Here is a 72089-nt window from a genome sequence, read left to right on the forward strand (position 1 = left end):
AGGGGCAAAGAGTGGAGCAGAGACTGAAGGAAAGGCCATACAGAGTCTGCCCCACCTGGGGACCATCCCACATGCAGACACCAAACCCAGGCATTATTGCTGATGCCAAGAAGTGCTTGCTGTTAAGAGCCTGATACAACTGTCTCCTGAGAGGCTTTGCCAAATCCTGGCCAATGCAGATTCATATGCTCAAAGACAAACACCAGTCTGTTCACAGGAACCCCAAAGAGGAGTTATGGGAAGGACCGAAAAAGCTGAAGGGGCTTATCTGGTGTCAATGGGAGGGAAAGCCCCTGGTCCTGTGAAAGCTTGATGCCTGAGTGCACTGGAAAAGAAACTCATTTTAAGATTTCCAAAGAACCCAGCACTTAGAGGTAGACAGGAGCTTTACTGAGAGCCCAAGAGTAGCAAGGACTACAGAATCAGACCCTATAAATAAAACCCAAAGTCTACCAAAACATCTTTGCTAGTGACCTTTGAGCTGTTGATGTTTCTGAGGTGCCTTAAAGTGAATTAGATGGCAGTCAGTTCTGCTACTGAAACAGACAGGTGAGGTAACCAGGATACCAAAAGGAATAGCTTATGTTGGGGTACAGTGTTGGAGGCTCCAGTCTGTAGCTGTATAGCCTGTTATCTTGCCCTGAGATGAGGCAGGAAATCCTGTTCAAGGGGAGGTGGTAGAGAAGGTTGAACATTAAATGGACACTGGGTGCAGACAAAGAGAAAGCAAGAGACACCACCATCCCACTATTCCTTTTAAGGAAGATCCTAAATTCTGCTACTAAGTCCACCTTGAAAACTTCTGTCTTTCTCTAATGTGCCAACTAATATCATGTCTTTAAAATACTGACCTTTGGTGGGATGATTCAGTGGTTAGGATCTCTGTAAGTTCTAGCAAAAGACCTGGGTTCTGTTCACAGCACTCACATGTAGATCACCAACTTTTTGTAATTCCAGTTCCATGGGCTTTTGTGCTCCTTCTGACTCTAAGGGCAGTTAATGCATGTGACACACAGACATACATATAGAAAACACCCAAACACATACAATAATCACAAAAACAATCTAAAAGTTAACTCAATGGTTTTACATTGTTATTAAAGTTTCATTAGTGGCAAAGACATTCCATTCAATTATTCATAACCCCCATGTTTTGCTTAGCATGAAGTGTCAGCATTTTATGGTTAATAACTTCAAATTGTTTACATAATGTTCACTTCTCGGCCTTTTGGCTAAGATCAAGTATAATATTCTGTGTTTAGATCATGTTTTTGTAATGTCAGCTGTAGTTGAACTGGGCTTCAATCTTAGTCTTTGAAGACATCAAATTAAAAGTCACAAAAAGTTACAAACTCTGGCCTATCATTTATGTAGAATATCTGCATGTTAAGATCACTGATTTCTTCTCCCACTTTTGTTGATGGTAAACCACATCAACAGCAGTTGACTATTTCCGACTCTAGGTATATTCAGATAGCTTTCTAGCCTTTATGTTGAGACCAAGTTTGACTGTATTTAGAGTAATGAATGAACCGGGCACAATTCCAGGACTGTGTTATACAATGGTAGTTAAAAGAGCTAATCTGATTGTTCTTGTGGAATGCACATTTCAATAGAAACATATAAAATAAGAAACACATATCTTACTCAATAATTAGAAAATATTAAATCAGAAAACTCTGTGGTTCATATTGTAATAGAGAGGTCAGCCCAAAGTGAGAGCAAATGAGTTGTGTCTTCAAAACATGAGTATCAAAGCTGACATAAAAAAAAAAAAGAAGAAGAAAACAGACAAAGTAAACTCACAAGACTGTTAGTGTCAAAAATTAAATTATCATGGAAGGTATTTATTGCTGTGACAACATTTTAGATTGTGGCAGGGGTTTTTTTGTAAACTTTCTCTCATCTCTCCCATCCTTGCTAACTCTGAATGTCTGAATGTTCCCTTCCCAGTTTCTTTTCTTTTCTTTTTCATGTTTTAAATTGGATATTGTATTTATTTAAATTTCTTTTTTTGATGTTAACTATTTCCCCCATCTTTATTAAATTGGGTATTTCTTATTTACATTTCAAATGGTATTCCCTTTCCGGTTTCCAGGCAAACATCCCTCTAACCCCCCCATCCCCTTCTATATGGGTGTTCCCCTCTCCATCCTCCCCGAATTACCGCCCTCTCCCCAATAATCCCATTCACTGGGGGTCCAGCCTTGGCAGGACCAAGGGCTTCCCTTCCACTGGTGCCCTTACTACGATATTCATTGCTAACTATGCAGTTGGGGCCCAGGGTCAGTCCATGTATAGTCTTTGGGTAGTGGCTTAGTCCCTGGAGTTCTGGTTGCTTGGCATTGTTGTACGTATGGGGTCTCAAGCCCCTTCAAGCTCTTTCAGTCCTTTCTCTGATTCCTTCAATGGGGGTCCCGTTCTCAGTTCAGTGGTTTGCTGCTGGCATTTGCCTATGTATTTGCCATATTCTGGCTGTGTCTCTCAGGAGAAATTTACATCCGGTTCCTTTGCTTCATCCATCTTATCTACTTTGGTGTCTATATATGTATGGGCCAAATGTGGGCCAGGCTGTAAATTGGAGTTCCTTCAGTCTCTGTTCTAAACTTTGCCTCCCTATTCCCTCCTAAGGGTATTCCTATTCCCCTTTTAAAGAAGGAATGAAGCATCCTCATTTTGGTCACCCTTCTTGAGTTTCATGTGTTCTGTGCATCTTGGGTAATTTGAGCATTTGGGCTAGTATCCACTTATCCATGAGTGCATATCATGTGTGTTTTTCTGTGATTGAGTTACCTCACTCAGGATGATATTTTCCAGTTCCATCCATTTGCCTATGAGTTTCATAAGGTCATTGTTTTTGATAGCTGATTTGCCTTACCCAGTTTCAGCTGTGCACACCCCTATCCTTACCCTGCTTCTTTGAGGCTACTCCCTCACCCACCCACCCACCCACTCTAGCCTTACTGCCCAAGCATTCCTCTACACTGGGTCTTCAAACCTTCGCAGGACCAAGGGCTTCCCTGCCCAGTGAAGGTTTAATGGACTTCTGTTGTTGTGAGCAGTATGGTGAGGGATCAGTGAGTAAACATCACTTAGGTAATGGGAAAGCATCACTGGCATAACTAACTGCAATGCTTTTGAACTGTGTACTATTTATTTGGAGGGCACAGAATTCCCAGTACATTTAACATTTACTTCTGTGCCTGCCTGGACCCATTATCACACATGAGTGGATGAAAATCCCTAATTATTTCACCTGTGTTGGATACAGGATCCATCTAACAGGATACACACTCTCCCTGCTTCCACAGTATAGACACAGTAGAGGGATACTTAAAAATGATCATTGCATTTATCTAGTAAGTATGAACACTCCAAGATTACAAGCTTCTCAGCACATTCCTCTTGTATAGACACTTGAACAGAACTTTTCCTTTTGAGGAATGAATAAGGTAGATCAGTTTCAAAGACAATAACTGTTCAAACTTAAAGCTAGAAAGAGAATAAAAGAAGGTTTGTAGGAGTCATTTACTTGACTGTACACAACATAAGTAGCTGAAGACAATTCAGATGAGAGGCCTCTTCCTGTCAGTTTCTCCATAATGGAAGGATCCCAGTACTGGACATGCTCTTTCATAGGATGTCGTCATCGTTGATGTTGAGTGATTACCTAAATGGATTCTAAAAGCTTCACTTAGGGTTCTCTTCTTGGCAAATGAGAGTCAATGAACCAGTTAGAGTTGTTGAACAAGCATTCAGAACTCTGTGGGCTAAACTCTCTCTTGAGAGCAAACTGGTTCAGACATCAGTGAACAATCTTTGTAGTCTATGTCTTTACAGCCTCAGATATTCATAGACGCTATAGACCCTGAGGTCCTAATGTCTGCCATTGCAGAGTCCAGTGAGCAGAAAGAGGAATTTAATCTCTAAATCCATTTCATTCCTAGTCAGTGACCTGAGATGGCAGTGGTAGTTTAACACCCTGAATACTGCCTTCTCTTTCATCCCTAGCTATCAGAGCTCATGGGGATGACGCAATCATTCCAAAGCTTATACTTCCCCTTTGTTAATTGTCAGACTATTTTTCTCTTTCTCATTATTATCCTTTATTCCCCTTTCCCATTCTATAATGTTTGGTGTCAGTGTCACTTCAACTGCTCAGTCTTATTAGTGATTCTATTACCAACCTCTTACCCCTCTGGGGCATTTGGCTTGAGAGGAAATTTGAATAGAACAAACAGACCATTTAAGGTGTGTATGTGCTAAAGTGATACTGTGCCACAGAGTCCTTTTCACAATTAGTGATAGATCTTTATCAAAGACTATGAAAGTACTCTCTTCCATCCTTCACTCCTTCTGTCCCTTTTCAGTTCCACAAAAAAGGTACAGATTTTTATACTGCAATATAAAAAGTTATTTTCACACAAAAGATTTTCAATGATGTAAACTCATTTAATGGATTAATGAGTGCTTTCTCTAAGCTATAACAGTAAGTGGGTGTTTTAATTATATAACTATTTTTGTCTATATGTTTTGTAAATTAATCTATGTTTGCAGTGACTCCATTACTCATCTTTTTAAAAAAGTTGAAAACAACTATGAGTAATAATGACACTGTATACAGTAACTGGACGAGCACACCAGGGACACAAACTACACTTGTTTCATTCATATGTCCAGTAAGTGCAGCAACTAATTAGAGTTTAAAATATGTAGACACTGAACTGAGTAAAAAGAGAATTGAATTACATAAAGATACAAGGACAGTTCTTGACAAGCAGTGGCCAAATTTGTGTGACAATCTCTATGCTATCTTTTTCATTATTACTGGCAATCTGTTGCACTCATATAACCTCACTCATCAGGTATCTGTGTGAGGTAAGCACAGAGAGAGCAAGAGGAATAACTCATGTACAGGTAAAGCCTGACCCTGGACAACTGACTTCCTGAAGCAAGCTAAGAGTGCAGTACCAGTAAAAGTAAAACTCAAGGAAATCATTTCTTATCCAAATATGGTGCCTTTCCTTAGACAAAGTTTTTGGAATAATAATTCATTAGTAATACTTCTCCTTCTCTCTTGTCCATGTATGTGCCTCATGAAAGTTTTAACACTTTTGATTAGATGAATGTAGCATTTTCTTTTAGAAGATAATCTGCAAGATTTTAAGACTGAAAGGAGAGATCTTTCCCACTTCAAAGGGAAGTTGAATGATTTACAGAAAATTCAGTGAGGATGGAAATCAAAAGGTTTAAGGTGATAGTCAGTAGGAAGCATGGATGGAAGTAGTTACCAAGCTTTTCAAGAAAAAGAAAACACAATCCTTTAATGTTGGATGCTCACAGAAATAAAAAACCCATCATTCATTGTACTACTCTTAAACATAAAGTAGAAGTGGAAGTCAGTGGGACTGGACAGAATGCACAGGATCCACTCCCTCCCTGAGAGGGCATGATAAACTGTAGTTCACATGACGATGTTGATGAGAGGCAGTTACAAGATCAGTCTTCATGGACCTCAGCTTCAGTAATTTGTACATGGTCTGCCGAACATCTGCAATAGGACTGCGTTCAGAGAAGAGATCTCCAGATCTGTCATTATGTATTCAAGGATTCTGCTGAAATTCCCAGAGTCTCTTGGATCCTGTTTTTTCTCCTTTCACTCCGAACTTTCTGTATACAAATTCAGCTTGAATTTTTCAGAAACAAAAACAACAGTAAGTATGAAACTGTTATTTGAACAGACATTTTGGTAGAAAATTGGCTTTACATTTTATCTTAAATACTAATTATGACTCTGTGAACAAAAGTAGACAAACAGGGGATCTGTGTTACACATAAAACACAATTCTTCTTTCTTTCCTCCAAGATAGGCAACTTGGAAAATGAGCTTGGAAAGCATCGGGCTGAGGAATTCTCAGGGCTTCCATTGGTTTTACTCCATCCAGTGAATAATGTATAGGAGAAATCTAATGCATAATGTCTTGAAAGTCAGCCCTATGTTTCTGTTTTGATAACCTTGCTTATCTATATTTTACGGTATATTATTATAAATGCTTTCAGGATGTAAGTGGTATATAAATTATAAATTAGGGCAGTGGCCCTGCTGGGCACGAACCTCTTTACACATTCCAGTTTTGCTGTGAGTCATTAAGCTATATGCTGTATCTCTGAGCCAACCTGTTAAACTGCAAGCTCGAGGATTAAACTTAGTAAGCTCTATTGTTCAGGTCACTAATATGCACCTACTAGTTCCCAAAACCTGGGATGTCTCAAATTAGATATACACATTTTTCTTCTGATGGATGAAAGGCAGTTATTAAAGCAAAACCAAAATGACTTAAAATGCAGTGTTAGCATCTCTCCCATCTCTCAGCAAACAAGATGAATGTCAATGGTTATTTTAAAAAAGGATTGGAAACCATGTCATACAACTGTGTATAGAGCAATAATACCCTGCAGTGATTAACAAAGCAATTCAGAACATCATCCTATTGAAATTTATGTCTGGATAGATTTAATCCTTGTTTCTTTCTGACATCGGCAACTCACCCCTCCATGATGGTGTTGAACTGACCTCTTTTTCAGACATATTGCCTCAAACACAAAATTAACAAGTTTATATTGCCAACACTATAAGAATAGATGCAAATTAATCTGAAAATGCAGATTGGATGAAATGACTCAACTGACATTAGAATGTATCATTTTAACATAGTGTGTGTGTGTGTGTGTGTGTGTGTGTGTGTGTGTGTGCGCGCGCGCGCGCATGTGTGTTTGAGGTGGAAATCAAGTGTACTTCCTGTGACTTTATACCTTGTGAGCATCCTTGATTTGTAATCAACTGTTTAACAACTCCAAGTGTTAGTTCAGAATCATTGATGTGGCCAATGCAGATCCATTGGGGAAATTCTATTTTATTCTTTTAATCTCAGATCTGTTTGTTTATAATTTGGATTCTACATTGAATATACGATTATACACACATATACATATGCAAGTATATAAATGTAGCAATAATGAAGAAACCATGTGTTTAGTAGAAGGACATATGAGAAATTTAAGAATAAAGGGATTAGTGCCACTGATATAGACACAGTGCTCAGTTTTCAAAAATAAAATTAAAACAAAATATAATATATTCTGGGTAATGTCAAAAAATTCCATTATCCATGACAAACTCATGCTTAATTTACACTTTGTTCCTTGTGCTCACCTGGCTAAGCATTGCCAGGTGATGGATGGGGCTGCCCTGCTGATGACTTAACAGGTATAACAGTTGCATGGAATTCAAAATAAGCTTAAAATGTGTTTCAAATGGGCATAACAATTGTCTCCCTTCGTTGGGAAATGTTCACTTGATGATTTTCTTGCATCTTACTGTAAAATGCAGAATTCTTCTGTATGAGTCTGGTGATTTTGATTTCAGGAAATTCTTTCTGATGTGAGAATAAGAATTGTTTTAAATGCTTAAAACAACACGTGGTGTGCTGAACAATGCTGATGTATGCTGGAGCCAAAATCATCTTCTTCACCCATAACAGAAGGCGTAGCTATACTACTAAGACATGTTGCCTCTGCAAAAAGGCCAAAATCTCTGATTTCTCACTCCAAGAAAACCTCTAGCTCCTGCCACATACAAGCAGCACTTCTCATGATGGCCTCACAGGTGTCCTTATCATTATTAGAAGATATAGGAGGAAAAGCAGCTGTTCCCCATCAATCTTTGTCAGGACACCCAAAGAAATTGGAGATATAACAGGAACCAGTCAGGATTCCCTTAGAAGCTGAAGATATGACTGCTCTGTCAGGATTCCATCAGAAGCCATAGCAATGGCTGGTCTGTAGGGACTCGCTCAGAAGCCAGAGGAATGAAGGTTATGTTATAAATTCTTCAGAATTTGGAAGTGTGACTAGTGTGCTATGACTTCCCCAGACACCGAAAACTGGAGGTATGACATGATCTGTCATGGCTCAAAAGATGAACTGTGATTAGTCCAACATTTCTCCTAAAGATCCTTATCTAACACAGAGATATGGAGACAGGAGTGCTGGACCACAAAGGCTCAAGTCATTTCTCCTCTTGAGAGAAGATTAGGTTTCTTTCATATTGAGATGAGAACACTGGTGACCTACAGAAGGCAGCTCAGCTATTTTTTTTGACATTTATAGTATGACTTTCAAAACCAAAACTAAGCCAGGTTGTCCCCAGCTAACTTTCTCATTTGTTAAAAACTGCATCTTGACATTCCAGCTGAGGCAGATGTTGATTTACTGGTTTTGAGTGGCCTCTACCCACTTATGAAATATACTCACATTTTCTGCATTGGTAGGAAGGTCATGACTCAATTACCCTCAATTCAAAGAAATCATTTTTTTCCTTTCCCAGTCTTTATTATATTTTGCCAATAGGTTTGTCTCACTCTGGTGCAAATTGCACCATTATGTAGCAAGGACTTCCTTTGAGTCTGCTTTGAATCATCCTTAGATTTTATTACAAGCCAAACCCTCAAAGTAAATAATAGGTTCAGTGATGTGTCAAGGTTTTAACTTAGAGACATATACTCTGCCCTGATTGACTTTAGCAAAAGAACTTGCCCTGCCATTACGTATTCAGTAGACTGATGGGAATGGCTAACAACTATAGAACCTTAGAAGAACAAAGCCACTTAGAGTCATCTAATCTTAGAATTTCAAATATAATTGAGAATAAATATTTTGTGGTAGATACTGTGAAAATTACTATAGTTAGAATGCCCTCTGAACTTCAATTAGTCAGTCATATAATACTTTAATTTTGAACGATTTTTTATGTGTGCATGCATGTGAGTGTGTAAATGTGTGTGTACATTCATGCACATCTGTGTTTTAATAATACTTCTCTTTCTACCCTTTTATATGTTATTCTTCTGAGACGGACCTAAGGTGTTTTGTTATTAGAAAGAAACTGATTTGTCAGTCTGATGATCTTCTTTCTTTCTAGTTATAGAAATGAAGTTTAAAAACCACTTTCTCATACACTTCAATTTTGTGACCTTGCTCTATATTACCATATACAGAATGGCCTCCATTAACAGCTGATGAAAGACTCTGGTTTCAAACAGTGTTTGATATCAGGTAAACAGGAAGCAACATTGCACTTTAAATGTAAAATTGTTAAGAAAATACAAAATACACATATTTGTCAAATATTTTGTACAAGTAATTAAGTAAACTGCATTTTTAGTTTGTTATTACAGCAAGAGAAATGTGGTTATTAATGGTGTTTGTTCATTTGATTGTTTGATTGACTAATGAAATGATTGAGCTTTAAATTTCCTATAGAATAACAATTTTCAGTCATATCTTTGATAATTATTGGGTCACATTATAGTATTGAGCTATTTTAAGTTATAATTTAAACAGAATTATTTAAATTAAAAGTTATTTGTTTTCAGTTATAAAAGCTACATTTTAAGGTTTATTTTAATTTTAATTATGTGTATAGTTCTGTGTCTGCATGTGAGTTTGTGCATGAGTACAGTGCCTTCCGAGTCCACAAGAGAGTGCTGCAACTCTAGGAGCTGGAGATACAGACAGATGTACGTTCTAGATGAGGTTACTAGGGACAAAATGTAGTCCTCTTTTAGAGCAGTATGTGTTACACTATAAGTGAATATGTTCATATCCTTTTCATTTTTGAGTGCTTAGTTGATAGAGGAATTCTATACAGAATTCAATAAACTTTTATGGATGTATAAATAAGTATATTAGGAATCAGGATGGCAGTCCCCTCAGGGGCCTAGGACCTAGTCTCTTCTGACATGGGAATAAAAAAGAGGAAGTGAAAATGGCCTGAGTATAACAGCCAATGTCTTAATCAGAGCAGCTGTGACTACTTGACAGAAACTTCCAAGAGATGGGTCCTGTTGAAACTTGGTTGATGTTTCCTTACCAACAATGGTTCTCAACCTTCCTAATGCTACAACTTTTTAATATAGTTATTCATGTTGTGGTGACCACCAACATGCAATTATTTTGGTCGGTACTTTATAACTGAAATGTTGTCACTATTATGAACCATAATGTAAGTATCTGTGTTTTCAGATAGTCTTAGATAAACTCTATGTAAATGGCATTCAACCCCCAAATGTATTGTGTGCCATAGATTGAGAATCACTGCTCTAGAAAGAATAAAGAGGGATCACATACAAACTATCTCTTGTACCTCATGGCTCTTTTAACATAATTGTTTTCTGGTTTCACTTGGCCTTATGGTCTTACAACATCCTATAGCATAAATTTCAGACTTTTATTTTATTTTATATTCATGTGTATGTGTATACATGTGAAGGTCAGTGGACAAACTAAGAGAATTCATTCTTTTCTTCTACTACTTGGGTTTATAGATTCATAGGGCCATCAAACTGGGATCACCATGCTTGGGGGTAAGTATATTTACTTCTTAAGGTATGTCTCTTGACCTGGTAGTATATAAAAAAAATGGAGGTTAAGTGATGGTAAGACTTTACTTACTTAGCTATGAGAAAGTCAACAGCCATTCAGGTAGTTCAGCATCTTTGGAAATCACCCATATTCCTGTAAGTAATTCCTCACCCGTCTACTCTGAGTAAGCTCAATAATTTCAATGTCTATCAAGGTGAATATTGGTGGAACCATACTTAGGTTTGTAAACAGTGTTGTATGGAAAAGAACTGCACATTTGCTTGCATTTCCCTTGGGGTAAAGATCCTCAGAACATATGTGCACAAGTCATAAGATTTATTAAACTAATGAGTAGTATTAAGCAAAATAATGGCACTGAATTATCATATATTATAATTACAATTACCATCTATTTATTCTCTTCCTGGACTCTACATGACACAAGGCCCACAGACATATATGATAATGAGTCAGATATCTTCTTTTCCTGGAAAGAATCCACTGACCTTTGCAGGAAGACAAATGAGTGCAGTATTAGTCACATCTCAGTCTGAGATATCTGTTGAAGAGTGCTTCAAACAGCACTAAGGTATGCTGCTGATTCTCCATGACACACTGGGTTTTAACATTACAGAGTGAATCCAAAATGGACCATGTGTGGGATACTCAAGTTTACCAGGATGTTAACGAACAACTGCAAAAGTACAATTACTGGAATATTCTACTCTGTTTCTTTGTTTTCATTTTAGCAATTCTGGAATACAGAAAAGGTATAGGGGATAGCTAATGGCATGCAGAAATTTTAAAATGAATGTGAGACTAGGACTCACCACTCTTGCTGTGAGTTTGATTCACAGACTCAGCTGTGTGTTGTATAGTTGTACTTTGCTAAATGCTTGGTGACAATGATTAGGTTAATCAAATATGGCCACTGAATTATTCTGAGATTTCAGACAGACAGTAAGGAAGGACTTGGAAAATATTTCTTGCTAATTAAAGTGAAGCAACTGAAGATTCATTTCTTTACCTCTTAGCATTTTTCTTTCTGTTCTGTTCATCTGTGACCAAGGTAATGAAGGCAGTACTCCAAGGATAGAGAAGAGAAACGCACATTCATGGGTAATGAGTGCTGTCCAATAACTGAAGTATCCTTGGAGACAGACATTTTAGGATCTTCTCAGATGACTGATTTAACTTCTCTATGTTTTAAACCGATGAAATCATATACAGTTTTGCTTCAGATAATTCATTCTGAGATGCACAGTTCTTCAATCTATCTGTAATAGTATTGAGAAAATTTCTCATTCAAATGGAAATGGCCTTTAAGTACCTAAGGAAATACATTAGTTATTTAATTGAACAAGACAGATGCCTATTTTAATTTTTAAAATTGAGATGTAGAGTTGTAGAGTTGTGCACATTTAAGAGGTAATATCCTTGTATCCTTGTATCCTTCATTCAATAGTATCCATTTTGAAAACTCTCGTAAACCATCACAGCAGGATACCAACACAGACACAACGAAAGAATACAGAGGATTCCCATAGGTCCTTCACTGTATTCCATGGAGACAGTGTATGCTTGCATGTTTAAGCTGCTGTAGACATTCTTTCAGTCACTTTTATTTTACTTCCCTAAAAATTGTCTATGATTCACTTGCTTATAGATTTTTTGTTACATACTTACTGAAAAACTAAAAATAAAAGCACAAAACTGTTACACTACCCCTTTGCTCAAAACCTGAATATTTCCTCTTTATCAGCATGTAGTGTTTTATAACTCTTGTGCCTCTGTTGACCTGGATGCTTACACAGAGTCCAACATTGGCATTGGCTGTGTGACACTGCATCTGCCACATGCTCTATCACTCAGAAGGATTTTGTATCCAAAAGCCCCATTCTGCAACAATTTCTCTCTTTCCTATCCTTCCCCCTATTTTGTCAGTAAGTGTTATTTTCAGAGTCACTGTAGCTTTTCCATTTTAGGATGCCATATTGCTTAGTCATGTAGAGTCTTTAGATGAATTTCAACACCTGATTTTAATCATTTATTTGGTTTCTTGGCTTAGGTAAAATATTTCCAACTCTATTGGTAACTTCAATGGATGCTCTTTATTTTTTATTACTGATGCATGTTTGACTAGTGAGTTGGTTGGTTACTTGTTTGGTTTCTGGAGATAGGTAATTTTCTGTGTATCCTTGGCTGTCCTGGAACTCACTCTGTAGAACTAGATGTCTTCTAATTCTGAGATATAGCCAGAACCACTGGAATTAAAGTTGTGTGACACCACCATCTAGCTCCTTCAGTTGTTGTCTGTTTGTTTGTTGTTGATCAGTTCTGTTGATTTCAGTTTCTGGTTCAATTGATTTTTGCTCTAATTGTTTTCTCCATTGATTTGAGTTTAAGATATTGTGTTTCCCTCTAGTGGAAACACAGATGATTGATTCTTTTAAAAATATATTCATTCATTTCATCCAAAGACTTCCTATCACACCCCTCCCCCTGCTTCTATGAGGGAGTTCCCCCACCCTCCCACCCACCCTTTCCTGCCTCCCTCCCCTGACATCCCCCTACCCCTGGGCATCAAGCCTTGGCAGGACCAAAGACTTCTTCTCCCACTGATGCCCAACAAGGGAATCCTCTGCTACATATGCAACTGGAGCCATGGGTGTGTCCATGTATAGTTTTTATATGGTGGTTTAAAGTCCTCAGAGCTCTGGTTGGTTGGTATTGTTGTTCTCATGTTGTTGCAACTCCTTCAACTCCTTCAATCCTTTATCTAACTCATCCATTAAGTACTGTGTCCTCAGTTCAATGGTTGGCTGTGAGCATTCACCTCTGTATTTACCAAACTCTGGCAGAACTCAGGAGCTATATCAGGCTCCTGTCCGCTAGCAATTCGTGGCATCAGCAATATTATCTGGCTTCGGTAGCTGTATGTATATGGGCTGGATCCCCAGATGAGGCAGTCTCTAGATGGATTTTCCTTCAGTATCTGCTGCAAGCTTTACCTCCATAATTACTCCTGTGAATATTTTTGTTCACCCTTCTAAGAAGGACTAAAGCAACCACACTTTGGGCATCCTTTTTCTTGAGCTTCATGTGATCTATGGATTGTATCTTGGGTAATCTGAAGTTTTGGGCTAATATCCACTTATTAGTGAGTGCATACCATATGTGTTGTGTGTGTGTGTGTGTGTGTGTGTGTGTGTGTGTTTGTGTTTTACCTATATATTGGATATTAGTCCTCTATGAGAATTAGGATTGGTAAAGTTCCATCCATTTGCCTAAGAATTTCATGAAGGCATTTTCTAATAACCAAGTAGTACTCCATTGTGTAGATGTACCACATTTTCTGTATCCATTCCTCTGCTGAGGGGCATCTGGGTTCTTTCCAGCTTCTGGATATTGTTAAGGCTGCTATGAACATAGTGGAGGGTGTGTCCTTTTGATATGTTGGGGAATCTTTTGGGTATATGCCCAAGAGTGGTATAGCTGGGTCCTTAGGTTGTACTATGTCCAATTTTATGAGAAACCTCCAAACTTATTTCCAGAGTGGTTTTTACAACTTGCAATCCCACCAATAATGGAGAAGTGTCTCTTTCTCCACATCCTTCATCCTGACCTCAAACTGTATTATAGAGAACTAGTAATAAAAAACTTTATATATTGGTACAGAGACAGACAGGGAGATGGATGTAATAGAATTGAATACCTTTAAAGGAACCAACACACCTATGTTCACTTGATCTCTGACCAAGGAGCTAAAACTATCCAGTGAAGAAAAGAGCATTTTCAACAAATGGTGCTGGTTCAACTGGCTGTCAGCATATAGAAGAATGTAAATAAAATTATTCTTATTGCCCTGTACAAATCTCAAGTCCAAGTGGATCAAGAATCTCTGCATAAAACCAGATACACTCAAACTAATAGAAGAAAAAGTGGGGAAGACTCTTGAACATATGGGCACTGATGAAATTTTCCTGAACAGAACACCAATAGCTTATATTCTAAGATCAAGAATCAACAAATGATACCTTATAAAATTTCAAAGCTTCTGTAGGGCAAAGGGCACTCTCATTAGGACAAAATGGCAACCAACAGATTGGGAAAAAATCTTTACCAATCCTACTTCTCATAGAGGATTAATATCCAATATCTACAAAGAACTCAAGAAGTTAGACTCCTGAGAATCAAATAACCCAATTAAAAAATGTGGTACAAAGCTAAACAAAGAATTCTCAAATATCAAAAACAAGGAATATCAAATAGCTGAGAAGCACCTAAAGAAATTTTCAATATCCTTAATCATCAGGGAAATGCAAATCAAAAGAACCCTGAGATTCCACCTCACACCAATCATAATGGCTAAGATACAAAATTCAAGTGACAACAGCCTGCATTCTTAAGCATCTCCCTATTCCCTCAAAGTATTTTTTAGTGAAATTATTATAGCGTTGTTAAAGATCCACTGTTTTAGTCTAATTACATTTTGCTTAGTTCCAATTATGCATAAATATATATTTAACCTCTCAAATATTTCATAACAAATACAATAAAATATTGTACTTTTATATTTTCCTTCAGTACACATTTCTGAAGCATATATTCACTTTGGGAAGCCATATAAAAGGGAATTAGGAAATAACAAAAACATAGGTCTATATTCAGAAGTACATTTTTATTACAGACTAAGTATATAAATAATATTTTCAACATTAATCTATGATCTAAAAAATGTAGAATAGACAAATTAGAGAGTTTTAAGTAGCAAATTATGACTGTTTACACAAAATAAACAAGAACAGGCCAGATATAAGGAACATTGCTCTTAATCACAAAATTCTTGAGGTAGAAGTTGATAGGTTGCACCATCATTTAATGTTGCATGACTATTAAATATCTCAAGTAGAATCATTATCAAAGGCAGAAGATAAAGCAGAAAAGGAAGACAGTGCATTTACTCTGGAAGTAGATAATTGGAATGCCTCAACTGGAGACCTGATTCATTGTGTATGGGGAAGTTCAAATCCAACCTGGTCAACACAGGCATTCCAGGTCAGCCAGGATCTCATACTGAGTTTCTGTTTCATAAATAAAACAAAGAAAAATAAATAAATAAGCGATTTGAGGCTTTTTATAATAGAGCTGTCTAATTTCATATTCACAACTGTTTTATAAAGTATCTAATTTTACCTTTCCTTAGTAATGAAGAAACCAGGCCTGGATCTACAGAAATGGGAAAAGACAGAACTACCACTATGCACAGATGTCTTCATTCTCAAACCATCACTTTGGACACCTTCACTCTGTTGCTTCTCTTGTAAGAAGAGATGTATTGCAGGCACATTTCTCATTTGGAATAAACAGGTGGAAAATTTAGGACTTTGGAGAATTAAAATCATGCCTCAGCAAAGTTTGTGTTTGTAATAGTGACAGGATACAGGGTTCGGATACATTGATAACATCATGGAGTAAGGAATAGAGAGAAATGAATGGATTGGGTGTTATCCTCCCAAAATCGACAGGGTGAGCATAAAGTCTGCTGACAGACAATCAGGGTGTGAGGATAGAGACAAGAACCAAGTGGAAATGTGTTAAGAACGAAGTATGTATAGGATGTGAAGACATAGATGATGCTGTCCATCAGGAAGCCCAGTGTGGCTCCTAGCTATGTAATTCATGCAGATAGTGCAGAGCAAACAGAGAAAGTGGCTTTCTAGGTAGCGTGTCCTTGGTCCTGAGGATTTTAGGTCTGTGCTTCACACATGGCAAATGGATCAGACGTCTATGAGGGAAGTACAGAATTTAAAAAAAATACCATGAGCAATTCAGATACACTTTCTTTAGTGCTTTAGATCAAGTACTAAAGGACTTAATGTCAGCGTATAAAGTGACGATCACATTCGCCGATGTGTGATACAGTGGGAGGCATTCAGTACCTGGTGCTGATGACCAGTAGGCCTAAAGAAGAAAGAAGGAATTGACAGGAAAGCAATGAACAGTTTATTCTTGTAAGCCTCTCTTCTGGTTCTTGATTCTCTGTCAACATGAATCTCAGTGTTATATTCTCCACTACAGACATATCTGTAGCCAGACTGTCCGCTGTGTAAAAGTGCATTTATGATTATTTCATGCTATTCAGGACTCTGTCTAGTCACAAAAAAAAGCTGCATAATTGGAAAGCTGAGTGTCTCGCTGCTCCCTGCTGATGAGCATGTACTTTCATGCATTTCTCTTGTACCCATATATGCAACTCATGATGAAATTCTCAGACAGGTAGTAGGTTTCTCAAAATTCAATCCTCAGTGACTAATGTCACTTACATAATTTCCCTTCCATGGTTCCTCAGTAGTCAGGTGAAGCTCTGTTCCTTGTTGATCAGGTCACTCTTGGGTCTCTCTCCTACAACTCCTTAATTCAGACATAAAATACCTCTGATTGAATTCTAGCATGTCTCCTGAAAAATCTGTCTGTCTTTCAATTGGTTCTGGGCTTGATGCTTCTGAATGAAATTATAGATCTGTACCTTGCATCCTATTTGACTGTGCTTCCGTATTGTTTCTCATGTAATTGCAGAAGTCATTCTTTTCAGGTGCAACAGCACACTGCTCCTTCAGAGAAACATGCTAACACCTTGCCCTTCCTTTCCCAAAGATGGCAGTGTCTCTAGTACAATGCCCAAGTTACTGTCATTCCTACACCTACTGGGATTTTTTTTTAATGTTCCTTGATTCATTCCTGTCTGTCTATCTTGACTCCTTCAAACAGGACGGAGATTCCTGATTCAGGGCCCTTCATGAAGGGTTTAATCTGGCCAGGCTAACACTTCGTATATCCAATGACTCCACCAGGTTCCCAATTGAGGCATTAAACTATCTACTTCCAGAGTAAATACTCTGTCTTCTTTCTCTGCTTTGTCTTCTGCCTTAGCTTCTCATACTACTTTAGATATTTAATAATCAGGCAACATTAAACCATAGAGCCATTCCCACAGACCTGAATTAAAAGCAACTTCTTCTTGACAAGGACATTATAGAGTGCATGTTCTCAATCCAAATGACTTTGATGCTATTGGCTTATGTGACTTATGACACCAGCATCATAGGAGTGCTGGATCATTAAAGAGCTGTGCATTACACAGCCAATGACTATATTTTATTTGTTTTTACTTTTTAGTTTATGGCATATTAGAATTGTAAGTGTAAGTCATTTTATAGATTACAGAAGGAAAAGTCCTTGCTATCTACCAACATTTTAAGAATACTGTTTAATCTCTCACTTCACTGCCAATGGAAAATTTTCTAAAACCTTTGAACAAATATATGTTCAATATCTGTTCAAATGTTTGTTGATTTCATGACATTTTAAAAGAGAAAGAAGATGAGCAAGGTGTTGCAGTACAGCCTTTGTTCTCATATGTATTCTTTAAAAACGTTAGTTTTAATCATGTATATACATGCATTTGGTGTGTGTGGTTTTGTGTACATGGGTGTTATGTCCATGAAGGTTAAAAGGGAATATCAGGTTCTCCTGGACCCGGAATTGTCTAGATGCTGGGAGCTGAATTCAGATCCTTTGCAAGTTCTGTAGTTCACACAGTGGTTCACCCTAAAGATGCCCTGTGTATCTGATGTGTGCAATTGTATGTAAGTTTCTCTGCCAGCATTTGCAGTCCTTTTTTTGAGAACCTCATTATCTTCCTATACATGACTCCCACAGAACAGTCTGCCTACCTGACTTACAAAATACAACTACTCAGAATTAATATACTCATATCTCAAAGTCCAACAGAAACCAGCTCACAAACTCTTGAGGCCCCTCAAAATTAGTGAGGTGTGCATCACTAACTTCTCAAGTTCTCCATTGGGAATCAACCTCCTGTCACTCACAGTCATAAGTGAACTGAAAAGATAATCTTTTCTCCCAGTTGCATCCTTTCCTAAAAGAGCTGCTTGCTTTTGAATCCTTCCCTCAGGCATACCTCCAAGAAACACAAGCTCAGACATCTACTGTCGAAACTTTTGTGGATCTTGCTGCGCTTTTCGATGACCCAGATATCTCTCTGATTAGTGATCTATCACAGCTGCAGTTTCCTCCACCTGAGCTGTTTTCACTGTGTCTCTGTTCTCTTCATATACTATAATATAATCAAGCTAGCTGACTCTTTTCCCTCTGTTTATATGTCTGAATTCTGTCATAGCAAAAATTGCACTGGGTAGAGGTAAATAGAAATGGGTCCATTTATTTGGCCAGTAGCAATGGGAAGAAATCACAGGTCATCTGTGTGAATTGCAGGGAAAGCTTGTGGGAAAGCACTGAGTGCCAGAGGAACCTGAAGAAGCATGTCCAAGTACTCCCTGGTGACAATTTTTTTTTATTTGGCTGTTTTTCTTCTTTATATAATCTGGTCCTCTTGGCATGTTACTGTCCACCAATTATGTTCCTTCTCTAACTAAAAAACTCACAACTCACAATATATTGTTTATGGTTTCAGGATATGCTACCCATAGAATTCCAAGGAATGTACTTGGCTTCAGAACTAAAAATATAAGTAGAAAATTTATATACATTTCAAGGATCCAGAGAAAGAATTGTTATTAGTATCCTTTCTAAAGTAAATGTTCTTTAAGGGAGAAACAAGTCTAAATTTTAGTTGAAGTAAAAATAATATTAAAGAAAACATTATGGCCAGTTATTGTTAATAAACTTTAAAGGAAATATTTTTCATTTTCTCTTTGTGTTATCGTTGAAAACAAGGAGCGCTCTCCTCTGTCCTTTAATCTTTTGACCTTTGACACCTGTATGTCAAAGTTCAGCAGGGTTGGTTTTTTAAACACCCTGTTCCTGATTTGCAAATACTGCTGGTATTTTTTCTTTTTCTATGAAAAATACATTTCTAGTGGATTCATTCTCTCCTATGACACCATGGAATTCTACGTTCTTCCTTAGAATCCCATCTCCAAATAGAGTCACATGTATTATTTTTAAGACTCCAGCTTTTGAGTTTATTGGAAAGATAATTCAGTCCCCAGTACATACTTCTGATCCAAATTAGAACTAACAGTATAAATATTACTGACAACCATGTAAGAATAGAATCTTTCAGTAGAAATGAGTAGAACTGTTGAACAAGTAGCCTCGGGGAACAGACAGCATCAATCTTAATGTAGAGATACAACTCGTTTGTCTTCTTTTATTAAGGAATCACAGTTATAAAATATATAAGCCAGTGCCGCCATATGGTAAGTTTACCTGGTATCTGTCTTTGTCATGTAAACTAGAAAGAAAAGCTTTCATAAGGAAAACTGTAACATATAGTGTTAACATCTGACAAAACAAAATAAAAACCATTCAGCTGAATAATGTTAAAATCTAGTCTGAAAAGGCATGGTAGGCCTGATGATGTCATAACAATAGGAGGAATAAATGCACACAGAGCAAGGAATTCTCTGTAGGAGAATTGTTGAAGAGGAGAATGTAACCAGAGAGCAAATTCAACTAAAAGTGCTACTGATCATATACATATTAACAGTACTAGATGAGAGAAAAAAACATAATTAAAACTGAAGTCTCTCTGGTGGAAAAAGCAACATTTTGTTTTTCTTAGCATTTTGAAACATGTGTGATGAATTTACAAAACCTTTGAACCTAATGTGTGCCACATTTTCCTGTATCCTGTTCAGTTCCACATTAGTATCAAGTATTCTGAGATCTCTGTGGATAGAATGAGAAGAAAATCCACACTAGCGTCCCCAGAGCGTTTCATGATTTTAATGGAAGAAGTGGGGCATGCCCATTACTTTTGTAGAATGTAAATATTGCTGATGCCATGCATCCAGCCACCATGGCTGGACCTTTCCTAACAGGAGCCTCTCAGCCTGTTAACTTGCCTGACAATTTCACGTGCCTGTTCAGCAGGATCATTGCTGTCAAGGTGATGGTGCAAGTGTAGACTGAAGTGAGGGCAGTAGAAGATGGCCAAGGAGCTTGTCAGAGAGGGTCATAGGCAAAGGATGTTGCAAAGCCCCTTTGAAGTCCTCGCTACTGTGCCTCAGTCAGCAAGCTTTTCAAAGTGTGTATGTTCATCTATAAGGAGGCTTCAGACTTGTTTGATTTTTTTTAATTTTTTCTTTTACTAGATTTTTTTTTTTTACATTTCAAATGTTATTCCCTTTCCTGATTTCCTGGACATAAGCTCCCTATCCCATCCCACCTCCCTTCTTCTAAAAGGGTGTCTCCCTCACCCATCCTCCCTCCTTTCCTGCCTCAACCCGACATTCCCCTAGACTGGGGGCGTCCAACCTTGGCAGGACCAAGGGCTTCTCCTTCCATTGGCACCCAAGAAGACCATTTCTCTGCTACATATGCAGCTGGAACCATGGATCAGTCCATGTGTACTCTTTGGGTAGTGGTTGAGTCCCTGGGAACTTTGGTTGGTTGGCATTGTTGTTCTTATGGGGTTACAAGCCTCTTTGGCTCTTTCAATCCTTTCTCTAATTCCTCTAATGTGGATCCTGTTCTCAGTTCAATGGTTTGCTGCTAGCATTCGCCTCTTTATTGTTTAATTTTCTTCACCTCCCATTCTCACACATAGACATAGACATGAGCACACCCACTAATTATAAAATCTGTCCTCCAGCTGCTATTTTCATAGGAATTCTTAGTGTCAAATATGTTATTCAGCCTTTCATGGTGGTTGGCTTATAAGGTTCATCTTTATTATACATTGGTTATTAATAGAATTCAAATTTTAGTGGGAGAAGGAACTTGGGTGGTATGCTTGTCGCTGGACCACACTTTTCGAAGTAAAGAGCAGAGAATCTACTGATTTAACTTCCATCTTTTTCGGTAATCACTGCAGGAAGGCAATCAAGATGAATTATTAAAACTGTCAAGTGACACAGTCTTGGATTTGAGTATACTTTTTGACATTATGTAAACATTTACATGTGAGTTTTTATCTACATTTTCCAGTTTCTTTGAAATAACATGAAAATCAAAAAAATATACATCTCAAAAAATGTGTGAAAGTGTTGATGCACATGACTTCTCTGGCTGGTGTGAGATTTTGCCTGTGAGCCTGTGTTCAGGGTGAGATACAGTGATGACAGTCTGTGATGCTGATGCTATCGTCTGTGGATAAAGCATCAATCTGCTCTGCCTGCCTCATCATTTCTTCAATCACTCCAAAGGTATTACTATGTCTTCTACTAAATACAGAGATAAATACTTTTTTTCTGCTTTTCTAGGAAGCACTCTTATTGTCTCCTATTAGGGTTTGGAACGAGTATGAAGGAAAGACTTGGGCTCCTACACCTCTAGAAAGTTGCTTACAAACAAATATGATGCCATCATTCCACCCAAGTCTTCCATGCTGTGTTTTTTTTAAATTTTTTAATAGATATATTTCTTTACTTACATTTCAAAGGTTATTCCCCTTCCCGGTTTCCTGTCCATAAGCCCCCATTCCCTAACCTCTCCTCCCCCATGCAGGTATTTCCCCCATACATCCCCCTTATTGCCCCCCCCATATTCCCCTGCATTGGGGGTCCAACCTTGGCAGGACCAACGGATTCCCCTTCCCCTGGTGCCCCAACAAGGCTAGTCTCTGCTACATATGCAGTTGGAGCCCTGGGTAAATGCATGTATATAGCCTTTCGGTAGTGGTTTAGTCCCTGGAAGCTTTCATTGGTTGCCATTGTTGTTTTTATGGGGTTGCAAGCTCCTTCAACTCTTTCAATACTTCCTCTAATTCCCCCCAAGGGGGTCCTATTATCAGTTCGGTGGTTTGCTGCTAGCATTGACCTCTGTATTGGACATGCTCTGGATGTGTCTCTCAGGAGAGATCTATATCCAATCCCTTTCAGCATGCATTTTTTAGCTTCATCAATCTTATCTAGTTTTGGTGGATATATATATATATCCATATATATATATATATATATATATATATATATATATATATATATATATATCACATGTGGGTCAGACTCTGAATGGCCATTCCTTGAGTCGCTGCTCTTAACTTTGCTTCCACATCCCCTTCTATGGATATTTTCCCCCTTTTAAGAAGGAGTGGGAGTATCTGCATTTTGGTCATCCTTCTTCTTGAGCTTCCTGTGGTCTGTGGATGGCATCTAGGGTAATTCGAGATTTTAGCTAATATCTACTTACCAATGAGTGCATACCAAGTGTGTTTTTCTGTGATTGAGTTACCTCACTCAGGATGTTGTCTTCTTACACTTTTGTCTTCTATGGTTAAACTCAGTATGAGTAGGAATTTTAAGGAATCCCTGGGCTTACCCTGCAGTGTATAAAAGCATTTGAAAGATTTCAATGTAAATTTCAAAGAGAACCTAAATACAATACGAAACAATTATTTAGATGTTTTGGAGGTTATCTTTGTATCACATAGTGAACACAAAATAATATTCTTATTACAAATATTTCCAACCTTTAAGAGAGACATCCTGTTTTCAAATACTTTCTTCATATTTAATTAACATTAAAACATATGTTAGGTTTTATCTTCCCAAATATTAATAATATTTAAAATCACTATAATTAAAAATAATAGTAGATGTAATTTTTTATTCTATAGTTTTCCAAAGTGTATTATTAATAATTACTAGTACATGAGTAAGGGATATTGTTCACTAGGGTTCCTTTGCTATTTCAATCATGTTGTATACTTTATAGGATGAATGATTGTTGTTAGATGAATGAATATAAATGCATTATAATTACGATGTTATATACTTAAAACTGAAATGGTATGGATATGCAAATGGGTTTGGCATACGGAAGTTGTATGAGGTATGATGTTTCTGGATGGGAAGAACATGAACTTATAAATAAAAATGATTCAAGCTTGTAGGAAATGTTTATCACTATCAGAATTTCCTTATACTACAATCTCTGCTTCTGAAAGAATATCTTTCATCAAGGAAATAAATGACAATAAATTATATATAGTTAACATCTGACAAAATAAAATAAAAAATCCACCTTAATAATGTTAGAATCTAGTCTGAAATGACAATAAATTCCTGTGAGGGTGTGAAGAAATAGAACACCTTATCTGCTGTTGGGTGCCATGTTAACTGGACAATGCATTACAAAAATCTATGTGGTGGTCCTTTGAAATAAAAAGCAAATGAATTATCATGTGACCCAGCTGTGCCAATTTTGGTAACTACCCAGAAGGGGAAAAACAATATTCCTCACATTTTTATACATTTACTGCATTACAATAATGAATTTGCAGAATAAACTTGGTGCCACAAAAAATATGTAGTCTGTATACATGATGGAGTATTTACTTTAAAAATTTCAATGGAATATTTTAGTGCATGGGAAAATCAATGAGATCGTAGAACATCCTATAAGATGAAATAAACCAAATTCATTAAGACAGATATCATGTTTTTTCCTTATATGTAGAATAATGTTTTTAATATACAAAGTAGAAAGAAACTATGTTGGACTCCTTCCAGTTCAGGTGACACATAAAAAATAAGTATTAATAGGATCACAATAAACCATGTGCATGACAGGAGACGCCAATATTAACCACATTTTACACAATGAATATAAGCTAGAGCAGTGCTACTCAACGTGAGGGTTATGACTCCATTAGAAAACTTCTGCCTCAAAAATGTTTACATTTATGATTCAGAACAGTAGCAAAATTACATTTATGAAGAAGCAACAAAATTATTCTTATGATTAGTGGTCAACAACACTGTAGGAACTGTATGAAAGAATCACAACACTAATAAAACTTAGAACCATGAGCAAGAGGCTAATAAAAGAGAAGTGTACTGTAAGAGTAGTTATAGGAATAAGAGAAATAGCTAAAATTGATTCTCCAGAGGACCCAAGTTTTCTTCCCAGCACTCATGTTAGGGTCATCCATACACACCTGTAACAGCAGCTCCATGTGATCAGACTTTTCTTGTTCCTGTGAGCAATGCATTCACATGGTCCGTGCTCACACACATAAATAAAAATAACTCATTGAAGAAAGACTTGTTCTAGGAAAATAACTTGATTATTGAGGCACTCACTGGAGCCACTCTATGTCAGAATATTTCAGAATTTAAATCGTGAGTGGCTGTTGAAACCTTTGGTGCTAGAATTATAGAGGATTGTGACCTGCTGGAGTGCCTCAGAGAAATTCCAGTCCTTTAAACAATTAGAGCAGTCTAGTATCTTATCTCCAATCTTTAATATGCTTTTATTTAAGTAAGGTGTTGGGTACCTTTCAATTACTTGCATTTTGCTCTTCATTTTTTTAATTTTTACTTTACTGAGGAAAATGCTTGTATGATCAATGAAATAATATTCAGTTTTGTAGTTACAGGTACCAACATTTCCCACAACTAGTTGTGATCAGCAGAACAAAAGCTGTAGTCCTGTGCCTTGCAACAACTGGGATGTCAAGCTATAATTGTACAATCTTGACCTCTTACAATTTTATTTTATAAATTTTGCTGGATCTTATTCTGGTGACAACTATATGAGGCAGGATTGACTGTGTCAGTCCTACTAACCAAAAAAAAAAAAAAAAAAAAAAAACAGAACCCAAATGGTGCATAATTTGACAGATTTCATATTTCCTGATGGCTGAAGCTGGAAGACTGCAGAAGGTCACATATGGGTACCAGTTGCCACTCTTTGAGCATAACACTCTCATAACCCCTCTTCTTGAAATATATAACACTAAGAATTTGCATGCTTGAATACAATCAGTAAAATACATAGGCATAAAGAATGCTAAAGTCCATTCCTGTAATGTCACCTGTTCTTTATGGCTCTTTTGCCTGCAGTTCCAATATTAGATATTACAGACATTATACCCCATTAATTTTGCATGATGTTGTTGCATGGACAGCTCTGACATGCTCCTATCACATTTTCCATTATTCACAAATTGTTAATGATGCATAGTCCAGTCATGCTGATGTGATGGGCACCTGGAGATCCATTTCTTCCATGAACCCTGGCCTTGACTTCAGATACTGAAATGGACTGTTCTGATATTTCTCTAATGTACTCTGACTTTGTGACCTGACTATAAGTTTTAATATTTAAACCATGAAATTCATTCTGTGTTCAGTCTTGCAAAGAAAGTGAGGAGCAAGTGAGTCAAATGTTCTGAGACTAAAATAATTCTGCTGCTAGTAAGAGCTCAAGCAAATATGAAGCACTTTATGTTGCTTCATAGTAATTCATGTTTATAATTAAATATCTTGAAATCAACATATTATTTAGGTATTTAATGCTGATCTCTACATAATGTCTACTCTTATACTTTTGTAATTCATTTTCTTTATTTGTTACAGTCTTATAAAATACATGAGGTATTGTCAAATACTGATTTAGAAGAAAGGGATAGAGAAGAAAGAAAGAAAGAAAGAAAGAGAGAAAGAAAGAGAGGAAGGAAGAAAGAGAAAGATAAAAATGAGACAGAAATGCAGAGGTATATATATATATATATATATATATATATATATATGTGTGTGTGTGTGTGTGTGTGTGTGTGTGTGTGTGTGTGTGTGTGTAAAATTAATAGAACATTTGAAAAGTGGAAAAAGTACCTGTATACTGGTTCTCTCTGGGCTGTCCTGATAGGCTTGATTTGCTTCTAGTAAATAAAATAAAATAAACACAAGACTAGAGGTACAGTTCTATGTTAGAGTACTTGCTTATCACGCCCGAGGCCCAGTGACTGCAGTCTGGGAAATTTCAGTCCATGATTGATTGATCCCATTGCTTTTTTTAGAAAAGTCACACAATGTAGTGGAAGCATATTCAGAGGGAAACTACTAAAACAAAAAGAGTAAGAGGAAAAGTAAAAACAAATAAGATGAAAAGCAAATGGAGAAGGAAGCAATGATTATGTCCCACAACACTCTCTGGTCTGCGAAGAAGCTGCTGGTAACCTGTAGAACTGAAGGTTCTATCATATGCCAGAGATTCCATCATATGACTAATTTTTAACTCACAGACTTCTGTGCTATATTTAGGATGTGAGCTATTATGGGAACAAGTTATGAAATTGAGATATATAACAGAAGTTGAATCTGAAAAACTAGGATGTTCATTATGTTGGTCAAGCTGCTTCCTAAAGCACTGTTGGGAAGACCCTGTTGAAGGCCCGCCGCATGTTGACATGCACTATGTCCCAACAGTGGATATTCACCTAGTTATCACAAGAACTGTGTGATTATATAAACAGTTGAATATACCTGTTGCAAAAGTAAGATTGCTTCCAATACACACATTTATGCCAGAATCCCTTAGTGAATTAAAAATCTATTTTCTTTTGCATTGTTTGAGAACTTCATATTTTGTGTTTTGGCTGTATTTATTCCTCCCCTGTTAGATTAATCCCCAATTTTACACCCACCCAAACTTATGTCTTTTTTCTTTTATTTTCTTGTTTGTTTGTTGTGTTTCTATATCATAAAAATTATAAGAGCTACAGCCAATGGATAACAGTAAAGAAATAGTAAATTCCCTAACACAGTAGGGCAGTTAGGCATATGAATGAATTCCAATTGGTTGTGACAGTCTTCACAACACCTGCACAAACTGAATCCTTCAAAATTCCAGAAAGGTTTTGGAAAGTGGGCATGAAACTTCACCCTACCTGATGAGCTATGGTAAATTGATAAACATCTGGAGAGGAGATGGATTTTAAGGGAGTGGACTCTGGTAGAAACTCTATACAGCCATGAGAATACAGGGAGTACTTGGTGCAGTTTTATTGCTAAAATTTTATGCTGTGGTTTTCAATCCTGTTAGTCACACATTGTATGTATTGGAGAAAGATGCATATTGAAAAAGCCTATTCATTGATAGCTCTTCATTTTAATCTCATCAGCGGTCTTCAGTATGACATTCTTGATTAACAACTGACAATAATTATAAATGTAGTAAATGATATTTTATTGTCAAGATTATGGTCATTGAGATATTTATCAAGGACTGCAACAAAGTTCCTGTTAACAACCAGAATCCATATATATTTGGGCCCTGAAGTACTCCTCATTACATTGAAAATAATTTGTGTTTTGCCCACTATTAGTTTATATCGAATATTATACACATTAAAAGGCAATACTCTTTTTGTGATGTCTTTCTCAGAAGCAGACAATTATTTTTATGTGTAATAAAAAATAAAATATTTTAGGTATATCACATTCTTCATGAAAAAACAAGGCTTAAACAAGGCTTAACTCTTACTTCAGGTTAATTAAACATCAGTTTTGTCAAATGCATTTCTAACAATGAGAAACAAGGCTGAAAGGTCCAGATCAGTATGTTGATTTGATCTGACTATACATTTGACTTTGTCTTGGCAATATGTCAAAAATTTCTATTAATAATAAAGTTTATAAAGTATTTGCCACTTGGACTTGTTTTTTGTAAAAGCAAGAAAAAAGCTCATGAGAATTCTGAAGACTGTTTTTAATAAATAAATAAAAAAAAAAAAAACACCAGTTTTTCTCTCCTGTTTTAATTGGCCTACTAGCTTTCCCTAGGCATGTAATGGTCAGAGAATCTCTATGTTACAGCAAGGAAAAGCTCATTCTATTTATGTCAATACAGACGAAGTAAATGAGTACAACTTAATAATTAATCTTACATTAATTATTAAATCACACCTATTAAAATACTTAAGAATGAGATATTAAAATGTATGATTCTTTTTCTGTTTTGCTTTTGAAACAGGCTAGCTTCCCAAGCTAGCTTCAAACTCTGACATAGTCTCAAATCTTCTTGAATTTAATAGCCTTCTGCTTCCTACCTCCACCTCCTAAGTGCTGAAACTGAACACATTATCATGACCAGCTCAATGTAGCTTATGTCAACCTCAAATACATTAACAAATGAGAAATGGAACTTCTCAACCTCCAGGGAGTCTGAGTGGCACAGAAAAAGCCCCTAGTAGTGATTGTTGCTATAGCTGTCTCAACCTCACTGGTCACTTGTTCAAAAAATCTCCCTTCTTTACATTGTTCTTTTTTTCCTTCTTCACCTACCAATCTTCTTGTTCCTTCATATTCTATCTTAAAGAAAACAAAAGAGGAAAAAATCTTTGCAGAGGTAAAGACAGAAGAAGGAGAGAAAAACAGACACAGAAAGTAAGATGGAGAGATCTACACCAGATGTAGATCTCTCCTGAGAGACACAGCCAGAATACAGCAAATATATAGGCGAATGCCAGCAGCAAACTACTGAACTGAGAACGGGACCCCCGTGGAAGGAATCAGAGAAAGGACTGGAAGAGCTTGAAGGGACTCGAGACCCCGTATGAACAACAATGCCAAGCAACCAGAGCTTCCAGGGACTAAGCCACTACCCAAAGACTATACATGGACTGACCCAGGGCTTCAACCTCATAGGTAGCAATGAATAGCCTAGTAAGGGCACCAGTGGAAGAGGAAGCCCTGGGTCCTGCCAAGGCTGAACCCCCAGTGAACATGATTGTTGGGGGGAGGGCGGTAATGGGGGGAGGATAGGGAGGGGAATCCATATAGAAGGTGAGGGGGAGGGGTTAGGGGGATGTTGGCCCGGAAACCAGGAAGGGGAATAACAATCGAAATGTAAATAAGAAATACTCAAGTTAATAAGGATGGGGGAAAAAAAAGTAAGATGGAAAGCACTTCTACTAGTCAGGAGTAAGCCGAGACTATTATTTTCATATCTACTTAATATTTTACTTATAACTTTAGCAAGACCAAGAAGATAACCAAAGGAATTTGGAGTCATTCAAATAGGAAAGGAAGAAGTCTAAGTATCTTTATTTGCAGATGATTGAAAATATTTATTCATTACCCCAAAACCCCACCAGTAAATTCCAATAGATGATGAAAACTTTCAGTCAGGTAACTGTATACAAAATTACCCAACGTTTTCATACACAGTAATTAGTATCCCTCATATAAAAATGACAACCATCCCAAGAAAACGTCAGAGAAAATATATATTTTACATTAGCCTCAAATAATATAAAGTATCGTTGGGTAACTCTAATCTAGCAAATAAAATATTTACATGTTAAACACTTTGAAACTGTGAAGAAAGAAAGTAAAGAAGCTTTTTCCATATGGGAAGATATACCATTCTCAAGGCTTAGTAGTATTCATATTGTAAAAACTGACCATAGTCTCAGAAGCAATCTACTGAAATTTCAACACAATCCTTTATTGCTTTATATTTCATTGGATATATTATTTATTTACATTTCAAATGTTGTTCACACTCCTGGTTTTCCCTCCAAAAACCCCATATCCCAATTGCCCCTGGTTCTGTGAGGGTGCTCCCCCACCAACCCACCTATATCCATGTCACCTCCCTAGCACTCCCCTACACTGGGGCTTTACATATCTAGAGAGGACAATTTTCAGCTTCATGTGGGAATGAAAGCAAACAATCAAACAGAACCAAACAAAATCTAGGCAAGCTAAAACAATTCTGACTAATAGAGGATTTTTTTGTACAAATCGAAATAACTAATTTCAATTTGTACGACAGAGCAATAGTAATAAAAACAGCAATGTATAGGCACAAAACCTGACAGGTTGATCAATGCAATCATGAGAAAGACCTAGCTACAAATCTCCAAATTTATGCACACCCGAATTTTCATAAAGTTGCCAGAAATACACACAGGAAATACCCACACGAAATACACACAGGAAAAGAGACAACATCTTCCATATCGGTGCTCTCCAAACAAGATAACTGCACCCAATAAATCCAATAATTTTCACCCTGCACAACACCCCAAATAGATAAAAGACCCCAAGATAAAACCAGATACACGAACCTTCATAGAAGAGAAAGTGAGGATTAATCTTGAACTAATTAGCACAGGAAAAAATATTTTTTGAAGAGAATAATGTTAGGGCAGGCACTAAGAATAACAATAAATAAATGAGATATCACGATACAGGGTTGGGGATTTAGCTCAGTGGTAGAGCGCTTGCCTAGCGAGCACAAGGCCCTGGGTTCGGTCCCCAGCTCCGGAAAAAAAAGACAAAATAAATAAATAAATAAATAAATAAATAAATAAATAAATAAATAAATAGATATCACGATACTGAAAATATTTAGTAAATCAAATCCAAAGTGGGATTAAGACACACTGAAAGCCTGCAGAGTGGTGAAAATTATACTAGCTGCACCTCCAATAGAAGGAGAGTACCCAAGATACAATTCAATGAAGTTTAAGAAGGAAGGCCCTTTACACATATGCAGCAGATGTGTAGTTCAGTCTTCATGTGAGTCCCCCAACAATTAAAGAGGGAGTTGTCCCTACATCTGTTGCCTGCATGTGGATCTCCTTGTCTCAACTCATTGGAAGAGAATGTGCCTAGTTCTGCAATGACTTGATGTACCAAGGGCAGGGTGATACAAAAAGGGGTCCTTGCCCTTCTCAGAGGAAGGGGGAGGGATATGGGGGAGGTGCTCATGAGACAGGAGAGAGAAGTGGGGGCTGCAGTCAGGTTAAAAATAAATAACTAAACAAACAAACAAAAACAAAAAATTAATAAAATACATTCTCAACCAGTGGTCATTTGTTTAAACAACTGCATTTCTCAGGTAAATAATAACAAATGGTGAGAATCTTAGGAAATAGAAAGCAAGCTTTCCATTTGCATAGAAACTACTTAACACATTGTCTGGATTTGTTGTGAGGACTATTCTATAATACCAGGTATCCCAGCTAAGTGTGTGTGTGTGTGTGTGTGTGTGTGTGTGTGTGTGTGTGTATGTGTGTGTGTATGTGTGTGTGTGTGTATATATGTATATATATGACATAGTTTAGTACAGGGAAGGAGGTGTGACTTTACAATTTTAAACATATCATATGTATGATTTATCAGTATTGTTCATTGTTGGTTTCTACTGTTTTCACTTCAATTTATGAAATAACTAATTAATCTGTGGATGTCCAACTGTAAAAACATCATTTTATGTTTTCTCTATTAAAATTATTCATCATTTTCTAAAACTTTTAACCACTTATTACAGAGAATTTTCTAGTTAGATAGTAATAGAGATGCTTTCCATTTCATCAATAAAATCATTTAACAAAAAACTTATAAGAAAAGATAGTAAGAGAGAGATTTGATTTCAAGTATCCTAGGTTCAAATCTCTTGGAAGTCTAACTTGTGTGAACAAAATTCACATGCATGATTTATTTAAATACTTTTTCTAGAAGTTACACGAACCTTTGCATAGCATGATGCTGTCGGTGGTAAGCTTAGCTGGGATACCTGGTATTGTAGAATAGTCCTTACAACAAATCCAGACAATGTGTTAGGAAGTTTCTATGCAAATGGAAAGCTTGCTTTCTATTTCCCATTGTTCTCATGATTCGTTATTATTTACCTGGTACTAATAGCCGTAGGAATTATAAATTCTGTGGTAGACACATTGTCATTATTGCTTCTTACTAAGGTTGTTTTCTTCTATGCTCAGAATTCCAGAACATGAAAGGTAACCTCACTGAGCCATGTGCTGGGTTATTCTTCTGTGCTTGTGTACAATGTGTGTGCTTGGCATCATGGAAGCTAGAAGAAAACATGGAATTTCCTGCAACCACAGTGACAGATAATTATGAGCCACAATGCTGGGGCTAAAAGTTAAACTTGGGTCAACGGAAAGTGCTCTTAAAAGCTTAACCATCTCTCTACCCACCCCCAAGTAATTTTATAAGGTAACTAACACTATTATAAAAGGTTTTGAAATACTCACTTCAATATGTGATTTGTTTACATCACCCGATATACTTAACATCAATCGAAATCAATAGGAATGAAACTAATCACAATAAGCTTCCTGTCTGTGGTGGCATTGCCTGTGACCAAGGAGTTTGGAAGCTATTGAAAGAGCATCAGGTATTCCAGGGAAGCCAGTGATACACAGAGCATTTCAGGACAGCCATGCTAGTGCAAAAATTTATCTAAAAAGTTAAAAATACATAACAAGTCATGATATGCCATGCCATTTCAAATATATTTATAAACACACATGGTATTGGTAATTTGGATTTAAATTAAATATAATATATGGACATTTGATTCCACATTTAAAAGTAAATATCATTGTATTTGCCATTTCTGAAATAATACAAAAATGTATTTTTTATAAAACCAGCAAATTATTATAAGAATGTCCATTGTAAATAAAAGTTAGAAGTTCATCAAAATAGATAAACATGATTTTTAAGACACAGCCAATATCATAGGTAATGAAAAACACAGCCTTTCATTCAGAGATGTAAAGTACATGAAGTTCATAATCAGACTCAGTGCCCATTCTGTTATCCCTAAGAAGATGACCACTTGCTGAGTGGATGGAGTTCCTTGGGCCATATAAAACCTTTTAGTGGCTGCATGCACGACTTTACTCTGAATTTAAACATTATATCCGGGAAAGGCTGATTAAAGCTTTGAGAGTCAAGAAAACTGACAAGGCTCACAAAATAAATGTCAAATCTCAGAAGTTCTTGAAACTTATAAGACTCATGCATGCTCTTGCTATGGTAAGAGCTCCTGAGAAGAAACAGCTCTGACTTGTCAACCTTCATGAATCTTGTACGGGAGCTCTGTGGAGGCAGCTTTCATGTGTTGTTACCCATGCTGGGGTGGGTTTTGGTGGTACTGCAGCATTTGTGCCTCCCATGATCCTCTAAATAAATTATTGCCCATCCTGTAAGCAACCCTAGACGACTCACTGAATTGATAACCTAGACATGCACCGAACTACTTTGATCTCTGTCTTTTTTCCCTATCTAGAATCAGTAGATATCTGTTCATATCTCCTCAGGAGAACTCTAGTGAAATGTTGAGTAAAAAGTGAGTTTGCAAGCTCTCTCTTTCAAGGACTGCTTTTTTATTTCCCCTAACTTTTAGGTCTCTGGCTACGGGAAAGAAAAAAATCATCTTGCTAACCACTTTTCTTCTTTTCTCTTGGTGTTTTGCCTATGATGTAATTTGGTGAAATGTAGTTATCAAAAGATGAAAAGAATGATAAATATTAATCATTTGCATGTAACCTATGACAGTGCTTCCCAAGCTCGAACAGTCAAAATTTAAACCAAAATTTTGCATTGTAAGTATGTAGTTCCCCAGAAGTTGCATTATGTTTGGGTCAAACATAATAATCAGAATATACTCGCTTCAATGTAAATCCACTGACTTTGTGTTTTCAAAATAATTATAAAAAACATTGAATTTGACAAAAAATGTGGTTATTGTACTGTGTGGATTAAACTATAATTATAATTATATTAAACAAGTAGAGAACAAGGGTCTGCAAAATGTAGTGAAGATAATCAGTTCCTGGGGAACCCACAGTTCCCAAGAATGTAAGATGAGTCATCCATTATGCATTTGCCATGATTTACATTGGTCAGGAAATTGGCTTCCAAAGAATTCAGGAGGATGAATTCATTAGTTAGGTCAGTTAGCACCCCATGAGCACCTAAAATGACCAACCCACACTCAATATATTAGATAAACAGGATCTACGAGAGATTTACACTCTAGAAGCTATAAATACGAAAACAAGACTGACTACATAGGACACGTCAGGTTCACTGGAGAGAAATGAGAAGATAGAGTAGATGTGTTAGTATTTCTTCTACTGCTAGTATATATGACCAAAATTATGACCCATGCAACTTTTGGAATAAAGGAGTTATTCGAGGATGATGCTCTGGGTTTTAGAACATATGATGCCAAAGCAGAGATTCCAACAGGAAACAGGTAGCTGGAGCAGCTGCTAAGAGCTCATATCTTGTGGTAACAAACAAGGAATGGAGAGTACTAACTCAATATGAAATAAACCTTTGCTAAATACCCAGTGGCATACTTCATCCCTAAGGCAACATCTATTTCCTCCCAAACAGCTATCATATGGGGACTATATATTCAAATGGTAGATATTATGAAATTAATTATTTACCCACCACAATAGTTTAAGTGAGAATGCTATTTTATATAATTTGCAAGAGAAATTTTCCTAAGTGAAAAATTGAGCTAAATTAAACTGTGTGAATATCTCACATAGTTGATAAAATGATTGAAATATTGATGCTATGTGAAATTTAGTCACATAGCATTTGGGCACATATATGGTCTCCAAATATTTTATGTCTGTATTTTATATGACATATATAAATTGGTAAAATATAGTACTTTCTGAGTATGATTTTTAGTTAGGTGAAGGACTGTGCACTACTTACTTGACAGGTTACTATATCAGTATCTGTTATCATCATCCTTTTACTATACAATCTGTTCTTTGTATCTTTACAGCCTTGAACACACAGACAGCAGGAATAGGTGTTGCTGGCAGTTTCTTTTATCAGCAGGACACTGAAACTCTGCCATAATGTAGAATGGTCCCTTGCAGTCAAGAACAGCATTTGGCAGCTGCAGAGGCTGTGTCCAAATGTTTGCACAGCTTCCAGTTTCCAAAACAAACAAAACCACACTGTGTTCAATAAACTTAATTAGCAGGTTGTCCTTTAATTTGGTGTCTTAACAATCTGTCACTGTTTTCCTTAAAATAGTATTTTAAGGAGTAAGCCTTGTATGACTTAGTTCTTTTCATTCCAATCATTCCAGGGGAACTATTTTAACAACAATAATGGTACATTTTCCCAAATAATCTATAAATCTATATTAATATTGAATACTCTTTCAAAGGTTAGTGATAAAATATATGCATAATGAACTTGAATGTGTATAATAAACATATACTCATATAAATGTGGCATATTTTATACATGTATGTAAGCAAAATATATTATGTACTATATATTATATAATTTTATTTATAAACATATTTATGTATTCTCTATATAATGTATATATGTATAATGAAATATATAGGTAAAAGAATAAATAAATATATTTATTCATATATTGCACTTACAGTCTTACAGTGTTGTAGAACAAAATGCTACAGTAACCTATTTTTTACAGTGACTGAGAAGGATCCATTGAATAGATAATTTGTTATAGGATGCAGGCCAAGGAGTGATTATAGACACAGTTTCTGTAGTCCAAGTAAAATGTTCCCCTGCTTATTATGAATCATTTGTGCTTGGATTCCTGTTTCCATTTTCCCATACCTCAGAAACAACTTTTATTCAATGAGAATTGGGAACCATATTTGTTGCAACACTTTGCTAACATGATTAACAGGGTTTTGCCTGGTCCCCTTAGAGTCTAATAAACATCATCCCCTCTTTCTGTTCCTATTGCGTATTCATTGAGCTCAGAGCAACCGAACTAGGAATAAGAATGATACGCATACAAAAGTCCTTTAGAGGAAGTAAACGAGGCCATATTGGGCATCTAATTTAACAAACACAGTTTCTTGAAGCAATTTTGGTTATGTTTGTGAATTACAGAAAGCCCTGCAAGTCTTGAAGCTGCAGAACTTTTCTTTCCTGTTATAATTGGGGCGATTTCCAGCTTCTAGCTTGTGTTTAGCTGCACGGAGACGATGTCAAACAAGATGGCTTTTTCAAGATACCCTGCGCTCGCTCACAAATCACAAAATCATTCAAGAGTAGGAACTGGGATGGGGCAATAACTCATCTTCTTGCTTTTGCATCATGAAACGAATAATTCCCTGACTTTCTATTGGAGTACTTCTAATATCTTATTAGTATTGTCTGTGTCATGAGGCTATTTCTGGCTTGAAGATGTTCTAAAAATCCAACTGGGACGTTGCTCTCTCCAATAGGTTCAAGATTATATTAACAGAAAAGAGAAACAAGGTACAAAGTAATATTTATTTTCTTTTGTAATAGTCTTCTGGGGAAACATAATTTGGATAGAGTTTCCTTATCTTATTTTACAGCTTAGTATTTATTGTTTTAATACTGGACTGCTTATGGGAACATCTTGCTACATTACACACTTCTCATTGCTTAGTTCCTCTGAAGCATAACAAGGAGCTGACATAAGAAGATTTTGTTTTGTACTTGTAAATTTTTTTTTATTAACTTGAGTATTTCTTATATACATTTCGAGTGTTATTCCCTTTCCCGGTTTCCGGGCAAACTTCCCCCTCCCCCTCCCCTTCCTTATGTGTGTTCCCCTCCCAACCCTCCCCCCATTGCCGCCCTCCCCCCACCAGTCTAATTCACTGGGGGTTCAGCCTTAGCAGGACCCAGGGCTTCCCCTTGCACTGGTGCTCTTACTAGGATATTCATTGCTACCTATGAGGTCAGAGTCCAGGGTCAGTCCATGTATAGTCTTTAGGTAGTGGCTTAGTCCCTGGAAGCTCTGGTTGCTTGGCATTGTTGTACATATGGGGTCTCGAGCCCCTTCAAGCTCTTCCAGTTCTTTCTCTGATTCCTTCAACGGGGGTCCTATTCTCAGTTCAGTGGTTTGCTGCTGGCATTCGCCTCTGTATTTGCTGTATTCTGGCTGTGTCTCTCAGGAGCGATCTACATCCCGCTCCTGTCGGTCTGCACTTCTTTGCTTCATCAATCTTGTCTAATTGGGTGGCTGTATATGTATGGGCTACATGTGGGGCAGGCTCTGAATGGGTGTTCCTTCAGTCTCTGTTTTAATCTTTGCCTCTCTCTTCCCTGCCAAGGGCATTCTTGTTCCCTTTTAAAGAAGGCGTGAAACATTCACATTTTGATCATCCATCTTGAGTTTCATTTGTTCTAGGCATCTAGGGTAATTCAAGCATTTGGGCTAATAGCCACTTATCAATGAGTGCATACCATGTATGTATTTCTGTGATTGGGTTAGCTCACTCAGAATGATATTTTCCAGTTCCAACCATTTGCCTACGAATTTCATAAAGCCATTGTTTTTGATAGCTGAGTAATATTCCATTGTGTATATGTACCACATTTTCTGTATCCATTCCTCTGATGAAGGGCATCTGGGTTCTTTCCAGCTTCTGGCTATTATAAATAAGGCTGCGATGAACATAGTGGAGCACGTGTCTTTTTTATATGTTGGGGCATCTTTTGGGTATATGCCCAAAAGAGGTATAGCTGGATCCTCAGGCAGTTCAATGTCTAACTTTCTGAGGAACCTCCAGACTGATTTCCAGAATGGTTTTACCAGTCTGCAATCCCACCAACAATGGAGGAGTGTTGCTCTTTCTCCACATCCTCGCCAGGATCTGCTGTCACCTGAGTTTTTGATCTTAGCCATTCTCACTGGTGTGAGGTGAAATCTCAGGGTTGTTTTGATTTGCATTTCCCTTATGACTAAAGATGTTGAACATTTCTTTAGGTGTTTCTCAGCCATTCGGCATTCCTCAGCTGTGAATTCTTTGTTTAGCTCTGAACCCCATTTTTAATAGGGTTATTTGTCTCCCTGTTGTCTAACTTCTTGAGTTCTTTGTATATTTTGGATATAAGGCCTCTATCTGTTGTAGGATTGGTAAAGATCTTTTCCCAATCTGTTGGTTGACGTTTTGTCCTAACCAAAGGCCTAAGTGTCCTTTGCCTTACAGAAGCTTTGCCGTTTTATGAGATCCCATTTGTCGATTCTTGATCTTAGAGCATAAGCCATTGGTGTTTTGTTCAGGAAATTTTTTCCAGTGCCTATGTGTTCCAGATGCTTCCCTAGTTTTTCTTCTATTAGTTTGAGTGTGTCTGGTTTGATGTGGAGGTCCTTGATCCACTTGGACTTAAGCTTTGTACAGGGTGATAAGAACGGATCGATCTGCATTCTTCTACATGTTGACCTCCAGTTGAACCAGCACCATATGCTGAAAATGCTATCTTTTTTCCATTGGATGGTTTTGGCTCCTTTGTCAAAAATCAAGTGACCATAGGTGTGTGGGTTCATTTCTGGGTCTTCAGTTCTATTCCATTGGTCTATCTGTCTGTCTCTGTTCCAATACCATGCAGTTTTTATCACTATTGCTCTGTAATACTGCTTGAGTTCAGGGATAGTGATTCCCCCTGAAGTCCTTTTATTGTTGAGGATAGCTTTAGCTATCCTAGGTTTTTTGTTATTCCAGATGAATTTGCAAATTGTTCTGTCTAACTCTTTGAAGAATTGGATTGGTATTTTGATGGGGATTGCATTGAATCTGTAGATTGCTTTTGGTAAAATGGCCATTTTGACTATATTAATCCTGCCAATCCATGAGTATGGGAGATCTTTCCATCTTCTGAGGTCTTCTTCAATTTCTTTCCTCAGTGTCTTGAAGTTCTTATTGTACAGATCTTTTACTTGCTTGGTTAAAGTCACCCCGAGGTACTTCATATTACTTGGGTCTATTATGAAGGGTGTCGTTTCCCTAATTTCTTTCTCGGCTTGTTTCTCTTTTGTGTAGAGGAAGGCTACTGATTTACTTGAGTAAATTTTATACCCAGCCACTTTGCTGAAGTTGTTTATCAGCTTTAGTAGTTCTCTGGTGGAACTTTTGGGATCACTTAAATATACTATCATATCATCTGCAAATAGTGATATTTTGACTTCTTTTCCGATCTGTATCCCCTTGACCTCCTTTTGTTGTCTGATTGCTCTGGCTAGAACTTCAAGAACTATATTGAATAAGTAGGGAGAGAGTGGGCAGCCTTGTCTAGTCCCTGATTTTAGTGGGATTGCTTCAAGTTTCTCTCCATTTAGTTTAATGTTAGCAACTGGTTTGCTGTATATGGCTTTTACTATGTTTAGGTATGGGCCTTGAATTCCTATTCTTTCCAGGACTTTTATCATGAAGCGGTGTTGAATTTTGTCAAATGCTTTCTCAGCATCTAATTAAATGATCATGTGGTTTTGTTCCTTCAGTTTCTTTATATAATGGATCATGTTAATGGTTTTCCGTATGTTAAACCATCCCTGCATGCCTGGGATGAAGCCTACTTGGTCATGGTGGATGATTGTTTTGATGTGCTCTTGGATTCGGTTTGCCAGAATTTTATTGAGTATTTTTGCGTCGATATTCATAAGGGAAATTGGTCTGAAATTCTCTTTCTTTGTTGTGTCTTTCTGTGGTTTAGGTGTAAGAGTAATTGTGGCTTCATAGGAGGAATTCGGTAGTGATCCATCTGTTTCAATTTTGTGGAATAGTTTGGATAATATTGGTATGAGGTCTTCTATGAAGGTCTGATAGAATTCTGCACTAAACCCGTCTGTACCTGGGCACTTTTTGGTTGGCAGACCTTTAATGACTGCTTCTATTACCTTAGGAGTTATGGGGTTGTTTAACTGGTTTATCTGTTCCTGATTTAACTTCGGTACCTAGTATCTGTCTAGGAAATTGTCCATTTCCTGCAGATTTTCAAGTTTTGTTGAATATAGGCTTTTATAGTAAGATCTGATGATTTTTTGAATTTCCTCTGAATCTGTAGTTATGTCTCCCTTTTCATTTCTGATTTTATTAATTGGACACACTCTCTGTGTCCTCTCGTTAGTCTGGCTAAGGGTTTATCTATCTTGTTGATTTTCTCAAAGAACCAACTTTTGGTCCTGTTGATACTTTCTATGTTCCTTTTTGTTTCTACTTGGTTGATTTTAGCTCTGAGTTTGATTATTTCCTTCCTTCTACTCCTGCTGGGTGTATTTGCTTCTTTTTGTTCTAGAGCTTTTAGATGTGCTGTCAAGCTGCTGACATATGCTCTTTCCTGTTTCTTTCTGCAGGCACTCAGCGCTATGAAATTTCCTCTTAGCACAGCTTTCATTGTGTCCCACAATTTTGGGTATGTTGTACCTTCATTTTCATTAAATCCTAAAAAGTCTTTAATTTCTTTCTTTATTTCTTCCTTGACCAGGTTATCATTGAGTAGAGCATTGTTCAATTTCCAAGTACATGTGGGCATTCTTCCCTTATTGTTATTGAAGACCAGTTTTAGGCCGTGGTGGTCCGATAGCACGCATGGGATTATTTCTATCTTTCTGTACCTGTTGAGGCCCGTTTTTTGACCAATTATATGGTCAATTTTGGAGAAAGTACCATGAGGAGCTGAGAAGAAGGTATATCCTTTTGCTTTAGGATAGAATGTTCTATAAATATCCGTTAAGTCCATTTGGCTCATGACTTCTCTTAGTCTGTCTACATCTCTGTTTAATTTCTGTTTCCATGATCTGTCCATTGATGAGAGTGGGGTGTTGAAATCTCCCATTATTATTGTTTTAGGTGCAATGTGTGTTTTGAGCTTTAGTAAGGTTTCTTTTACGTATGTAGGTGCCCTTGTATTTGGGGCATAGATATTTAGGATTGAGAGTTCATCTTGGTGGATTTTTCCTTTGAAGAATATGAAGTTTCGTTCCTTATCTTTTTTGATGACTTTTAGTTGAAAATTTATTTTATCTGATATTAGAATGGCAACTCCAGCTTGCTTCTTCCGACCATTTGCTTGGAAAGTTTTTTTCCAGCCTTTTACTCTGAGGTAGTGTCTGTCTTTGTCTCTGAGGTGTGTTTCCTGTAGGCAGCAGAATGCAGGGTCCTCGTTGCGTATCCAGTTTGTTAATCTATGTCTCTTTATTGGGGAGTTGAGGCCATTGATGTTGAGAGATATTAAGGAATAGTGATTATTGCTTCCTGTCGTATTCATATTTGGATTTGAGGTTATGTTTGTGTGCTTTTCTTCTCTTTGTTTTGTTGCCAAGACGATTAGTTTCTTGCTTCTTCTAGGGTATAGCTTGCCTCCTTATGTTGGGCTTTACCATTTATTATCCTTTGTAGTGCTGGATTTGTAGAAAGATATTGTGTAAATTTGGTTTTGTCATGGAATATCTTGGTTTCTCCATCTATGTTAATTGAGAGTTTTGTAGGATACAGTAACCTGGGCTGGCATTTGTGTTCTCTTAGGGTCTGTATGACATCTGTCCAGGATCTTCTGGCCTTCATAGTTTCTGGCGAAAAGTCTGGTGTGATTCTGATAGGTCTGCCTTTATATGTTACTTGACCTTTTTCCCTTACTGCTTTTAATATTCTTTCTTTATTTTGTGCGTTTGGTGTTTTGACTATTATGTGATGGGTGGTGTTTCTTTTCTGGTCCAATCTATTTGGAGTTCTGTAGGCTTCTTGTATGCCTATGGGTATCTCTTTTTTTAGGTTAGGGTCGTTTTCTTCTATGATTTTGTTGAAGATATTTACTGGTCCTTTGAGCTGGGAGTCTTCTCTCTCTTCTATACCTATTATCCTTAGGTTTGATATTCTCATTGAGTCCTGGATTTCCTGTATGTTTTGGACCAGTAGCTTTTTCCGCTTTACATTATCTTTGACAGTTGAGTCAATGATTTCTATGGAATCTTCTGCTCCTGAGATTCTCTCTTCCATCTCCTGTATTCTGTTGGTGAAGCTTGTATCTACAGCTCCTTGTCTCTTCTTTTGGTTTTCTATATCCAGGGTTGTTTCCTTGTGTTCTTTCTTGATTGCTTCTATTTCCATTTTTAATTCCTTCAACTGTTTGATTGTGTTTTCCTGGAATTCTTTCAGGGATTTTTGTGACTCCTCTCTATGGGCTTCTACTTGTTTTTTTATGTTTTCCTGGAATTCTTTCAGGTATTTTTGTGACTCCTCTCTATGGGCTTCTACTTGTTTATTTATGTTTTCCTGGAATTCTTTCAGGTATTTTTGTGACTCCTCTCTATGGGCTTCTACTTGTTTAATTATGTGTTCCTGGAATTCTTTCAGGCAATTTTTTGATTCCTCTCTGTAGGCTTCTACTTGTTCTCTAAGGGAGTTCTTCACGTCTTTCTTGAAGTCCTCCAGCATCATGATCAAATATGATTTTGAAACTAGATCTTGCTATTCTGGTGTGTTTGGATATTCCATATTTGTTTTGGTGGGAGAATTGGGCTCCGATGGTGCCATGTTGTCTTGGTTTCTGTTGCTTGGGTTCCTGCGCTTGCCTCTCGTCATCAGATTATCTCTAGTGTTACTTTGTTCTGCTATTTCTGACAGTGGCTAGACTGCCCTATAAGCCTGTGTGTCAGTTGTGCTGTAGACCTGTTTTCTTGTTTTCTTTCAGTCTGTTATGGCGACATAGTGTTCTGCTTTTGGGCATGTAGTTTTCCCTCTCTACAGGTCTTCTGCTGTTCCTGTGGGCCTGTGTCTTGAGTTCACCAGATAGGTCACTTGCAGCAGAAAAGTTGGTCTTACCTGTGGTCCCGAGGCTCCAGTTCACTCGTGGGGTGCTGCCCAAGAGCTCTCTGCTGCAGCAATAACCAGGAAGATCTGTGCCGCCGTTTCCAGGAGCTTCAGTGCACCAGGGTTCCAGATGGCCTTTGGTGTTTTCCTCTGGCGTCCGAGATGTGTATGCAGAGTGCAGTCTCTTCTGATTTCCCAGGCGTGTCTGCCTCTCTGAGCGTTTAGCTCTCCCTCCCACCGGATTTGGGTGGAGAGAACTGTTTATCCAGTCTGTTTCCTTCAGGTTCCGGCGGTGTCTCAGAGGCAGCGGTCCTGCCGCTCCTGGGCCCTCCCCCACGGGAGCCCAGAGGCCTTATACAGTTTCCTCTTGGGCCAGGGATGTGGGCAGGTGTGAGCAGTGTTGGTGGTCTCTTCCGCTCTGCAGCCTCAGGAGTGCCCACCTGACCAGGCGGTCGGGTCTCTCTCCCAGGGTGTCTGGGAGCAGAGAGCTGCTACGGGCTGGGATCCGCGGGTGTCATCAAACTCTTTTCTTGTAGTACTTCTTCATGTCTCTTGTCCCCCATTCACTTCCAGGTATCCAGCACCTGTCTTTGACACCATATGTCAAGTTCATAGTTGCCATGGTTGATTTTTCTCATAATCTGATATAAATCTGTCTTGAATATTAAAACTCAATAATGAGAGCTAAACTTTTATCAATCAATGTAAATTTAACAGTGGCAGGACAGTGTTTCCAACACTTTTCTATGGACCTTAATAATCACAAGATGATCTACCTTTTGTGATAATGATCTGATTGAGAGATTTCACACTCAATTATTTTCTTTTAGTTTTCCTAACAAATATCTCTTATGGAGTCTAGGTTATAGATCATGAAGTTCATGCTCTCATTCACAAAACTGAGTACTTCATTGGTTGCTAGTGCCCTCACTCTTCACAGCAACTAGCTCAAAGGTTATATTTTCTTACTGATGGAAGAAGTCTTGAGGTGGCAAAGCAACAGAATTTATTGATGAAATGTCTAAGAGTGAAAAACACTGTTACAACTTAGTGTGAAGTTCTAATTGGGAATCGGTTTTATCCTTCACAGTCGACAGGCAGCTCAATTTGTTTTCTCTTGTAAGCCAGTGCATTAAAACCAGTTGGTCAGTTTTAGATCACAGGTTTCTTTCCAGATGTGCAGCTTGTACAACAGCAGCACAGATCTCCTTTCCAGCCCTTTCTTATCAAACTGAGCCCCAGTTTCTCCAGCAACATATGAATTTCTCGGTCTTTCTTGTGAGGAAACAAAACATCCTGCATATGCAGCCTCACAAAGTAGAATATGTTCTACTCTACCAGTCTTCACAAATTAAATGTGATATTGGGACACTTTCAGTATTCTCTCACATCTTTGTTTTCCCATCAAACTCTCCAAGTGCTCTTACTAGCTTGATTAGATCTTGTCTCTGGTTTCATCTTTATGATCCCCAGATAGAAACTCTTATCTTTAAACATAAAGTCACCGTTCTTCATTTATCTCTCATCTGAAAACCTACACTGAGTACCTACCTCTACTTTAATTAAGATTCCTGATTTTGCTTTGAAATATTATTTTATATGTGTATGTATTATTTAGATGAAGGCATTTTAAAACTATGTTTGAATGATATTTAAACTTGTTGAGTCTAATGTCAGAAATGATTTAATATAATCTTCTTGAATAGTTAATTGAAGTGGAAGATTCTGTTTATGGCATGTGTACATGCAGTTTTGCTGAAGCAGACTTTTGTGATGTTTTGGTATGGCAAGACCTGTGAAAGGACATGTGATATTTGGAGAACAACAGTGATGGGGGTGCTTGCATAGCTAACTGTGCAACACTTTGTGGTTCTCCTACCCTCACTGAATTTCACTTCATTGATAAAGGCACATGAGAAAATTCCTGGAATTCTACCTGGTCTTTATGGCTCCTACTGACTCATTCCAATTCATCAGAGGCCTGGCTCTCTGCTGGATCATAGCACATGTGCTGATTCATGTTGGTGACACTTTTGAAAGGGACTGTGGTATCCTGACACTACTGAACTGGACTGCTGGTATTCTGACAGACCGTAATCACCTCAAGAATTGCTTATAAGCAGGTTCACATCCTCTTGTGCTATTTACCATCTTTCTCTCCTACATTTAGATAGTGGGATAGTAGACGGCAGTAGAGAATTTGAGAACCCTTATTAAAGTAAGTTTTGAAAACTCTAAGCCTAGAGTTATTATTTTATTTTTATTTGCTATTAATATCTGAGAAATTACAGGGTGATTTGATTCTTCTACTTTGTTTTATAATTCTGGCATCATGAAACAGCTCTTGAATACTCACTTCCTTTAAATAAATTAACTAATTAGTTAAGGAATAAAGCTCACAAGCTTGTGAAATTCCAACTGCATGACACAGTCAAGTTTCTCTCACATCTTTCAACTTTCATTTTCTTATTTGTAAGTTAATAGCGATACTGTAGATGGGTGTGCTTCATTGTACTGTGTAGCATAATGTCAGGTAATGGTTATGAACTTGCTTTGAAACGTACAGTGCTGTGGTTCCTGTTTGAGCTGTGTTGCCAGTCATTACATGAAAACACTATGAATCAATAAAATTCAACAAACATTTATTGAACATATGCTATGACTCAAGCCTTGTCCATGGATAGGGGTATAACAACAACCATATTATGACTGCTGACATAAGGATCAAGTGTGCAAGGTAGATGTTTTGGCATTTTTTTAAATTCTTCATCAATATACTACAAATTAGATTGATTAATGTAAAAACACCCAATGATATTATGAGACCAGACAAACTTCGGTCTTGTATATATGAGCAGCTAAAACAATGTTGGCTGTTTCTCTTTTGTAAGTGATAGGAGAGTTTTATGGTCCTGCTGTCTATTTCACAGGGGCCTCTTATTTCACTGTGTCCTCTCTATCATCAACGCAGCCATTTTGAGCTTTCTATTGCACACCCAGCTTCTGACAAGAAAGCCTCTGTACCCATTTCCTCATACAAATCCTGAGATTCCACTAGATCTGTCCAAATTGTGCCACAGAGTCTTCTGTAGAGTCAACTGACAACCAGCCTTAGCTCGACATACAGTCTAACTTCATTTCCCATTATATGACACATTCATTCAGATTCCCAGTTAAGGAAGGGATATTTTTTGAAACACCTATCTACCAACCAGATTCACAAAAGAAACTGGTAAGGTTTTTGTTTTCTGTTTCCTTGTGAAACTGTATTACCATACCAAGCACATGATAAAAAACATAAACTAAACTGAAATAAAGTCAACAATCTCTGTGTTACTGTAAACACACATTTTATTAGCCATTTAGATTTGGGTAACCTTATTTTCTGACACAACCCCAAGAGGTTTGTTTTTCCAGTGAGTCTGGGTCGACTCTCAATCAGACTCTCATGGTGAGTGACTAGAAGTCGACCCTAAATGGCTATAACAAGCAATTTTTATACCTTTCAGCGCTACAGGTTACAATTTAAACTTATTAGCTAAGCATATTTACCTTTGAATTTATTGGTTAGCAAGCATGGGCAGATTAGGACATGCATTCAACCTCTATCTGGGACCAGAGGGTCAGGTGGCCATCAGTCAGTACATTCTGTGTTTTTTTTCAAGAAGGTTCCTGCTCCACCCGAGAACTGTGGGTGGAGAATGGAACTTGGCCTAGCCTTCACCCGATTGGGAAACTGGTACTTGGCTTAGTCTTGATCTGAGGCGGTGCTTTTAAGGCTGGCGAAAGCCCCTAGGGTCCTTTTTTACCCCCATTTTCTTGTATAAGTTCCAAACTTGGAGCTACACGTGGGGAATCTCTGGTCACTAACTCATAATCTTCAGGTCCTGTCCTCAGGGTCACATATTGTTGGTGCAGGGCTATCAGCTGTACTGAACCTATTCTCTCTTTTATGAAGGCTATAGGTTTGTTCAATATGCAGGGTCCAAAGGTCCACAATAGCAGAGCAATTAGAGGTCTTAACAAAGTGGATATGAGGATGGTTAGCCAAGGAGATAAGTTAAACCAAGATGTAAACCAGCCCTGACTCTGTTCTCTCTCTTCCATTTGGCTATCCTTTCTCTCACCTAGGCCATCATACCACAATTTGTACAACCTGAGTCCTCAAGTTTTTCTCTTTAGCCATCTCCTTGCTTCTTTGCCTTTCTAAGTGAATCTGATTATTGTTGAGTTATAGGTAGTGTCTGTGCAGAAGGTATCCCAGTACCCTCAGTCCCCCTGGTAGGGCCTCTCCGTAGTGTAATTTCTTTTTACCATGATCATGTACCAAGAGGAGGAGGGGTTCCAGTAGGTGTCTTCCTGTAGTCTCACATCCCCAGGCAGCACAATAAAACTGGTCTGGACCCCTCATTGGTGAACTTCTGCCAGGTTTTTTTCAATCTCAAGGAAAAACATAAGTGGGGGTCCCCCACAGATGATACCTCTGTGCAGGAAATGCACATCTTATCACCACCCCCAGTCCAGAGCCCTCTTTCTCTCATATGGGCAGTTTGCTTCAGCCAGCACTCCCATCATGGGTGGGGATGTCCCACGAGTCAAGTCCTGACCTCAGCTGGCACAGGTCAAAAGTGAGGTCTAACCAGGTTTTGAGGGGTTTAGAGGCCATCAAAGAGGCAACATCATCTCCAGTTCCAGTAGAAACTACAGTCAAGGGATGAAGGGCCAGCACACAGGGGCAGCAGGATTCCCTGGGGAGTGGGATGTCTGCAGGTTTCACATGGGCCGCATGTACCAGGGCTGCAATACAGTCCACCTTAAGGACTATACTAGTGGTTAACAGTACCAGGAAGGAAAGTAACAGTCCTTTGCACCAGGGTTCCAGTGACTGTGCCCCATGCCTCTGAACCCAGTCAACAGTCTGGAAAGGGTGAGGGGTTTCTGGCATTCTGGAACATATAATGGCAGACAGTTTGTGCCAAATCTCATGTTGTATTGACTAAAAGGTTTGGAGCCTCAAGAAGAGGTTCATATCAGTGAGTCAGGATACCTCCAGGGGGCCCAGTGGATACCATCAGAATTGGAGTATCAAACAGGATTTCAAAAGGGGTCAGATTAAAATGATAGTGGGTGTTCCAGGGTCAGAATAGGGCCAGGGCAATGAGTACCATCCAGTCAGCACCAGTCTCCAAGGTCAATTTAATTAAGATCTATTTTGGGGTTCTGTTCATTCTGTCTACCTTCTGTGAGTTCTGGGGACAATGCACACAATGGAGCTTCCAATGGAGCTTTGCAGATTCCTGACTTAACTTAGAAGCAAAAGGAGGACTATTGTCCAATCGAATTACTTGGGCACTCTTAACCTAAGAAATGTTTTTTAATATCTCCTGGCTACTATAGTAGCTGTTCCCTGCTTGGTGGGGGAAAGCTTCAAACCATACAGAGAAAGTATCTTCAAATACTAGAAGGTATTTATAACCATATTTTGTTGACTTAACTTCTGTGAAATTGACCTCCCAATAAACCCAATTCATTCTGCCCTAGGTCTCTTGCTGTGTTTGCTCTTTGTTGTATAAGCATTTACTTGCTGACATACTTTACACTGTTTACTGTCTCTCTGGCTAAATACCTAAGGTCTATTACATATACCTTAACTGCTTGGATGACCTTCTTATCCTCTAAATGAGTCCATTTGTGCATTTGGCCAAGTGAGTCTTTTGTTTGTTCTCTGGGGAGTATAGTTTTCCCATCTTGAGTATGCCATTTCCTTCCTCCTGTAAGTAAAAGGAGGGGTGGCTAACAATTTGGCCCCTTTTTCCTGATGTATATGCTAAGTGAGGACACCCCGTAGTCCAATTCCAGTTCCTAGTAGGTGTCTCTTACAGGCCCATAACATGTATAGGCTTCTACATAGCCACTTCTCCAATCACTTGATCTGCCTGGTTATTGTCCTGTGCCACTGAGTCTCTTTCCTTCTCATGTCCTGGGGAATAAATAATACTTATAGTTTCTGGCTTCATCAGGGCATACAGGAGATCTAAGATTTCCAGTTTTTTATTTCTTTCCCCTGTGATGTGAGTTGTCCTCTTTCTTGGTATACAGACCCGTGGACTTGGACTGTGGCAAAGGTTTACGTGCTTCCCATGTAGATGTCAATCTTCTTGCCAGTCTCAAGGTCCAAGGGAATTTAGTTCCACTTTCAGCACCAACCAGCCGGGGGTTAGATTTGCAGTCAGCCCAGATGACATTTGTGCTGTCCACCATGGCAGCACCCAATCATCTCTGACCTTCATGAAGAAAACTGCTCCTGACTGTAAACCAGGTAGCCTTGGCTCCTAGCAGCATTGATCAGAGAGGTCTTTCCTCCACCCATGGGCTTCTGCCAATATTTGACATTTGTTCTGTGGAGTCTTCCTTCTCTACTTTCCCTAACTATTGTAGCCAAGATTCTCTGTAAATCCATTTTCTGTTGCTTTCCTTTTTCATTTCCAGTTCATCTTTCTTTCTTTCTTTCTTTCTTTCTTTCTTTCTTTCTTTCTTTCTTTCTTTCTTTCTTTCTCTTTCTCTCATCCGTCTCTGTTTCCCTGTTATGGTATACTTTCTCAGCAACCTGCACTGAATCCTTCAATGACTTATCTTGTCATCCCTCTAGCTGCTGAAGCTTTTTCTACTAGCCTGGCCACAGTAAGCTAAAGTCACAGTAGCTTTATGCTCCTTACTGCTGGGGCCGTAGTGTGTACATTGATGGAATACGTCCACAAGCTGTTCTAGAAAGGCTGCAGGCAACCTCATGTACCTTGGTCAAATTGGTGGAACATTGTGCGGTCCCTAGAAACCTACTATCATAGCCTGGTAGTAGACCTTTAGGTGCTCCATATTTCCTGCCATATTAAAGTTCCAGTCAGGTTTAGTCAGGGGGAATCCGATGTCAATGACAGCCTATACAATCAATGGTGCCCCCATATCTGAAGGGACATTTTTCTGACTTCCTGCATTATTCTCTTGCTCTTTGGAGAGGACTCTCATGAGTTGTTGGATTTCAATCCAGTTGGGCTCATGAGTAAATAAAACAGTCTGAGATTAATCAGCCCCTTAGAGCTATTTGAAAATGGGTTTATTAAACCTTCCAGTTATACAAGTTGGCCTAAAAGAAAGGCCAATATTCCATGGCCTGGTTGCAATCCTCATCTATGTGCTTGCACAGCAACTCCTTGCTGGTGCTGGAAAAAGGAGGGGGTAAAGTGATGCTGGATGAGAACTCAAGGGAGATCCTTGAGAAGGGACCGTGGGAACTGGGACCATGGTAGGGAGGGTAAGGACACGGAGAATCCATCAGTATCAGATCTGCTGTGGAAGGGTCCTGGAGGATATTGTTCTTTACAGTCCCATTGGTCTCTACAGCAGGGTTCTTCTTCGTGGCCAGGACCTGCAATAGTTTTGGAGACAAAAACAGTTTGTTCCAAGAGAGGGGTCCTCCATTAGATCCTTTCAGGTAACTATATAGGGCACTTGGTCTGGGTACTTGAGGGATCTTTGTCTAAAAACTCTTTCCTTTACTGCTTTTATCACCTGCAAATCAAGGGTCCCTACGGGTGGCCACCTACTCTGAAGGTGGGCCATTCAGAGGAGAAGAGAGTAACTAACCTACCCTTCTTTACTACTACTGACAAATTTTCTCCTCTTTCCCCAACTTCCCTCCTGTGGTTAACTAGGATTTTTTAAAGGGGTAGATTCAGTCTGCCCCATGTCCAAAAATAACTCCAAGTGCAAGAACACAGAGAAAGACAACCAAAACACAGACAGTTCACCCCTGCCTCAGACATAGAGCAAGACTCAGTTGCCTCCTATCAATACTGAAGTCCAAAAATAAAGAGAAAGACAGTCATCACACAGACAGCTTGCCCCTGCCGCAGGCACAGAAACTAGGCAGTCAAGTGACTCAGCCAGCTAAAACTGGTATCTGAGTCTAACAGTTCCAAAAGCAACAGAGTCCTCTCTCGACACTCTTTTTGGGGTGTGGGTGGGGCTGAAATGTCCTCCAGACTCGCTGTTATCATGACATTAAGGCAAGTCTGTCAGCCACAATTTGACCACACCAGACCAGAGGCTCTCTAAGCCTTATAGACAGACAACATGGATACAGACAACTGCTGTACCTGACATCAAGCTTGAGTTGTTCCTCTGAACAACATTCCTCACGACCTCATGATGGGGTCTGGCTTCCCAGCCAGTGCATCAAATTTAAGGCTTGAAGTGAGTCTTAACTACTGGGAGACCTCCAAGTGAGACACAATAATACAGAGTTCGATGCAAATGCAAGAGGTTTATTTTTCTGGTAGGTTGGGGTCAACACTCTATCAGTCCTTTGTGGCAAGTGACTAGAAGGCAACTGAGGTAACTGTTAATGATAGTTTTTAATTACAGAAAATATCACTAAATTGCCTATAGTAATATTTTGTGGTTGTGTCAAGAGGGAATTTCTGTATATTTCTATTTTCTAAACAAATGAATACAGAAGTCACGGTATCATTTATAGAGTGACCAAGCATAAACTGATGAAAATATAATCTAATAAAATTTTAGATATTTTTACAAACATCTACTTTGGTGTCATCAAGACAAACCAGATCAACATGTAGTGGTATTTGTTGCCAAGCCTGAAGACTTGGTTTGATTTCCTCAGGGACAATGTAATGGAAAGTCAGAACTAATTCCCAAAAGTTGCCCTTATCCTCCACACATACATCCAACACATACATGTAAACATAAATACATTAAATATGAAAATAAATGTTTAAAATCCATTTCGTTATGTTTTGAAGCTTTAATCTATTTTGTTTGAAACGTCACACACGGTAGTTAATAAAAAATTAAAATTTCTTTTGACCTAGAACAAGTAAATATGCATATATTTGTATAAAACAATAAACATACATATGACTTCTATTCCTTCTTAAAATGTAGGTATGCTGATGCTCAAATGTTGTTAGAATAACACAGATTCAGGTGGTAGGATCCATGCACATCAGCCCTTAGTGTTAGCCTCTATTGAACACACAATATGAACAAAACTGTCTATATACATGGATTTTTGTATAAACTTCAACAAAACTTTTCCTATACAATAAATACTAAATAAATTTTTATTCATATTATTCATAGTAGCATAAATTAACTTTTTAACGCTCTAGAATTTAAGGAGGTTTATTGCCAGAGAGGGAAGATCCAAAAAGCATTCCCCATAGTATGCTACTAGGTAATGGTACACCTGTTCAAACCATGGGATTGATAAAATGTTTTCAAATTGCAAAACACTGAGAAAAACTCATAGATAAAAAAGCAGTGAAGCAAGGGAATAGTGGGCCATAGGGCCCATCAATAAGAGTCTAACTAATGATACAGGAAATTCCGAAACTCAGTGGAGTTTGAATTTAACTACTACGTAAAGAACCATATCTGAGTGCTGAAGATTTCTATTGCAGAGACATTTTTAGAAGTGCTTTTATAATACTCTGATCCCAGTGACAAAATGTGTCATCCACATGAGAGAAAAATGGCTCAGTAAACTGCAAATGCTCCTGGGCTGATGAGACTCTACAAAGAAGAACAGATTAATTCTTTACACACATGGTCTGCTTCTAAAACCAGGTACGGGTGTGGCTCCTAGACACATTCCAAGAAATCCAAACTTCTATGTGTAATTTTGAGCAGGTATGTGCCTTTCTCTCATTGTTTTTTAATCTAAAAGAAGAATAAACTTAAAAGAGTAAAAAAAAAATCCATGACATGTTCAGTATATGATGTGTTAAACACTAAATCACAATGCATGAATCCTATTTACTCTTTAATTTGAATCATGCCCTGGGAACTGGAGAATGGAATACCTATCCCAAGGAATGGAAAACAATGAGCTAATCAATGCATTCTGGGTAAAGTCATAAGTACTGTGATTAAAAAATAATTTGGCTCTCGTAGTAAACACAACAGAAAATCATCTAACACCTCCTAAGGACAAGCACAAGACATTTGAAAGAGCAGACTTCCACCTGGGATGCCAGAGATGACACAAAGCCATGTATAATGTTAGAGGCACATTGGAGATGTAAAGTGTTAGCTTATAGGCAATTCTGCTAGGTTACACTTAGGGACCTATCAATTGCTTATATCATCACCTGCCACCATTAGCTGCCACCACAAGGTACTGCCTGGCAACATATACATGACATTATTTGGTACACCATTCTCTCTCTCTCTCTCTTGCTCTCGCTCTCTCTCGTTCTCTCTCCTCTTTCTCTCTCTTACTCTTTTCTCTCTCTCCCTGTTTGCATTTGTTCCTACTCAGCCTCTCTTTCTCCTCCTTTCTGTCATTCTTTCTGTCCTACTTTCTGTCATCTCAATCCCCCACTTCTCTGCCATCAAGACTCTCCTTCCATCTTTCTGCATCTATCCCTTCTCCAGGACCTCACTCCTATCCCTTCCTCAAGTCAACTTCCTTTATACTGGGTCTGATGCTGACATGATGTCGCAGGTTGACACCTTGGCATGGGCCTGCCAAGTGTCCACTCCACACTTTATATTTCATAATAAAAGGCATATTTGTGGGCACACAGGACAGCTCCTGGAGTCTTGTTAGAGATAAGAGCTAGAGAAGGAAAACAATGGAGACTGAAGAGAAAACAGGAGACTGAAGAAGAAACTGATCCAGCTGCAGCTCATTCCCTGTATGGATTATATGAGATTGTGTCTAACTCTCTTTTCAATATGAGTAGAGTTACATGTTGTTAAGAATCAGTGTGTCTATAAAAACATCAACAGTTTAGAGCATTATCTGTGATGATGATGTAACACAGCACTGGAGGAAAGAGCATGTGGTGGAAGGAGACAGTCCCAGATGAATGTATAGATAACTTAATGAATAGATTGTCATTTAGACAAGTGAGTGGAAAAACATTGTCATTATTTGCATTGACTTTAGCCTTGAACTTACTTTGTACCCAAACACCCCCTTCCCACACAAATGTGTCTGTTCACCCACAGGTGCTTGCAGACTCATTCTCTGACATTTATCAGCTGGGTCACATGTTCAAGCAAAAGCCTTTCAGACTAACTGATGAAGTCGTTCTTGATCTGGAGCCCAGTAATTGCTACTGTAAATTTAAAATGAGGAAATACAGTGGGCAATTGACCATCCAGCTTCAAAACAATTTTCTCTGTTCAGTTTTCAAAATGACACAGAATGGTGTGTGGAAGAGGAACTTGAAAATTTAACTCAGCACACTGGCTTCCACTAATTGTAGTGTCACAGGAGCCAAGTTGGGGAGTATTATGAAGATATAAATTCTAAAAATGGAGCAAGTGAGAAGGAAAGAAGAAAGAAATGCTGACAAGTATCTCACATGGTTTTCTCCTCTCATCATACATTTACACATTGCATATTTTGAACATAGAGGAGGGAGATACATTCTAGGAAAAGATGGCATGATTGGTAAATGCAATGTACTGAGATGCTTCTTCAGGTCACATTACTACTTAGTGAGAACCTCTGGGGATTTAAGACCAGTTGGCTGTATTTTAGGTCTAGAATCACAGAAGGCAAAAGTAATCACAGGGTGAGGGTTTTAGTAGATCCAATAGATGATGAGTGAAACTGTTTTTAAAAATCAGAATGTCCTGAAAATTAGATTGGCTTACACACAGAAGAGAGCTAGACCGTAAAGACAGGTGAAGTGCAGAAGGAATTGATTGGTACACTATGAACTGAAGAGATCATCCTTCATGTGTCACTGTAACATTAAATTTGTGTTGACTTCCCATTAGCCTTTAGGAGCCCAGGTGGTCTTTGCAATGTATGAGAGTTGACCGAGAATTCTCCTTGTTTTTGGACAGAGAATCTAAATCACTCACACTGTCTGCGAGCAAAGAGCTGGGAAGGGAGTCCTAATTCTTCAAAGTGGTTGTTAGCACACTGCCAATTCAGAGCACTAGCTGTGCCCAGAGCAAACTTAATTGAAGCTGAATTATGACAGCTTCAGTTTCAGCACCCAACTTACTGAGGAAAGCTTCAACTGTGTGCATTTCTTTCTTCCCTTCTTCTCCTAGACTGTAACTCAACTTGATCATTTTGGGAAAAAGTAAGAAATGTATAAACTGAAAAGTAAATTAACCAATTTGACCAGAAGTGATTTAACCAGTGAAAATTTTCTTGATACGTATGTCAGAACCATTCAGTACACAGTGACTACAATATACATCAGGTTCAGGAAAACGCATGGTATAAAGTAACAGAGCATGGGTAACAAACTATTTACAAATGTTAACTGAATAAACATTAGAGAAAGTGATTAAATGATGCCTGAAGTTGAACAATAAATGATAGTGAAAATTAATTATTTCATAAAATCAAAGGTGGGGGAAGTAATACTAAACTAAGGTTTACACACAAAAGAATTAGTACAAATGCAATAAGTCATCAAGCCTGAAGAGATGACTCAGTGGTTAAGAGCACTGATGGTATTCCAGAGGATTAGAATTTAATACTTAGCCTCCATTTGGTGACTCACAAGTTTTTGTAAATTCATTTCCAGGGATCCCACACCCTCTTATGATCTTTGTGGAGAAGAAACACACTTGGTGCATGGGGATCCATGCATTAAAATAAGTAGTACACAAAGATAAAATAAGTCTTAATAAAACAAATAAAATATACAACTGCAGAAATGGGGCACACAGGAAAAAGTACAGGAAAAAGATGGTTAATTGATCAGGCTGGGAAGTTATATTTATGTCAGAAAGTTGGGACAAGGTTTCAGACTTGTAGGGGATGGAGTTAGGAGGGCTTCAAGGAAGCAGATCTATCTTAGGAACTTCCCTACCTCTTTGACGATTGGATAGGATAGGGAGAAGACTCTCATGACCAACAGTGGCTGGGTGAGAACACCACCTTTGCTTCAAAACCAGCAGACATTGGGAAAAGCTGTCACAGTCTCCAAAGATTTGTCAGAAATTTGAATAAACAATATGTTGTAAGGAGAATTTTATGTTTTGACTCTTATTTCATGATATCCTTCTATCAATTATTTCCATGCAAGAAACAAAACTCTAGAAGCAAAGGATCATGTTGGAAATCAGAATCAAAACTCACAGGCCAAATGCAAGGGCCTTAAGGGGTCATTAAACATTGGAAATTAGCAGAGTTGGATCTTAGAAGAAGTAGTTGTGATATCCTTATAAAAGGAGCTCATCATTCTCCTGAGAGACCAACCACCTTTATGCTGCTATGTCTTTTTTTTTCTACCGCTGCTATTATGCAGTTTTCACTTTCCAAAGACTGTTTTATTACTGTTGCTCATAATGACAACCCTTTCATTCCAGCATGGTTAAAGCATTTAGAAGCTCATTCCTATAATAATTTCCTTCAGTGAAGAGAGGGACATACATACAAAAGGCCTCCCACAGCATGCTGTCATTGCTTTTGGTAGATTGCTCAGGCTCTGTGAGAAAAGTGTCCTCTGGAAGAGGTTTGTATTCATAAGAATATGTCAGTGGCTCTAAGGGAGGTGAGGAGAGAAGGTGCTGGAACAATTAAAGACAGTGACACTGTACAGAGGCAGCTGAGGTATTTTTAGAAGTCAAGACACATAATAGAGCCCATTGCTGTTCTTAATCCACACTCCTTATGCTTTTAGTCAGACATTTAAAGTAAACTGTTTCATTTAGAAGCATTCTATTCCTGGCAGTATTCTTCTGGGAAATGTTTAAAACCAAGTGTAAGATGTTGCACAATTTCTAATCACCAACCCCCATAAAAAGGAGCACAGAAGGTAAAGCCAAGGGACTTAGACATGCTACATTAGGAATAACTGCTGTCAGGTAGGATAACACAGATGCAGTGTATAGACATCACGTTCCGTATTGAAGATGAAGCTTGGTGGATGTGATCTTAGATCTTTGCTTCTTCTCCTTATCTCCATCCCTGTTACCATACAATGAGCTTTATTAGGACCTTTGTTAAGTCTGCCTAAGATATAGCAGCCATGTTATAGGAAATCATCTTTTGCTGATTAGGGAATTCAGAGTAGCTGGTCTGCTTCTTTGCTGAATATACAATCATAGGTAATCCCTACATACCAAGGCAGATGCTGAGCCACTGATGAGCTTTGGTGGTAGTAGCTCTTACTAAGTATAGTACTGTGGCAAGAATTGATGGTAACAGAGAGAGCTTGCTTCGGGACAGGGAAATTTCCTTCTTTCACTGCAGGTTTTGAGGACTTTAAATGAGTTATAAAAACAAAGCCTATTAAGTAAAATGATTCAACCAACTGTAGTTTACTTACAAATAAATGATTTTAAGCTCAAGGACATTAAGTAGATCAACGATAGTATAAAAATACATGCACACACATATGTATATATCTTTGTATATTAAGCTTTATCAATTTTAGACAGACACAATAAATTATGTAACAAAGCTAATGAAATAGGACATACAAAATCATAAATGCATAAACATACCAGGAAGATTCACCCCAAAGTATTCATTCAACTTTAATGTAGAATCAAAAACTATTAGAGATGAAAGAGCTCTGGGTTGATAATTACAATTGCTCATTTCAGTAAGTATAGTAGGTGTGTGTGTGTTTGTGTGTGTGTGTGTGTGCGTGTGTGTGTGCATGTGTGTATGTGTATGTCTGTGTGTGTGTATGTGTGTGTGTATGTGTGTGCGTACGTGTATGTGTATGTGTGTGTGTGTGTGTGTGTGTAGGAGACTGTGGGTATGTGAGTGTGTATCTTTTGTGAAGACTCTATGAATGATTTATGCAAAATTTTATACTTAAATCTGTCTGGCTTAATTTACACTTAAATTTTAGCAGCTACTTGAATATGTCAGACACATGGCACCTGTCCAACTCATTTCCTGTAGTTTTCATGGAGATGGCAGTTAATCTCCATAATGTCATTTGTTTCAGGATATTTTTACTAGTGTTTTGCAGCCTTCCAGGTTTAGCTCTGAAAATATCTCTGAATGATTGTTTTCCTCTCTGCCCTTCTCTTCTGGTTTTTGTATTGGTAAAATATTATTTTTAAATTTTCATTGCTTATTTTATTTATTTAATTTTCAAATGTTATGCTCTTTCCCAGTTTATCCTCAAAAATACCAAACCCAACACCCGGCTTCTATGAGGGTATTCTCCTCACCCTAACGCTCGCACTCCTATCTCACCACCCTAGTATTCCAGTACACTGGGCCATCGAGCCTTCACAGGACAAAGGGCCTCCCCTCCCACTGAAGACAGATAAGGCTATCCTTTGCTACACATGAAGGTGGAGTCAGGGGTACCTCCATGTGTATTCTCTTGTTGGTGATTTATTCGCTGGGAGATCTGAGGGTCTGTTTGGTTGATGTTGCAAAACCCTTTAGCTCCTTCAGTCCTTCCCCTACCTTGTCCATTGGGGTCCCCATGCTCAGCCCTAAGGTTGGCTGCATCATATTCATTTTTATTGTTAAGGTTCTGACAGAGCTTCTTAGGAAACATTCATATCATCCTCCTGTCAGCCTCAGTAATAGTGACTGGGTTTGGTGGCTGAAAATGGGATGGGTCCCCAGGTGGTGCAGTTTCTGGATGGCCTTTCCATCGCTCTCTGTGCTGCTCTTTCTCCCTGCATTTCCTTTAGATGGGAACAATTCTGGGATAAAGTTTTGAGAAGGGTGGGTGGCCCCATCCATCAACCAGGGGCCATGCCTAACCTCTGGATATGGTCTCTTCTGATTCTCTGTCCCCTTTATAGAGTAGTCCAGTTAATGTCATGTCCTTTGGGTCCTGGGATCTCTTGCTTACCTGTCATCTGGGACATTCTGTTGGGTATTTCCAGTTCCCCATCCCCAATGGCTACATACCTCTGTTCCATTTCCTTACTCTCTATATATCTGCTCAGTCTAGCACCTTATCCTGTCACCCCTTTTTCCACTCCCCCACGAAGGCCTCCCACCCTCTCCTCCCATAATTAATTTGGTCTCCCTTCTAAATAGGACTAAAGAATTCCTACTTTGGTCTTTCTTCCTCTTGAGCTTCATATGCTCGGTAAGTTGTATCATGGGTATCCGGGGCTTTTTCTTAATATAGACTTCAATGAGTACATACGATGTGTGCTTTTTTGTGACTGGGTTACCTCACTCAGGATGATATTTTTTAGTTTGATCCATTTGCTTGCGAATTTCATGAAGTCTTTGTTTTTAATAAGTAAATAGTAAGTACTGTATTGTGTAAATGGACCAAGTTTCCTGTAACCATTTCTCTGTTGAAGTACATCTGGGTTATTTCTACCTACTGGCTATTATAAATAAGGATGTTAAGAACATAGTGGAGCATGTGTCCTTGTTTTATGTTGGAGCAGCTTTTGGTATGTGCCCAGGAGGTTATAGCTGGTCCTCAGGGAGTACTATGTCCAATTTTCTGAGGGATCTCCAGAGTGATTTCCAGAGTGGTTTTACCAGCTTGCAATGGAGGAATGTTCCTCTTTCTCCACATCCTCCCCAGGAGTTTTTGATCTTAGCCATTCTGACTGGTGTGAGGTGGAATCTCAGGGTTCTTTTCATTTGTATTTCCGTGATGATTAAGGATGTTGAACATTTCTTCAGGTGCTTTACAGTCATTTGAAATTCCTCAAATGAGAATTCTTTGTTTATCTTTAAACCCCATTTTTTCATAGGGTTATTTAGCTCTCTGGAGTCTTGCCTTACAGAAGTTTTGCAATTTTATGAGGTCCAATCTGTCTATTGTTGATCTTAGAGCATAAGACATAGATGTTCTGTTCAGGAAATTTTCCCCTGTGACAATATGTTTGAGGCACTTCCCCCCTTTTTCTTCTATTAGTTTGAGTGTATCTGGTTTTATGTGGAGATCCTTGTCACATTTGGCCTTGAGCTTTATATAAGGCAATAAGAATGGATCAATTTGCATACTTATACATGCTGACTGCCCGGTGAACCAGCACCATCTTTTGAAAATGCTATCTTTTTCCCATTGGATGGTTTTAGCTGCTTATCAAAAATCATTTGACACTTGATCAAGTGACCATAGCTGTGAGGATTCCTTCCTGCATTTTTAACTCCACTGCACTGTTCTAGGTGCCTATCTCTGTATCAAAGCCAAACAATTTTTATCACAATTTTTCTATAATACAACTTGAAGTCAGGGATGGTGATTCCCCCAGAAGTGCTTTTATTATGGAGAATAGATTTTGCTATCCTGGATTTTTTGTTATTCCAAATGAATTTGCATATTGCTATTTCTAAGTCTATTAATAATTGAGTTGGAATTTTGATGTGGATTGCCTTGAATCTGTAGATTGCTTTTGACAAGCTGGCCATTTTTACTATATTAATTCTTCCAATCCATGACCATAAGAGTTATATTCATTTTCTGATATCTTTTTTTCTTTCTTCAGTGACTTGAAGTTCTTGTCATACAGATATTTTACTTGCTGGTATAGAGTCACACCAAAGTATTTTATATTACTTGTGATTATTGTGTAGGGTGCCATTTCCCTAATTTCTTTCTCAGCCTGTTCTTCCTTCGAGTAGAGAAAGGCTAATGATTTGTTTGAGTTACTTTTATATCCAGCCATTTGAATGAAATTGTTTATCGGTTTAGGAATTCTGGTTGATTTTTTTGGGGCCACTTAAGTGTACTATCATATCATATGCAAATAGTGATATTTTGACTTCTTCCTTTCCTACTTATATCCCTTTGACCTGTTTTTTGTTGTCTAATTGCTCTGGCTAGAGTTTCGAATACTATTCGGAATAGGCAGGGAGAGAGTAGGAAACCTTGTATAGTCCCTGATTTTAGTGGGATTGCTTCAAGCTTCTCCCCACTTAGTTTGATGTTGGCTACTAGTATATTGGTTTACTATGTTTAGGTGTAGGTCTTGAATTCCTGATCTTTCTAACATTTTATCCTGAAGGGGTGCTGAATTTTGTCAAATCATTTTTCTGCATCTAATGAGATAATTACGTGTTTTTTTTCTTGGAGTTGGTTTATACAGTAGATTTCTTTGATGGATTTATATATATTGAACCATCCCTGCAGCCCTGGAATAATCATGATAGATGATCGTTTTGATATGTTCATGTTTTTGGTTTTTGAAAATTTTATTGAGTATTTTTACATCAATATTCATAAAATAAATTGGTCTGAAGTTCTCTTTCTTTGTTGGGCCTTTCTGTAATTTTGGTTATCAGCGTGAATGTGGCTTCGTAGAATGAGAGACTTCAACACCCCACTTTCATCATCGGCTAGATCATGGAACAGAAACAAAACAGAGACACAGTGAAATTAACAAAAGTTATGAACCAAATGGATTTAGCAGATATCTATAGAGCATTTCATACTAAAACAAAAAAAATGTACCTTCTTAGCACCTCATTGTACCTTCTAAAAAATTGATCATATAATTGTCCATAAAACAGGACTCAAAAGATACAAGAATATTGAAATATTTCCTTGCATCCTATCAGTGTACCTCAATTTTTAACAGTGTGATTTTGTTCTCTGGAATCTATATTCTTGAGTTTTTTTGAATATATTGGATATTCTATCAGATTTGGCATTGGTAAAGATAATTTCCCAATATGTAGGTTGTAGTTTTGTTCTGATGGCAGTATCCTTTGCCTTACAGAAGCTTTTCAGTTTTCTGAGATCCCATTTGCTATAGCGGATCTTAGAACCTGGGGAATTGGTATTCTGTTCAGGAAAGTTTTCCCAAATTTTCTTTATTCAGTGTACCTGGTTTCATGTCAAGATCTTTGATCCACTTGTACTTGAGCTTTGTATATGGAGATAAGAATGGATCAGAAGATTTCCATTCTTCTACATGCTGACTATGACTTAAGCCAGTGCCATTTGTGGAATATGCTGTATTTTTTCCACTGGATTGTTTTTGGTTCTTCATTAAAGATCAAGTGACTAAAGGTGTCTGAGTTCATTTCTGCATCTTCAGTTCTATTCCATTAATATACCTGCCTGTCTCTATACTAATACCACACAGTTTCTATGACTATTGTTCTGTAATACTTGAGGTCTAGGGTGGTGATTCCCCCAAAAGTTCTTTTATTGTTGGGGATAGTTTTCATTATCCTGGGTTTTTTGTTACTCCAAATGAATTTGCAAATTACTCTTTCAAACTCTATGAAGAACTGAGTTGGAATTTTGATGGGGATTGCATTGAATCTGTAAATGCTTTTGGCAAGATGGCCGCTTTTACAATATTAATCCTGGCAATTCATGAGCATGGGAGATCTTTCCATCTTAGATCTTCTTCAGTTTCTTTCTTCAGAGACTTGAAATCCTTGCCATACAGCTCTTTCACATGCTGGGTTAGAATCACACCAAGATATTTTATATTATTTGTGACTGTGATGACGTGCAACCTTTCTCTAATTTCTTTATCAGCCTGTTTATCCTTTGAGTAGAGGAAAGCTACTGATTTGTATGAGTTAATTTCATAACCCAGCCATTTTGCTGAAGTTGTTGATCAGCTGAAGAAGTTCTCTAGTGGAAATTTTTGGATCACTTAAATATACTATAATATCATCTGCAAATAGTGATTTTTCAACTTATTCCTTTCCAATTTGTATCACATTGACCTTTTCATGTCTAATTCTTCTGACTAGAATTTCAAATAGTATATTGAATATATAGGGAGAGAATAGTCTGCCTTGTCTAATTCCAGATTTTAGTGGGATTGCTTCAAGTTTCTCTCCATTTAGTTTGATGTTGGCTTCTGGTTTGCTGTATATTGCTTTTATTATGTTTAGGTATGGGCCTATAATTCCTGATCTTTCTAAGACGTTTACCATGAAGGCATGTGAATTTTTTCAAATGCTGTTTCAGCATCTAATGAGATAACCATGTGTTTTCTTCCTTGGTTTTTTTTTATATATATAATGAATTAAATTGATGGAATTCCATAATATTGAACCAAGCCTACTTGATCATGGTGAATGTGCTTTTGGATTCTGTTTGCAATAATTTTATTAAGTATTTTTGCATCAATATTCATAAGGGAAATTGGTCTGAAGTTCTCTTTCTTTGTTAGGTCTTTGTGTGATTTTATTATCAGTGTAAATGTGGCTTCACAGAACCATCCAGAGACTGCCCAATCTTGGGATCCATTCCAATTATGGACACCAAAGCCCAGACACTAGTGCTGATGCCAATATGTGCTTCAGACAGGAACCTGGTATGGCTACCCTCTTAGAGGTTCAGCAAGCACGTAAGCACATGCAGATACAGCTAACTAATGGACTGAGTCCAGTGACTCCAACGGAAGAGTTAGGGGAAGAACTGAAGGAGCTGAAGGACATTGCAGCGTTAGAGGAAGAACAACAGTATCAAGTAATAAGATTCCTCAGATCTCCAAGGGACAAATCCACAAAACAAATACATAGACTTGTTTGTGGCTGCTGCTACATAGCAGAGGACTCCCTAATCTGGCATGAGTGGGAGGGTAAGTAAGTGTTCCTGTAGAGACTTGATGCCCCAGAGAAGGGGAATTCTAGAGGTGTGAGGTAGGAGTAGGTAGGTGAAGAAACACCCTCTTTGAGGCAAAGAGGAGGAGGATGTGGTTGGGGCATGGGGTTCCCGGAGGGGAGATGGGAAGGAGGAAGTATTTGAAATATAAATAAATAAAATAAGTTTAATAAAGGAACAGAGAAGTGACTCAGTGGTTAAGAACACTGACTGTTCTCCCTGAAGCCTTGAGTTCAATTCCCAGTGACCACATGTACAACAATATGTAATAGGATCTGATAGCCCTCTTCTGGTGTGTCTGAAGGAAGCAGCAGTGCATTCCCATACATTAAACAAACAAACAAACAAACAAACAAACAAACAAATAAATCCTAAAAAAGAGAACTTTCACTGGCAAAAAGAGTTCAAAATTCATGCGTATAATGCATCTCTTTAGCTAATTCTCAGTTTTTGCATTTATTTATTCCTTCCTTCGTTCCTTCATTCATTCAGTTTTATATTTATGGAGGCATTTCTCCTGATTTCTAAATCAGACAATCCAAAGGAGAATCTGCTTCCTGTGATTCATAGTTTTCTTCTTCAGTGATTCTCCTTCGAAGAAGCAGCCTAAAATGAGTACTTTGTAGATACTTTCTACTTATTTCTTCTGAATGCTGTGATGAAATTCTTTACTGTGCACACAAAACATAGTAACAGCCAAGGTTCCTTACACAAATTTAGGTTATAAAAGCTACACATTAACAAATTTGCAGGTAAGTAGGTAGAGATTCTCATTAAATATGTAAACTTCTATGGCAAAATTAAAAGAAAAGCAAAGAGAATTACAATAGTAACATGGGAAGTTAAACTGTGATAAACTAGCAATGAGGTACTCAATGATTGCCAGTGGTGGAAGATCAAGAAACTATAGTAAGTTATCCTTTCTTGATCTTATCCCAAATTATATTTTGACCTAAGGAAATGCATTGTACACATTTCTGGATGGTTTTTCCTTCATTCTCTGTCCCACTTTTCCCCCTTCAATTTCCTTTATGAAGAGTGTGACTCAACTACCTGGAATATTTTCAGTCTTATAATCCTGCCTCTCCCTAGCTTCTGGATAGCATGATAATAGAGCTGGACTACCTGTCTTTCCACCAAGACTCAAACAGAAAGTGTAAATGTAAGAGGCCATATAAACATACAGTGCCGAATTTCGAGGCATGACTCTGCCCCGCATTCTTTGTGAGAAAATATAACCACTGCTTCCTTCAAGACATTATTTCCATTACAGGAAGAGAACGGCAGCTATGAGGAGCTGTGCTAATCATGTTATTATTGATACCTGCTATATTCATAGTGAACAGTCCTGTCTGTGCTTTTCCTTTATTCATGAATAAAACAGGTACAATTACAGTGATTGCCTGAATAAATGTGTGATGAAAGGATTAAGTAAGAAAATATATGTAGTATTTCTATAAATGCATGGCAGAGGACTGCTACTCTTCAGAATATAGTTACTGAGCTTTCTGGGGCTCAAAATTCGACAAAGAAGTACAGGAGGTAGAGTTATCAGACAGCTGGAGAAATTGTTATCCCAGAAAGAGTGACTCCAAGTTACTTTGCCCAGAGCTCATGTATGTATACTGTATGTACTGGAGAATTTATCTTTATGTATTTACAAATATATAATAACAGAAAAATAAAAGATCAAAATTTGAGAGTGAAAATGGAGAAAGGACTCATGGTAAGGTTAAAGTGAAGAAGATGAAGGTGGAAATAATGTATTTATAACTGAGATATATAAAAATATGTAAAATTGGTATTTCTGAAATTGAAGCTCTCTATTCTCCTGTTGAATTCTCTACTTGAAGGATTACAAAGAACCAAGCATTTGACTTTATTTTGTGGTACAGATAAACCTATGTCTTCAGCTATCCTTGTGAATGAGGCCATCTAAAATCACTAAACTGTAACCATTTTTTTTTAAATAGAGTAGTCACGGAAATGAGGGACACATGCATCAGAACTAGGTGTGCCAAGCCTATTAGAACAGAATGAAGAAACTGCCGAAAGAGATTCCATGATCTTAAAGGAGTGAGCACACCTTGGGTCAAAAGACAGAGGAGACTACATGAGACCGATGTTTGAGATTAAGAATGACCTAAAAGCTATAAAAAAATTAACTGAAATAATTTAAAACTAGCTCTTTGATATAATACCAAGCCAAGCTAGGGAATAGCACACAAATTGTTAACTTTTAGTTTCTTTTTAAACTTATTCATGATATTATTTTTGGAACAAAATATTAATTTCTCTTGATTTAATATGCAATTAAACATCATCTGCATAATTATATCCCATTCATTTCCATTTCTAAGAAATATTAGGACCTCAAAACAGAAATCTTATGACAATGCTATTATTTGATACAGTAAAAGAATCCCTTGCAGATAGCCAAATTAACTGCTTGATTAATTCATTTTATAGCGTTCTTCCTCTGTTCGCACCAGGCCATTCATTTTTATTCATAGATTCACTCAGGAACTTAATTCTCCATGAATCATTGGAGAAGTAAATATTCTTCCAGTTTGTCCAGTTGACCTGTTACCTTACATTAATTAAGTAGCTTCTAATTTCTCTTCTGTCAATTATTTTCTAAAAGCATTTTTCAAAAATTGTTCATCAGACAGAACTGTTTAAATATATATGTAAAATCCTTCAATTTTTCACTTATGACTTTATGTCCTACCCGGAGTCACAAAATGACAATATCAGACTAAATAGTCCACACATAAACTGACATTTGAGTGTTCAAAATACACATGTGGTTTGAAAAACATTAAAGTTGCTTATTTTTATTATAAAAATCAGGTAGAGAAATCAATTATCTTTATGTTAAGCAGAAGTCTATGTACTTAACTTATTTTTTTAAATTGAAAATATTTTAAAAACACCAGATATTCACATAGCACTGTGATAGTGAAATATTAATAAAAAGTAAATGAATGGAACAAAACATTATGAGGAAATTAAATATTTTCTTTTAAGCAGTTAGATTTAACAAAAATACTATGGAGTCTTTCTTATGGTGGTACTATGCTTTTATGATTTTTCTAAGCAGTAAGTTCGAAGTATGAGGGAAATTTTTTTGAAGTAATATTCTCAGGTAGCCCTGTATATCTTTTGTGTCAGGCAAGGAGAGTGTAGTTTGGAAGAAAATAAATAAATATTTAAAAGACCATGTAGCAAGTAATGTGCAATGAGCAATCATGTTACTAAAAGCTGAGTTAAAAAACAGATCAGTGAAAACACAGAGAGGAGCTGAGAACCTGTCTTAGTGTTAGAGAGGTTGCAAGGAGGCATGAAGACCAGGGTTCAATCTCTATATTATCAAATGCTATCCCACATAAATACGTTGCAGTAAAAAATAAAAAGGTCAGAATGGTTTCCATGCATACCCTGGCAGTCCATCCCTCTCTCTCTAGTTCTGACTCTAGTGGGCCACTGAAACTAGTGGTAATTTATCTCAGTGCTCCTTGCTGTCCCTAAGTACTCTCTGACCTGGGCAGCAATCTTGTTACCATGCCAGGCATACACATCTCAATTCCATGGCGGGCCTTGTGCATCCTGCCACGGTACATCTCTTAAACTCAATTAAGTTGTCACATGAAAAAACACACCACACGCTTTCCTCTTCTCAAATTAAAAACATATAATTTGTCCATCAAGACAACACAAAATCCTGTACACTCCCATCCCTTAAGAATAGTCATAGCAACCTGTAACTGTGCAGAGAAGAATCTTAACATCTGGTGCCATGTTCTTCCAGCTCCTCTTCATCGCTCTGGCCTCCTCCATGCTATTCTCCCTCTCTTCTAAAACATCTGTCCCCACCTCCTTTTCTTCTCATCCAATGACAGGCCTTGTTTTATCTTGCCTGCCTTCACTTGCATCAACTTACATCAACCTACATAAATATATCGTGTACACCATAGACACAAACATTACCCATTCACACGTACAACACAACCCCAAGTATACTTGCACACAAACCTATATGTACCCAGACAAACAAACACAAATATTCGAATGGGAAGCAGAAGCTTTGTTCTCCAAATAAACAATATAGTTTTTATATCCAAGCATATGAATGCTCAAAAGAACAAAAGAAAAAGAATAGTCTAAAAATCTATTGTAATGTAATGCTTGCTAAAACTCATAAAATCCATCATTTCACAGAATTTAGAACTCAGCAGTCTGTAAGCATGAAACAATGAAAATAAACCCAGTCATAGGAGAAATAAAGGCAAGAGAAAGGAGAGGCAAGAAACTACAAACTAAGACATTGTAACAATGGACTATAATGGGATCCAAAGTGGGAAAGAAAGAGAAGAGTGGGTAAGAATGGGGGAGACAATGAACCAGTGGAAGTTAGAGGTCTTTGTTGCAACTGCGGATCTCTATCAACACCCAGCTTTGTAACTGTCTCCAGATGTTACCGACATTAGCATCATTATCTCAGTGTATTCTACTGAAAACGCAAGCATCCTCTCATTACTCACAGTTAGCCTTCCTTATCCTATCCAAAGTGAGACAAACTCTCCAGTCCCTGGGACTGCTGGAAGTATCAATCCTTATATCTGCAGTGCTCCCTGCTCTTTAACGAGAACATATATGTCACAGGAATTATATTGTTTTCTCTCTTATACTGAGATAATGGGTATGCTTTACACTCATCAGGAAAGATACAAACACACACAACACACACACACACACACACACACACACACACACACACATTTTGTTCTCCTTGTAAGAGGAATCACAATCAGACTTAGCACAATAAAATCTTAAGTTTAAAAACATTAGAAATCCTTAATAAGAAAACTTTCACAAGAATGTTCCTTAATTTCTCATTTTCACATTTGAAATTTAACATTATTTGTTGTTCAATCCTTGAACACATTTACTGAAGTTTGCTTGCTTGTTGTATTCTTTTTCAGGGAGAGCAACAGGGAAGTTTTTCAATAATCAGAAAATAGGCAGTTGACTTTTTCCCATTTGGAAAAATCAGATGTGTAAATACATCTGAAGTACAATGACCATGACTCTCACTGGAAAACCACCTTTGTGATCATGCTATCTTCCTTAAGACTCACTTGAGTCCTTGGATGATTTTCTTTGTAGAAGTTGATCATTTTCTATAGTTTCTGGCCTTTGAAAATCTAGTCTGTAAACTTGACAGTGAGCTTTCCTTCCCATTTCATCTTACATCATGTAACCATCACCCGCAACTTCTCCTCAGTTGTATTCACTGAGTGGAAGTTCTGTGGCCCAACTCCATCAAGACCGCTGAGGATAGACTTCAAAGTCAAAGAAAAGCTCTCAGTATGCCATTTTAATGAAAAGTTGAATGCTTTCAACAATGTAAGAAAGTACCACCAAACAACCATTCTGGAAATCAGTCTGGAGGTTCCTCAGAAAATTGGACATTGAACTACCTGAGGACCCAGCTATACCTCTCTTGGGCATATATCCAAAAGATGCCCCAATATATAACAAAGACACATGCTGCACTATGTTCATAGCAGCCTTATTTATAATAGCCAGAACCTGGAAAGAACCAAGATGCCCTTCAACAGAGGAATGAATGCAGAAAATGTGGTACATCTACACAATGGAATATTACTCAGCTATCAAAAACAATGACTTTATGAAATTCGTAGGCAAATGGAGAGAACTGGAAAATATCATCCTGAGTGAGGTAACCCAATCACAGAAAAACACACATGGTATGCACTCATTGATAAGTGGCTATTAGCCCAAATGCTTGAATTACCCTAGATGCACAGAACACATGAAACTCAAGACAGATGATCAAAATGTGAATGGTTCACTCCTTCTTTAAAAGGGGAACAAGAATAAACTTGACAGGGAATAGGGAGGCAAAGATTAAAACAGAGGCAGAAGGAACACCCATTCAGAGCCTGTCCCACATGTGGCCCATACATATACAGCCACCCAATTAGACAAGATGGATGAAGCAAAGAAGTGCAGGCCGACAGGAACCAGAAGTAGATCTCTCCTGAGAGACAAAGCAGAATACAGCAAATACATAGGCAAATGCCAGCAGCAAACCTCTGAACTGAGAACGGGACCCCTGTTGAAGGAATCAGAGAAAGGACTGAAAGATCTTGAAGCGGCTTGAGACCCCATATGAACAACAATGCCAACCAACCAGAGCTTCCAGGGACTAAGCCACTACCCAAAGAGTATACATGGACTGACCCTGGGCTCCAACCTCATAGGTAGCAATGAATATCCTAGTAAGAGCACCAGTGGAAGGGGAAGCCATTGGTCTTGCTAAGACTGAACCCCCAGTGAACGTGATTGTTGGGGGGAGGGCGGTAATGGGGGAGGGTAGGGAGGGGAACACCCATATAGAAGGGGAGGGGAGGGGTTAGGGGGATGTTGGCCAGGAAACCGGGAAAGGGAATAACAATAGAAATGTAAATAAGAAATACTCAAGTTAATAAAGAAAAAAATCTATATATATATATATATATATATATATATATATATATATATATATATGAAAGCATCACCAAAGGATGCCCAAGTTGCTATAACCAAATTAAGAACAAATTTGTTTAACTGCTAGGTAGGGGAAATAAACATTTTCAACTGTCATACTTGAAACAATAAAGACACATTGCATGGTGAGCACTTGATTAATATAGAAGGAAGATTATGTTTATGGAGCCAGTAAGAAACTCTAGGTTATAGGGAGAAAGAGAAAGGAAGGGAGAGAGAAAGGGAGAGGGAGAAGGAGTTAGGCAGGGAAAGGGAAATAGAGAAGGAGGGAGAAAGGTTTAGAGAGAGGGTAAGATGGAGATGTGGACAGAGGGAGTGATAGGAGGATATTTCTAATATATAGCCTGAGATTGTCCTCCAACTCCACTGAAATCTTCTCTCTTTTCTCTGTGTAACAAGTTTCTGTCAATGACAAATTGGAGTCTTATTCTGTTTAAGTAATTTAAGATACACTTTTGTCTAATCTAAGTAAACATTTAGAGATTGGACTTATCTCCTGACAGTTCTTAATTAGTTTAATGTTAGTAAAACACAGAGAATGCCAAGTGTCACCACTCTTTCTGCTATAAACAGTTGAATTACACAATTAGCACATTTTATAACCTAAAATTCCTAGAAAAATGTTTGCTTTGAACAAAATGTTGAAAATGTTTTACCAGCATTCTAAAATTTATCCACCTATTTTCCTGTGTTTTCTACTGTACTCTCTGGGTATTTTTATTGAGAGGAAGTTTACCCTGAGAAATTTTACACTGCTGTATTTACAGTAAAATGAAGTTTAACTTGTGACACCTCATTGATTTTCTCACAGGAGAATTTGTTCATTTGTCTCCAATACTGCGTGACTTCTTTCAAACTCAGAAGTGAAAAACATATCATATTTGGGGGCATGGAGCATTTTATATAGTAATATGTCAGATCAAGTAAAAGATTAAGAAAGATACAGACACAGTCTCATGTTTCCTCAAATCATGTTTCTCACCACTATATTGATACGTGCTACTGAAGTCCAAATTGGCATCTCAACGTAAAACCTGAAATCACCCACCAAATAGTTGTTCAGAGAGAGGGGTTGTTACCAATGCAGTCTCATGTGAATAAGTAACATGAAACATAAACAAATTATCTCTTATATATCAATAAGAACACCAAGATAAATATAATCTCTTCCTAATTTACTAAAATACTTAAAGCACATATGTAAATATACCTACGTGCATAAGCATTTAAAAACCTTATATTATTTTTACATACACATATACATAAAAGTATATGTATTATGGAAGACAGGGCAGTGTGTGATTCTCTTGAATCTCTTGATGGTTCTGGATCATCCTCTTGAATTTTTTTACTGATTTCTGTTATTCTCCTTCCCTCTGTGTTCTGTCACAGAAAATTACTGATGTGGCAGGATTTGTCTCTGATAGTTTCTTCAACTTAATCAATAGAGGTGGTTTGATGTGCCTTGTGAAGGTCTGAGGGAACATGTGGGAAATAGTTACTCTAGTGGCCCAGGCAGAATGGTGTACACTCAGTAAATGTTGGGAGCTCTTTTGTGGCCTCTTGGCAATGTGACTGAAACCACCAGTATGGAAGATGGGATAACTCCCTCCACAGGGGCTTTAGGAGGGAGTGTGTTTAGCATATTTGAGGCTCAAATTAACCAAAGGCAAGGGTTTACCAGACACAGCCCTTGAAAATGAGAGGTATCAGAACTGAGCTATTTTTCCCCAGGAACATAGACTTTTGTGTACAACAATTAATGGTTACTTTCTTATTAGGAAAGGAGTTAAACTTCCCAGCTGAGGTAGTGGGAACACATGTTTGAAGCCAGCTTGTGGAATAGTGATACCATATTTAAAAGAGTACGAGCTCAGCTATCCATTTTAATGGTATGACCTTGGATATGATACTTTGCTTCTTTCAGTGAAAGTCATTCATCTCTGAAATTCAAGTTATGTAAAGTATTGATCACATAGAGATAGCTTCCTGAGCAAGTAGCTATGACATGGGAACTGCTCAACTGAGAGTTAGTATTCCTTTAACTATAATTGTCTTTTGATTTAAGCTTAGATCTCTTACTTTCAAAGTTATGGTGGAAACATTGATTTAAAATCACAGAAAATGCATGTGGCCAAACTGTAAAATGTTAGAAAAATATGTAGGAACTTTTGTAGTTTGCTGTGGGTGGGCAGAAGGTGATCAGATAAGAGCTCAGTGACATAATATTAACAGCATCCATGCAATGATCTTGTTATCTTAAGCTACTGCCACACAGCCATGATTTTTTGTCTTGTTTCCATTGTCTTCATCCATAGCTTGAATCTTGACATTAGAAAATTAACCCAAATCATCTATTTTCAATTATCTGTAAAAAGAGAGATTACAAAGAGAGAAGCTAAAAAGATGACACTTTTGATGGGCACTTAATGAGAAAT

Source organism: Rattus norvegicus, chromosome 1, assembly GCF_021556685.1.
Source record: "Rattus norvegicus strain SHRSP/BbbUtx chromosome 1, alternate assembly SHRSP_T2T, whole genome shotgun sequence".
Lineage (NCBI taxonomy): Eukaryota > Metazoa > Chordata > Mammalia > Rodentia > Muridae > Rattus > Rattus norvegicus.